The 72,089-nt window shown below is 42.1% G+C and overlaps 1 protein-coding gene across 1 annotated transcript; it reads right to left on the reverse strand.

The window, feature by feature from the left end:
* Positions 1–23,364: 23,364 nt before the first annotated feature.
* Positions 23,365–57,906, reverse strand: gemin8 (gem (nuclear organelle) associated protein 8). Its single transcript, XM_034175052.1, has 4 exons — positions 57,821–57,906; positions 57,503–57,584; positions 25,267–25,588; positions 23,365–23,633 (listed from the first exon to the last, which is right to left on the reverse strand). Exons 2-4 carry the CDS (start codon positions 57,503–57,505, stop codon positions 23,374–23,376), a joined length of 585 nt encoding a protein of 194 aa, XP_034030943.1. The 5' UTR covers positions 57,506–57,584; positions 57,821–57,906; the 3' UTR covers positions 23,365–23,373.
* Positions 57,907–72,089: the final 14,183 nt, after the last annotated feature.

A 72,089-nucleotide genomic window follows, 5' to 3' on the forward strand; every position in this document is an offset into this window, starting at 1 on the left:
CTCTTTAATGGGCTTCTGGCTTCCTGTAAAAGGGAAACCTTTGGCAGACAGTGAGGCCGGAGTGCTGGCCTTGCCATATTTTGTCTCTCACTGAGACGATTCCTCTCCTTTCTGCATGCATGTCTGATGAGTAGGTACATTTGTGTAACTGGGTTTGTGTTAGTGTGAGCTTCTTGGTGTTTGTGTATCGAAGCTCTTAATCTGTGGTAGTGATGACCTAGTTTCCTGTCCCGCCCTTAACCGACTGTCACCAAGGAGACGCACCCCTCTCATCACTGAACACAACCACTGGATGTTGGGTTAAGCCACAAAGAACAAATGATCTAAAGACCATCAAACATTGTCCATTAGCAATAGGGAAAGATCTACATTTAAAAACAGATGCACCACTTCCATCTATTTGTCTCTGCCTTATTTGATGCAAACTAACTTCAGCATGATCAGCATCATTTGTACAGCATCAAACACTTGCACTTCTGGTGCACACTTTCAGTTTGCATGTAAATTTCACATTGGTATGCGGTGGTTTTGTTGAACACTTTGCACAGTAGAGTCTCTCCTATTACACGCACAAACTATCCAAACGCTGAAACCTGCAGCAGTGTGCTCTTATTGACAATATCTGACTCCTATCTGTGCGGATGGCTTAATTACCTCACACCTCACACAGACATCTGTGCACCCCCCCACCTCCAAGCCCCAACATGCAGCACTTTATCCGACATCATGCTAATCCCGCTGTCCCAGATACGGCCCACAGTCTGCCTGCTGCTCCACATGATTCTACGCTACCATCGTCATACCAACAACTGCACCCACTCCCCACCCCAATGCCACAACGTGCATGGAGGCATCCCTCTGCCCCCCCCCCCCGGACTGCCATCATGTGACTTCCATAGGTCACATGGCACTGGAGCTGCTGCACCTGTGGCCTGTGCAGCAAAATGTGGGACAAGCTGCTTGCACACACCATTTGACTCATATAAAGCAGGGTGGAAACATTATCGACATTTGCAGCAGTGAGAGGTCAGCGAGGATGCTGCTCCCCCTCCCCTATGTGCGGGTCCTGTATATACAGTACACACACATTCATATTTTGTGCCTGATTTTGACTGCGTGATCACATGTACCGAGACTGAGATGATTCCTGCCTCCAAGATATATGCATCGCTGTGTTGCCATGGCAACAGGTCTCATCAATGACTGATTATGACACATCAGAGTCGCTGTTGGGCTGCGCATAGCGTGATCGCAGAAGAAAAAAAAAAAACAGGACTCTCAGAGCTGTGTGAAATAAGACATCAGGGCTAAAACAACTGAATGATCAAACAGTTTACTTTTTTCTTATTCTTCTTTTGACATAAGTCAAAGAATAATTCATTAGATCTGAGCATCAGTGGTGTGATGTATGTGCCTGTCACTTTTTGTCCAGAAAAATTAAGATGAGTTGACTGACAGAACGGTCAACATATCTGATAATTACATCTACAAACAAACACACATAGAACATATAGATAATGTTTTTAACCATTTTTTTCAGAAAATATGAATAATAACACAAAGACTTTTTTCCCACTCATGGTTAGTGGTTGGGTGAAGTCATTTATTGTCAAACAACTGTGTTTACTCTTTTAAGTCATAATGACAACTGTCACAGGCCGGCTCACAGCCCACGACTAGAAAGAGGGGAGGCAAGGTTTAGGCCAATCAGAAGGATTTTATTGTAAATAATAATGAACTTTAAACAAAGTTAAAGACAATGAGGTGTGACGTGTCAATATGCAAGATGTATGCAGTGAATGGGTGCATGAGCATGTATGTGTAAATATAACTGAGTGTAAAACCAAACCAACAAGAACTAAATGAAAAGGTGGTTCCTGTAGGAGCCAGCAGAGAGAGAGAGAGGATGTTGCTGGAGCTCTGCTTTTATAATGCCCCATGGCCTCTACCTCAGCAGGAGAAACCGCCCCTGCAGGGCAGAGGAGAGGCCATGTCACAACAGAAACTACCCAAATGACCCTGATCAAAGGTTTACATACCCCTGTTCTTAACACCATGTGCTGTCCCCTTTAACATCAACGACAGTTTGGAGTCTTTTGTGGTTGTTGTGGATGAGGCTCTCTGATGGTGAAGCTGCCACTGACTATGTCTTGGATTTTATTGACATCAAATATGAAGAAATACAAACAGTATGGCACGCTATGGTAAATCTGTATGGAGTAGACAGTTCTCATAAACTGAGTGACTGTGCAAGAAGTAGAAGAGTGAGGAAAGCCACCAAGACACCCAGACAACCCAGAAGAAGTTATAGGTTTATGTGGCTATGATTGAAGAAATTGTGCACAGTGCAAATTTTGCATCACCAGTTGTACGGCTTCATGATGAAGTGGTATAGAGGAGGATTTTATTAAAAATAAGACCTGAAAGTTTAGCTACAATTTTCCAGATGGTACATCAGAGATGCAAGCCTTGATTTGATATGTTCTGTTGAAAGAATATCCTTCTCTGCTCTACTCCACTATGAAGCTAAGAGTAGTGATACAATATATATATAGAGAGAGAGAGAGAGAAAGAAAGAGATAGATAAGTGCCATATTACTATAATTTGTGTTTTTCATATGCAGAGACACTAAATGATCACAAAATACTTAATGTTTGTGCTAAATGGGGGTATCAGGAGCTTTAGGTGATGATTCATGGGTGATTCTTAGACTACGGGCACTTATGTCCTTTATCATATTGTATGAAAAACAGAAAAAAAGGGGAAATTTCACACTTTTATAGTTATCTTTACAATGAAAGTGTGTTAAGAAATTTGTTCTAGTAGTCTATGATGACTTTTTCACCTTTTTCAGCGTCATTATATGCAAATATTGCCGTTTTGTGCTTGTCCCACACCCAGACTTTTGATCTTCAATGATAAAAATGAATGGTAAAGAAATGTTTTTTCTAATGTTTTAAAATATCTCTGAATAAAATATCAGTAAAATAATCAAAACATAATTGGGGTATTCAATGTCATACAACTGTTGTGATTTTTTTAACCAAAATGTAGTTGTCTCACATATTGCCGTAATTTCCACCACAACACTGTAATGTCCCTTTAAACAGTTTGTATGAAAGATTGTTTGGGTAGTTTCTATGGAGATAAACAGTGACATCAGCGCACACATATATAGCGCCAAATCACAACAAACAGTTGCCCCAAGGCGCTTTATATTCTAAGGCAATGGTGTAGTGGAAATTACATTTACAAGGCCAATAGTGCCCATAGTTAAAGAATCACCCTCATATATTCCAGTATTCCCAGAGAGAACTGATGGTTTGCTGTTATTCACCTCAGTGGATTGTTCCCCACCCCACTCTTGCTGATCACTGCGTGATTTGGTTCTGATCATTTATTCTGAAGGAATAAAAAAGTCTTTGAAGTCAGTCTGGTTGATGACTGCACATCGACACATCAACTCACAGGAGAGAATACAGGAGTTCACACACGGAGCCCAGCACACAAGAACGACAACAAACAGCACAAAGACCCAAAGATGTTATGTGTCGGACGCGGTCGGAGCACCGACCCAGCGTTTGACAGGACCCAGCATAAAATAAGCAGAGCACGGTTCAAAAGATAACAGAATTTAATCAAAGTGAGTTTAGTGATAAACAACCAAAAATGTCCGCGGTCTGGTGAGGTGAAAACACGGTGCGCTCTCAGCAGCGCAAACGGTCCGGAGCCACAGCAGTTCGGACCCAGGGACCCCGCCGACACCCCCCCAGGTGGCCGCGACAAATCGAGTCTGTGAAGAAAGAAAACATGAGGTGAGTCCAACACTCTCCACCCAGAGAGACACAGCTCAAAGGTGCAAACAATCAGCAAACACTTCCTGGCTTAAATATATATATATCAGCTTCTCACCCTGCAGGCACGGAACAACTCAGTTCAAATCTCCACTGCAGCAGAAGCTGATTAGACAATTAGCATAACGTGACAGCTCAAACACAAGGTGTGAGGGACACCAAATCCACTGTCATTACTTCATAAAAGTCACCAAAACCAAATTACCTCAGGAAGTGTGCTGAAGAGCGTAAGACCTCACCCAATCCTCCCTCACAGACTGTGGCGTCAAATCTGGACCGGTCTCTGCGTCCGTAATGGTGAGATTGTTCCTGACGTCGATCTCACACGTCTGCTCACAAGGTCAAGTCTCTGGCAATCACACACTGTGCATTCAAGGTTTAAGTGCAGCAATCTCTGATCAAGACAGAATACACCACAGCTGTGAGCCCTGATGACCTGCACGTGAAAACAAGCCTCAGGTGTTCAGGGTGAGGTCCTAATACTCAGCCACTCAGTCCTGAATGCATACACCTGGTGGGAGAAACAGAAAACAAAAACCAAGCCAGCCAAACACCCCAGCACATAACAAAAGATTGGCTTCATGAGAAATAAAGGAAATGAAGAGAATAATGTTGAAGACCATAAACTGAGAGATGTGCAGATGAAAGGATGATGAAGTAAATGATGATGTGATGGATGTAACATTTCTGGTGAGTAATGGGCAAAATGGTCAACAAAATAAGGAGTTTGGCTTCCTGTAAAAAATGGTGGCACTTCCTTCTTCACAGTAAACTGTTTCACTAGACCACATCCTCCCTGGTTCAGGTCCTCACCGGCCTGCTGTCATACAGGAAACAGAGGTAATGACTGGTAGATCAAGAAGAGGACAAGGAGTGAAGTCACAGATGTCCCACAGCTTTTAGTCTCGACACAAAGAGAAAGAAAACAGTTTGGTTGCTTTGAAAAGTAACAATTCAGCAACATCAACCTCAGTGCTGATGAGGAGGGTCAAAAAACATTAGAAGAGGCCTCACAGATCGCATACCTCCATTAAGGTCTAAGACTCCTCTGTTTACGTGATCTCTGTTGACATTTTGCTTTCTTCAATCCTGGTCAGTGTCCTTTGATCCCAGTTACTCATCTTTGATCCTGTCCACTAATCTCTGAGCATGTTCCTGATGTTTGATCCTTATGACTGACTTACATCATGAATGATTAACTTGTTCACTCATATTTCATCCTGAACTTTGGTCCTAATCACTTACGCTAGATCATGATTGATGGACATTAATTTTGATCTTTAACATTGATCACTCCTCTCTGATCCTAAGTCACATTTACTGAAAACATAATCTCCTTGATGAAGGCTATGGTTTTGTTGCCATGTTAGTGTGTCTTAACTAGGATATTCCAAATGCCTTTGGTCAAGCTCTTTGACCTTCGATCCTAATTTATTACCATTGATCCTAATAAATTAAGTTAGATACTTATTATTGAGGAAAAAAGGAAGCAGCGAACAAAGATCAAGATGGGGTACAAATTTTCCAACTGGGCCACTTTGACACCTGTTCTGTTATATATTGATCACCCAGCATCAGTAGTAAAAGTAGAAGAAGAGAGAAAAGAAGAAAAAAGATTTTTATCAAACACTCAAAATTTCAAAGTTTTGGGCACGAAATGTTAACTTAATAAAATTTTAGTAGTTTGCACTCTACTTTTTATCATCTGACTTCTTAGTCTTTGTAAAGAGATTGAGCTGAACTTGGAAGTACTTACTTTTTTTTTTTTTGCAAATAAAACCCATGTCATGAACTTGGACCCAAAAAGACTGGACACAAATGAGGCGTGTGGTGAGAAAAAAGGGTTTACTTTGTAAACTGGCAAAGGTCATTACACAAAAGGGAGGCAAGAACCAGCAGCGGTATCCAAATCATGAGACAAAACACAAAGCAATAAAAACCCAAACATGAACATAAAGCAATACAAAATCTAAACGTACATAGTCCCAAAAAGGGCTCAATTTTTAACGTAAAGAGGAAATATCCTACTTCTCCTATTGTCTGGCAATGTACAGCCTAACCCAGGCCCCGTGCCCTCTCTGAAATATATTGACACCCCTGATAATTTCAGAGCCAGATCAGGCCTCGGCATCCTTCATTTAAATATCAGGAGTCTGCTTCCTAAGTTTGATTTAGTACAAATCTGGGTACAAACAACAGAACCCAATATCCTCGTATTGTCCGAGACTTGGTTGAGGAAATCGGTCTCGAATTCCGATATTGCTATCAACAACTACGTTTTCCACTGTGATCAACCCAGGAAAGGCGAAGGTGTAGCATTTATGTAAAGAACAGGTTTAATGTGACTCTCCTGTCCTCTGTATTGATTATCAAACAATTTGAACTTCTGGCATTAAAACTTCCAACAGAGACAGTCCCTCACAGTCATGGTACTGTTACAGGCCCCCCTCAGCTCTAAGATCGCTAATAATTGTATCTCAGGGCTAAACCCTGGTGAGCTTGTGTTCGTGAGGGAATTAAACCTAGATTGTTGGGACGTTGTGTAAAATGTAACTAAAAACAGAATACAATGATTTGCAAATCCTTTTCAACCTATATTCAATTGAATACACAGGGGTGGTGGCCAAGTGGTTAATGCGCTTGGTTTCAGTTCAGAAGGTTCCGGGTTCAAATCCCACCCCTGCCACATTTCTCCATGTAACGTGGAGTTGCGTCAGGAAGGGCATCCGGCGTAAAACTTGTGCCAATTCAACATGCAGATCCACCTTGGATTTGCTGTGGCGACCCCAAGTGCAAACAAGGGAGCAGCCGAAGGGACTTACTTTTATTCAATTGAATACACCATAAAGACAAGACATTTAATGAACTGATAAACTTTGTTTCTGTGCAAATATTGCTCATTTTGAAATGGATGCCTGCAACATGTTTCAAAAAAGCTGGGACAGTGGTATGTTTACCACTGTGTTCACTTTCCTTCTAACAACACTCAATAAGTGTTTGGGACTGAGGACACTAATTGTTGAAGCTTTGTAGCTGGAATTCTTTCCCATTCTTGCTTGATGTACGACTTCAGTGTTCAACAGTCCGGGGTCTCCGTTGTTGTTTTGCGCTTCATAACACGCCACACATTTTAAATGGGTGACAGGTCTGGACTGCAGGCAGGCCAGTCTAGTACCTGCACTCTTTTACTACGAAGCCACGCTGTTGTAACATGTACAGAATGTGGCTTGGCATTGTCTTGCTGAAATACGAAGCAGGGAGGTCGTAAGCAAGGACTTCCTAGAAATAACATTTTAAACCCTTTCCAGTCTGGTTTTAGGAAGCAACATAGCACCATAACTGCTATTCTAAAAGTTTTAAATGATGTATTTGAGGCATTGGATCTAAAAAGTTTTGTGTCGCATTATTTCTTGATGTCTCAAAGGTATGTGACACCGTGGATCACAGTCTCTTGTTGGAAATTCTTTACAAACACGGTGTCTCTACACATGCAGTCTCATGGTTTGCAGACTATTTGGCTAGCAGGACTCAGTGTGTCCAGATGGCTGGTATTAACTCTGCCTTCCTTGAGGTAACAAAAAGTGCTCCTTAAAGCTCAGTTTTGGGACCTATTTTGTTCATACTTTATACTACTGACCTGTGTTCAAACCTTCTATACCATCTGTATACTGATGACATGGTAATCTATTGCTGCTGAAACTCAGTGACACAGACATTTGAATTTTTGCAGTCCACTTTTGAAGTGGTGGGGAACACACCTGGGCATTTTACGGCCCGCAGGCCGTATCCGGCCCTAACTCGGACCGGTCCGCAAACACCTGGAAATTAGAGAATAAAATAATTACTATTCTATCGAGTTCGTGTTGCGGGTGACCTTTGTTCACCTCCCAAGCCCTTTGTGGATGCGTGTGCGTGCCATTCAGAGCCTGGCATGGAGCGATATCGCCCCACGCCACATAGCCTGGCATGGTGCGTTCGCATGATCCATGGGGAACTATCTGTGGGGACAGCGATGGAGATGGTGGACGGGGCCATGGATGCAGCACCGGAGAGAGTTTGGTTTTATACTCGCTTTCGATCCCATGATCGTGAATGTTTTTATCACACTCGTGACCATGGTGCGCAGGCATTTAGGTGATGGGAAAGGCATGATCATTCGTCCACCTTTTCCTGGAGATTTGTGGCTTTTTGACTTTTTCAACTTCATTCAGTTGTCGCTGTGTGCCGTGTGACCGGACCTTTATAACTGAACTAAAACCACATTGCTTTTATTTTGAAGCATCTTTTTTTAAATTTGTTCTCGGAAATGATTAAGCCAATCAATGTGTACCATTCCTCAAAAATGTCCACTCATGCCAAAAAGAGAAAGGTGGATGCTGAATGCCGAATTCTGATGAAGCTGATAAACACAGGTACAGGTCCTCTCTCACTGGTGATCATCTGTCAGCTGTGCTTTGCATCTCCGCCTCAGACATTCAGTCTGACTTTGATACACTTGTTAAAGATCCACAGAGACTAGATTTCTGTCACTGAATAAGAAAAAAGAACTGAAAAACACTAAAATGTAAAACGTGGTGGAAAGACATGCAAAGACATGATACGAACTAGTGTACTGGGACACTTTTTTTTCTGTACAGTTCAGTGATATAATGATATTGTGACTTGTTTAATATCTCGTTTACAATGAGAGAATTGATGTAATGTCTTTAGAAAGCTAAGAACCTCCTTGTTCCAACAGCAAGATTCAGATACAGCAGTATATGAAACTCAAAATGCGTTTTGGGGTCAATATGACTGAAAATGATCACAAATGTAATGAGGCAGAAATGTTTCACATTATAATCTGTTTGAGACTTTACAGTTACAGTGTTACTATGACCAAGAGGACTGTATTTTATTTGTTACCAATGTTCTCATGTTGATGTTAACTTGTCCATTATAACGTGTGCTGCTGCCTTTCTTAGCGAGGTCACCTTTGTAAAAAAGGTTTTGATCTCAATGTTTTTTTTTCTACCTGGTTAAATAAAGGTTATTATGACAATCCATTCATTAAGAATGATAAAACTCAATAGGAATTCTAAAAACACTCAAGTCAATGTCCTGTTTACACTACCTAATACCTTTTATTGTGGGCAGTCTAAGGCACACCTGTCCACTAATCATGGTGTCTAATCAGCATCTTGATATGGCACACCTGTGAGGTGGGATGGATTATCTCAGCAAGGAGAAGTGCTCACTATCACAGATTTAGACTGGTTTGTGAACAATATTTGAGGGAAATGGTGATATTGTGTATGTGGGAAAAAGTTTAGATCTTTGAGTTCATCTCATACAAAATGGGAGCAAAACCAAAGTGTTGCATTTATATTTTTGTTGAGTGTAGTAAAAACTAATATAACACAACACTTTTTTGATTTGACTTTTTTTTTGATTGACTATCTAATCATCTCAGACGGATGGGGCCCACAGTCGATGATGTTATACTGATGTCATAAGAACTTTGGGGACCTTTCTCAGTCAATTCAATCATATTTAAATTCAAACATATTTAACAAGCTGCAGTAACTTTATCAAAGGCCAATGACTGTGAATTTACAGGTTTTTTTCAACTGCTTACACACAAAACCCTTATATGTCATACTATTGCTAACTGTCACTCATAAACCATACACTACTTCTCAGCCTTGACATAGTTTTCAATTAGCTATTCACTTTTTGCAACCAATACACACAATTCTCTACCTAACACACAAAAATGTAACAGGAAGTAACTTCATTTTCCTATTTCAAACACAACCAATCAAAATGCCGCACTTATTCATCAGTGCCTCAGACTATGTCCTCTCAGGTGCAAACAATAATTCTTTACTGAACACCAATCAAGTCAATGCCTGTCATAGGCCTATAAATAGGGTAAAGGTCACGTTATCAGTTTTGAACAATGGATGACAACAATGCAGAGAGAGCCAGGGAGTCAGAGTAAGACACAGAGGAGGAGGAGTTCGGTTCGTGGGAGGACGCTTTGGAAGGGGAGCAGGAAGAGGCCGAAGACAAGTTGAAGGAGGGGAGGGATGAAGAACCAAGAAGAATAGTCTCTGAGATTAGGGCTACTTTGATTGATCATGTGATCAATCATGGGTTTGACCACGAGAGAGACTGGATCAGAGTCCAGCCCAACTTGAGTTGATTTACAGTGGCGGCCATAATTCGAACTTTTCGAAATGAAAACAGGTATGCAACAATCAACAGTACTGTAATGTACATGTACTTGTAATAGCCATTCCTGCCTAGCTGTAAAAAAAACATTTATACTATTGCATAAGTAATATACAATTGTATTTGCCCCTTCTATTGTTCTCAACCATTTCCGCCCTGTCTGTCAGACACCTGAACAAAATAATTGGCAGCCTGAAGTCTACAACCTGTCTCTTAGACGCCCTTCCCCTCCCTTACCTTAAGGATGTCTTTGAAACTGGTGGGCCCACTGTCCTATCTATTATAAACAGCTCTCTCATGACTGGATTAGTTCCAAATGATTTCAAACATGCTGTGGTGCAGCCCCATATTTAATAAGCAAATCTTGATCCCTCAGGTCCCTCTAACTTTCGTCATATATCTAAACTAGCTTTTTTGTCTAAGATCCTGGAAAAAGCTTGTCTTCCAACAACTCCACACAGGGCAGTACAACCTTGACTTTATACAGCACTCTACTACTGTATTTCTGAATTTTCTAGAGTGGAAAGACAACAGTATCATGGAGGACGAAGTCATATATTCTCACAAGAGCAGGAGACCACAATTGTGAATATGGTGTTAACAGATAATGCCATTAGAATCTGTTGAGATTCAAATCACATTTTGGAAGGACGTCACCATATTCAAGAATATTGATGCTGTTAGTCTATCTACGATTCATCGGATCCTCCAGAGGAATCAGTTAGGGATGAAGCAGCTGTACAGGGTCCCATTTGAAAGGAAACTGTGACAGAGTCAAGAACCCTGCGGCGTGACTATGTGGGAGGTATGTACTGTACATGGCACTGCCAGGACATCAGACTTTCACCTGCTGAAACAGACTATTGTATTGTGCATATCCTAATCTATTCTTTGTATAATACAGAGATGGAGATGGATGCCCACCCAATCCTCCATGAATACATTTATGTGGATGAGGTGGGATTCAACCTCACTAAGTCCAGATCGGAGGGGGAGAAACATCACTGGACAGAGGGCAATTGTCAATGTCCCACCAGGGCCAACATGGAGAAAATGTCACCATGTGTGCCACCATAACGCAGGATGGTGTCCTGCATCACCATGCAACACTTGGCCCCTATAACACTGGTCATATCCTGAATTTCTGGACACTATTTATGGTATTCTTTCTCTAAATGAAGAGAATCCAGAACAGGCAAGATTTGTGGTTACTATGGGATAATGTCAGTTTTCATCGCTCGCAGCTGGTCCAAAATTGGTTTGTCACCATCCCCATTTTTTCTGTTGTCATTCACCATTTCTTAATCCGATCGAAGAATTCTTCTCAACATGGTGTTGGAAAGTGTATGATCGTCGTCCCTATGCCTGCCTTACACTTCTCCAGGCAATGGAGGAAGCATGTGGGGACATTGATGCTGCTTCTATCCAAGGTTGGATTCGCCGCACAAGAAGATTCTTTCCTCGATGTGTGGCAAGACAAAATTATAGCATGCGATGTGATGAAATATTGTGCCAGACCCAGCCCGGAGGAGAGATTGACCCTAAATAAACACCCAACTAGCTCTCCCCCATCAACAAACACACACTTTTTCCATACATGTTGATTTTTTGGTTGCTGTATCACCATATGTGGTGGTTGGTGTACTTTGCTTTGTTTTTTTCTTGTATGCTGTACAATACTGCATTTACAACAGCAGCCAATTTATTCAGAAAGTAAAATATTTTGGTTCCAATGTTGCTTGTGTTGACTTCTATTTGCATAATACTGTATTTTCATTCTTGTATGGGAATATATATATAAAAGCCCAAAAACAAAAGAGCTTTAGATTTAGAGCTATAGTGTGTAAATGATCAAATCAATTTATTTATATAGCGCCAAATCACAACAAACAGTTTCCCCCAAGGCGCTTTATATTGTAAGGTAAAGCCATACAATAATCACAGAAAAACCCCAACGGTCAAAAACGACCCCCTATGAGCAGCACTTGGCGACAGTGGGAAGGAAAAACTCCCTTTTAACAGGAAGAAAACCTCCAGCAGAACCAGGCTCAGGGAGGGGTAGTCTTCTGCTGGGACTGGTTGGGGCTGAGGGAGAGAACCAGGAAAAGGACATGCTATGGAAGAGAGCAGAGATCAATCACTAATGATTAATGCAGAGTAGTGCATACGAGCAAAAAAGAGAAAGAAACACTCAGTGCATCATGGGAACCCCCCAGCAGTCTAAGTCTACAGCAGCATAACTAAGGGATGGTTCAGGGTCACCTGATCCAGCCCTAACTATAAGACTTTTTCAAAAGGAACGTTTTAAGCTTAATCTTAAAAGAAGAGAGGGTGTCTGTCTCCCTTATCTGAACTGGGAGCTGGTTCCACAGGAGAGGAGCCTGAAAAGCTGAAGGCTCTGCCTCCCATTCTACTCTTACAAACCCTAGGAACTCTATGGGGTGATATGGTACTATGAGGTCCCTAAGATAAGATGGGGCCCTGATTATTCAAAACCTTGTAAGTAAGAAGAAGAATTTTAAATTCTATTCTGGAATTAACAGGGAGCCAATTAAGAGAGGCCAATATGGGTGAAATATGCTCTCTCCTTCTAGTCCCTGTCAGTACTCTAGCTGCAGCATTCTGAATTAACTGAAGCTTTTCAGGAACTTTTAGGACAACCTGATAATAATGAATTACAGTAGTCCAGCCTAGAAGAAATAAATGCATGAATTAACTTTTCAGCATCACTCTGAGACAAGACCTTTCTAATTTTAGAGATATTGCGCAAATGCAAAAAAGCAGTCCTACATATTTGCTTAATATGCGCATTGAAGGACATATCCTGATCAAAAATGACTCCAAGATTTCTCACAGTATTACTGGAGGTCAAGGTAATGCCATCCAGAGTAAGGATCTGGTTAGACACCGTTTCTAAGATTGTGGGGCCAAGTACAATAACTAGTGTTATTTGAATTTAAAGCAGGAAATTAGAGGTCATCCATGTCTTTATGTCTGAAAGACATTCCTGCAGTTTAACTAATTGGTGTGTCCCCTCTGGCTTCATGGATAGATAAAGCTGGGTATCATCTGTGTAACAATGAAAATTTAAGCAATGCTTTCTAATAACACTGCCTAAGGGAAGCATGTACAAAGTGAACAAAATTGGTCCTAGCACAGAACCTTGTGGAACTCCATAATTAACCTTAGTCTGTGAAGAAGATTCCCCATTTACATGAACAAATTGTAATCTATTAGATAAATATGATTCAAACCACTGCAGCGCAGTGTCTTTAATACCTATGGCATGCTCTAATCTCTGTAATAAAATTTTATGGTCAACAGTATCAAAAGCTGCACTGAGGTCTAACAGGACAAGCACAGAGATGAGTCCACTGTCTGAGGCCATAAGAAGATCATTTGTAACCTTCACTAATGCTGTTTCTGTACTGAATTCTGAAACGTGACTGAAACTCTTCAAATAGACCATTCCTCTGCAGATGATCAGTTAGCTGTTTTACAACTACCCTTTCAAGATTTTTTGAGAGAAAAGGAAGGTTGGAGATTGGCCTATAATTACCTAAGATAGCTGGGTCAAGTGATGGCTTTTTAAGTAATGGTTTAATTACTGCCACCTTAAAAGCCTGTGGTACATAGCCAACTAATAAAGATAGATTGATCATATTTAAGATCGAAGCATTAAATAATGGTAGGGCTTCCTTGAGCAGCCTGGAAGGAATGGGGTATAATAGAGATGTTGATGGTTTGGAGGAATTAACTAATGAAAATAACTCAGAACAATCAGAGAGAAAGAGTCTAGCCAAATACCAGCATTACCGAAGGCAGCCAAACATAAAGTATGTCTTTGGGATGGTTATGAATAATTTTTTCTCTAATAATTAAAATTTTATTTGCAAAGAAAGTCATGAAGTCATTACTAGTTAAAGTTAAAGGAATACTCGGCTCAGTAGAGCTCTGACTCTGTCAGCCTGGCAGTGCTGAAAAGAAACCTGGGGTTGTTCTTATTTTCTTCAATTAGTGATGAGTAGTAAGATGTCCTAGCTTTGGTGTTCTTTGAGCATTCATCAACTTTCTCAGTCTTTTGTTGCCCTGTCCCAACTTTTTTGAAACGTGTTGCAGGCATCCATTTCAAAATGAGCAAATATTTGCACAAAACGTCTATCAGAACATTAAATATCTTGTCTTTGTGGTGTATTCAGTTGAATATAGGTTGAAGAGGATTTGCAAATTATTGCATTCTGTTTTATTTACATTACTGAAAAGAAACCTGGGGTTGTTCTTATTTTCTTCAATTAGTGATGAATAGTAAGATGTCCTAGCTTTACGGAGGGCTTTTTATAGAGCAACAGACTCTTTTTCCAGGCTAAATGAAGATCTTCTAAATTAGTGAGACGCCATTGCCTCTCCAGCTTATGGGTTATCTGCTTTAAGCTGCAAGTTTGTGGGTTATACCACGGAGTTAAGCATTTCTGATTTAAGGCTCTCTTTTTCAGAGGCGCTACAGCATCCAAAGTTGTGCTCAATGAGGATGTAAAGCTATTGACGAGATAATCTATTTCACTCACAGAGTTTAGGTAGCTACTCTGCACTGTGTTGGTATATGGCATTGAAGAACATAACAAAGAAGGAATCATATCCTTAAACCTAGTTACAGCGCTTTCAGAAAGACTTCTACTGTAATGAGACTTATTCCCCACTGCTGGGCAGTCCATTAAAGTAAATGTAAATGTTATTAAGAAATGATCAGACAACAGTGGGTTTTCAGGGAATACTGTTCAGTCTTCCATTTCTATGCCATATGTCAGAACAAGATCTAAAGTGCGGTTAAAATGGTGGGTGGGCTCATTTACATTTTGATCGAAGCCAACTGAGTCTAATAATAGATTAAATGCAGAGCTGAGGCTGTCTTTCTCAGCATCTATGTGGATGTTAAAATCACCCACTATAATTATCTGAGTTAAGCACTAAGTCAGACAAATGGTCTGAAAATTCACAGAGAAACTCACAGTCATGACCAGGTGGACAATAGATAACAAATAAAACTGGTTTTTGAGACTTCCACTTTGGATGGACAAGACTAAGAGTCAAGCTTTCAAATGAATTACAGCTCTGTCTGGGTCTTTGATTAATTAATAAGCTGGAGTGGAAGATTGCTGCTAATCCTCCTCCTCGACCCGTGCTTCGAGCATTCTGACAGTGTGACTCGGGGGTGTTGACTCATTTAAACTAACATATTCATCCTGCTGTAACCAGGTTTCTGTAAGTCAGAATAAATCAATATGTTGATCAATTATTATATCATTTACTAACAGGGACTTAGAAGAGAGAGACCTAATGTTTAATAGACCACATTTAACTGTTTTAGTCTGTGGTGCAGTTGAAGGTGCTATATTATTTTTTCTTTTTGAATTTTTATGCTTAAATAGATTTTTCCTGGTTATTGGTGGTCTAGAAGCAGGCACCGTCTCTACGGGGATGGGGTATTGGGGGGGATGGCAGGGGGAGAGAAGCTGCAGAGAGGTGTGTAAGACTACAACTCTGCTTCCTGGTCCCAACCCTGGATAGTCACGATTTGGAGGGTTTAATAAAATTGGCCAGATTTCTAGAGATGAGAGCTGCTCCATCCAAAGTGGGATGGATGCCGTCTCTCCTAACAAGACCAGGTTTTCCCCAGAAACTTTGCCAATTATCTATGAAGCCCACCTCATTTTTTGGACACCACTCAGACAGCCAGCAATTCAAGGAGAACATGCGGCTAAACATGTCACTCCCGGTCCGATTGGGGAGCGGCCCAGAGAAAACTACAGAGTCCAACATTGTTTTTGCAAAGTTACACACCGATTCAATATTAATTTTAGTGACCTCCGATTGGCGTAACCGGGTGTTATTACTGCCGAAGTGAATTACAATCTTACCAAATTCACACTTAGCCTTAGCCAGCAGTTTCAAATTTCCTTCAATGTCGCCTGCTCTGGCCCCCGGAAGACATTTGAGTATGGTTGCTGGTGTCGCAAACTTCACAATTCTCAAAACAGAGTTGCCAATAACCAGAGTTTAATCCACGGCAGGTGTGTCGCCGAGTGGGGAAAAACGGTTAGAGATGTGAACGGGTTGGTGGTGTACAGGGGGCTTCTGTTTAGAACTACGCTTCTTCCTCACAGTCACCCAGCCGGCCTGCTTTCCCGGCTGCTCGGGATCTGCTGGCGGATAGCTAACAATGGCTAAGCTACCTTGGTCTGCACCAACTACAGGGGCCTAGCTAGCTGTAGGATTTTCCAAGGTGCGGAGCCGAGTCTCCAGTTCGCCCAGCCTGGCCTCCAAAGCTACGAACAAGCTACACTTATTACAAGTACCGTTACTGCTAAAGGAGGCCGAGGAATAACTAAACATTTCACACCCAGCGCAGAAAAGTGGGGGAGAGACAGAAGCCGCCATGCTAAACCGGCTAAGAGCTAATAGCTGCGCTAAGCTAGCGGATTCCTAAAAACACACAAAGTGAATAATGTGTGAATAATTTAGAGAGAAATGATATACACAAGTATGTGATACTATGGTAAATGTGTTTATGATGTGAGGCAAATGCTTGCTTTGAGGTGTGTTTAGAATATTTTGAATACTGTTTCATTTCGCAGGAGATAGGGCGCTTTTTGCATTTCGTGTGAGCTATAGTTGGATTTGTGTGTAAAGTTTTGAGAAAATGACAGAGCTTTGAAAATGTAAGCAGTTGAAAAAATTGTAAAAAAGGAAAAACAAAGTATGAGACATGTTGGCATTCATCCCACTCAATCACCCTGCTACACACAGTAAAAGATTGTCTTTCAGATGCGTGACTGTGAAAGGCTGTATTTATTATGGTTCTTGAGTATTAAGCATTTCACAGTGTGGGTCATTTTACTGTCATCCTGTACAACTGTATCAATGTATGTATCTTGCATCAAACAATGATGAGTGTACAGCACCCTGGCAAAGTGACAACCTTTCTTCTACACACAACAGATGTGGGGTTGTGCATGCATTAAGTTTTTCCTCATCCGCAGCACATGCCAGTGGTGAGCACCAAGCTAGAGTGCAGACATGTCCTACGCCTCCATCGGATTTTAATATGATGGAACGACTTGAGACGGGGACCTCTGACAGAGGATTTGGTCATGTGGAGAGCTCATTCAGGCTTTCCTAGCCAAACACATCAATCCTGTAATTTGTCAGACTTCCTGCTCTACCAATATATACAACCCCTGGCAAAAATTATGGAATCATCAGCCTCAGAGGATGTTCATTCAGTTGTTTAATTTTGTAGAAAAAAAGCAGATCACAGACATGACACAAAACTAAAGTTATTTCAAATGGCAACTTTCTGGCTTTAAGAAACACTATAAGAAATCAGGAAAACAAATTGTGGCAGTCAGTAACAGTTACTTTTTTAGACCAAGCAGAGGAAAAAAATATGGAATCACTCAATTCTGAGGAAAAAATTATGGAATCACCCTGTAAATTTTCATCCCCAAAACTAACACCTGCATCAAATCAGATCTGCTCGTTAATCTGCATCTAAAAAGGAGTGATCACACCTTGGAGAGCTGTTGCACCAAGTGGACTGACATGAATCATGGCTCCAACACGAGAGATGTCAATTGAAACAAAGGAGAGGATTATCAAACTCTTAAAAGAGGTTAAATCATCACGCAATGTTGCAAAAGATGTTGGTTGTTCACAGTCAGCTGTGTCTAAACTCTGGACCAAATACAAACAACATGGGAAGGTTGTTAAAGGCAAACATACTGGTAGACCAAGGAAGACATCAAAGCATCAAGACAGAAAACTTAAAGCAATATGTCTCAAAAATCGAAAATGCACAACAAAACAAATGAGGAACGAATGGGAGGAAGCTGGAGTCAACGTCTGTGACCGAACTGTAAGAAACCGCCTAAAGGAAATGGGATTTACATACAGAAAAGCTAAACAAAAGCCATCATTAACACCTAAACAGAAAAAAAAACAAGGTTACAATGGGCTAAGGAAAAGCAATCATGGACTGTGGATGACTGGATGAAAGTCATATTCAGTGATGGATCTCGAATCTGCATTGGGCAAGGTGATGATGCTGGAACTTTTGTTTGGTGCCGCTCCAATGGGATTTATAAAGATGACTGCCTGAAGAGAACATGTAAATTTCCACAGTCATTGATGATATGGGGCTACATGTCAGGTAAAGGCACTGGGGAGATGGCTGTCATTACATCATCAATAAATGCACAAGTTTACGTTGATATTTTGGACACTTTTCTTATCCCATCATTTGAAAGGATGTTTGGGGATGATAAAATCATTTTTCAAGATAACACATCTTGCCACAGAGCAAAAACATTCCTTGCAAAAAGACACATAGGGTCAATGTCATGGCCTGCAAATAGTCCGGATCTTAATCCAATTGAAAATCTTTGGTGGAAGTTGAAGAAAATGGTCCATGACAAGGCTCCAACCTGCAAAGCTGATCTGGCAACAGCAGTCAGAGAAAGTTGGAGCCAGATTGATGAAGAGTACTGTTTGTCACTCATTAAATCCATGCCTCAGAGACTGCAAGCTGTTATAAAAGCCAGAGGTGGTGCAACAAAATACTAGTGATGTGTTGGAGCGTTCTTTTGTTTTTCATGATTACATAATTTTTTCCTCAGAATTCAGTGATTCCATATTTTCCCCTCTGCTTGGTCTAAAAAAGTAACCGTTACTGACTGCCACAATTTGTTTTCCTGATTTCTTATAGTGTTTCTTAAAGCCAGAAAGTTGCCATCTGAAATGACTTTAGTTTTGTGTCATGTCTGTGATCTGCTTTTTTTCTACAAAATTAAACAACTGAATGAACATCCTCTGAGGCCAGTGATTCCATAATTTTTGCCAGGGGTTGTAGTAGTGTTCAGAATAATAGTAGTGCTATGTGACTAAAAAGATTAATCCAGGTTTTGAGTATATTTCTTATTGTTACTTGGGAAACAAGGTACCAGTAGATTCACACAAATCCAACAAGACCAAGCATTCATGATATGCACACTCTTAAGGCTATGAAATTGGGCTATTAGTAAAAAAAAAAAAAAAGTAGAAAAGGGGGTGTTAACAGTAATAGTAGTGTGGCATTCAGTCAGTGAGTTCATCAATTTTGTGGAACAGGTGTGAATCAGGTGTCCCGTATGTAAGGATGAAGCCAGCACCTGTTGAACATGCTTTTCTCTTTGAAAGCCTGAGGAAAATGGGACGTTCAAGACATTGTTCAGAAGAACAGCGTAGTTTGATTAAAAAGTTGATTGGAGGGGAAAACTTAAACGCAGGTGCAAAAAAAAATATAGGCTGGTCATTTACAATGATCTCCAATGCTTTAAAATGGACAAAAAAAAAAAAAAAAAAAAAAACCAGAGACGTGTGGAAGAAAATGGAAAACAACCATCAAAGTGGATAGAAGAATAACCAGAATGGCAAAGGCTCACCCTTTGATCAGCTCCAGGATGATCAAAGACAGTCTGGAGTTACCTGTAAGTGCCGTGACAGTCAGAAGACCCCTGTGTGAAGCTAATTTATTTGCAAGAATCCCCCGCAAAGTCCCTCTGTTAAATAAAAGACATGCAGAAGAGGTTACAATTTGCCAAAGAACACATCAACTGGCCTAAAGAGAAATGGAGGAATATTTTGTGGACTGATGAGAGTAAAATTGTTCTTTTTGGGTCCAAGGGCTGCAGACAGTTTGTGAGACGACCCCCTAACTCTGAATTCAAGCCACAGTTCACAGTGAAGACAGTGAAGCATGGTGATGTAAGCATCATGATATGGGCATGTTTCTCCTACTATGGTGTTGGGCCTATATATCGCATACCAGGTATCATGGATCAGTTTGGATATGTCAAAATACTTGAAGATGGCATGCCCTTGAAATGGGTGTTTCAACAAGACAATGACCCCAAACACACTAGTAAATGAGCAAAATCTTGCTTCCAAACCAACCAAATTAATGCCTCGCAGATGTGAAGAAATCATGAAAAACTGTGGTTATAGAAATACTAGTTTAGTGATTCACAGGATTGCTAAAAAAGCAGTTTGAATGTAATAGTTTTGAGTTTGTAGCATCAACAGCAGAGGCTACTATTATTGTGAACACCCCCTTTTCTACTTTTTTTTTTTTTTTTACTAATAGCCCAATTTCATAGCCTTAAGAGTGTAAATATCATGAATGCTTGGTCTTGTTGGATTTGTGAGAATCTACTGGTACCTTGTTTCCCATGTAACAATAAGAAATATGCTCAAAACCTGGATGAATGTTTTTAGTCACATAGCACTACTATTATTCTGAACACTACTGTAGATCTCTCTGATTTACGGGCAATCAAAGTGACACTAAAAGGGGCCATACAAGAAAAGTTAGTTTTTCAAAGTTTAAAAAAAAATAAAAAAATCAGCTTTTAAAAATCCCCCAAAAAGTTTTGAAACCTACCCTTACCAAAAGTAGGATATGCAAGTATGTTTCAAGTATACTTCTGGTTAACTTTTTATATACTTATCAGTACTATTTTTTGGTAAGGGCTGCCATGGTCACGAAATGAGTCACACCCCCCAGTGTCACCCTATATTTCAGATACCATCATGAAATGAATTTGTGATAAAGTCACAAAAATGTGATTTTGTGAAGCCATCATAAACTAATAGATTACTTCATTTTTCATGATGCCATCACAAAATGGCGTGATAATGGGTTGTAGACATCGATTTGTATTTAATCCACTAGATGGCGGATGCAGCCTGTGAGCAGTGGCCAGCAGCCGCCATCTTGCTTAGCCTTATTCCCCATCGTCAGGTATTACATTAAATAGAAACCTGATGTTTAAACTTGGGTTAAACTGATCTGAAATATATACACAAATGAGATTAATTTCTCTATGATATACTCCATATTTCAGTGAAGTGTTTTCAGATTTCTTTCAACTTGGTCCAGAAACTATTGAATAATTTTACGTTCACCCTGGCTGGCGTGGCTGTTCCATTTTATTTAATATTTTTGTGGAGAAGCGGTTCGTAAACGCGGCCTCGCAGGTGGGAAAGAGCAGTATTTTAATATTGATATCTTTAATATGATGCACGTGTGCAAAGCTCTTACTTTCACACCTGATTATTTCCCATCATTAACTTCATAATGAAATTAAGGATCAGACTAGTATCTGGTGTCGTGGCAGACAGTGTGTTTGACAAACTGATATTATTTTCTATCTGGACTTGGACTAACAAATTTATTTAAGTCTACCTACTATATAAATAGTCTGATCCTCTTGTGTATTTGTTTTGACAAATAGTGGCTGTACAAATGTTGGACTGAATGACTTGAATGTAACTTCACAGTTAATGCTGATTTGTGGTGAAACTCTTAAAAACACTGATCATACCCACACTGATTTCTTATGTCTGGTTGTCAGACGCTAACCAAGATAGCGGCGCTCTGGCAACAGCCAGCGAATGAGCGGATCGCCGCGGTCCTCCATCTCGTGAGTAAATAGAAGTCAATGGTTGTAGAGGCCACTGAATTCACTGCATCACCCTGAACAGTCGTTAAAAATAAATTAGGAAATTCCAAGCTGGTTTTTACAGCCTTTTTCATCAGCTTTATAAGTCTGTAAACGTGAAAGAAAAACAGTTTAGTAAACCGTTACATTTATTCAACCAGGTAACATTTCACAATAAAGGTACATTTAGTGACATTAGCTAACAGAGCAATAAGCACTATTGAATAGCAAATAAACAGTTAATGTGGTAAGAATTTATTAATGGTGTTCATGTAAGTTAATGTAGTAATAATTATTGACAGTGAATTGAGAGTAACTGTGGAGTAATGATTTGATTATTAAATAACAGATAAACTTAAACATGATCTCCACAGTTCTCTTTCAGTTAATACTTATTGCTGCATTAATTAATGTAAAATTATTGTAAAGTGTAACTTTCAATTCAAACATATTTAACAATCTGCAGTGACTTTATTAAAGGCCAATGACTGTGCAACATTATTTGTATAAAAGGAAAAACAAAAAGTATGAGACACATGTTGGTTTCACCTCACTCCTAGGCCTTCAGTTTGAGACCTCTGATTTATAAGAGAATCCCACAATTACCATAGCAACCTACCTGCATCAACATTTACTGGACCCTGATCCTGATGAGCGTACAAACAGTACAGCCCAATCACAAGCAGCTCCCAGAGTGCACTGTGCATGAACAAATGGCACAAACCACATGAACACAAAGCTTTCTGACTTGTTCACACGTTGACTGCAGGGGGCAGCAGTACAGGAAGCTGTGATGTCATCGTCCAACTTGACAGTGGATTTCAGTGAACCAAACACTCCCAAGTGTTTGGTTCTTCAAGCATTACGTCACTGGTTTCTGTGACTGGGAGCCCGAAACAGAAAAGAAAGGTCACAATTTTCAGGAAATTTAACGGCTTGTCACTGAGAGGCTTCTTCTGCTTACAACATGAACCAATGCCTCAACGGCAACAGATTCAAACAGCCTTCATGGTCAGCAGTGCTGCAAAATGGGGAGATGACAAACATTGGTTTCTTTACATTTACGGACGTGTGCCTTCACAGTGATTCTCTGGTACCTAGATTCACTTTATACATAAAAGGTAAATAATTATAGCAAAACAATTTTTTTGCACACATAAAAAAAAAAAAAAAAAAAAAAACTTTATTGGAAAAAAATTGCCAAATTTATTATAAAATTTCAATGTTTCAATAAAAAATAAAATAAAAAATGTGTAGGTCAAAAGTAATATATAAGATAACTTCCCATCCACCCTGAAAACATGAGTGGCTCTGAACCCAATGAAATGTCCTAAACACAGCGGTTAGAGTAATATTTCATGCATGTTGGGAAAAATCTCCTTATCATGCCTCCTGGTAAACAAAAATATTTCCATTATCTGATCTGAAATTTTACCGTTTGACCTGAAGTTAGTATAAATGTCACATGCTGGAGTCAAAGCAATACTGCTAAACTAGTCTCTCAACACAACTTGTGCACTTGTGTAAACCTACGCACTGGAAGGTTCAGCAGTGTGTGTTCCCAAAAAAAAAAAGAAAAAAAAGAAAGAAGTCATCATTTGGACCTGAGATCAGCATCTGGCCAAACAGAAGATGGACTAATTCATGCAACTTTCAGTGCCCAAAATAACTCCTAACCCGCATCTAACCCTGTCCATTAGTCCTGCATCTGCTGTCTGACAGAGAGATCAGCGTAGGGATCACCTCTAAAAACGGTTTTCCACAGCTGTTACAGCTTCAGTGGAATGACAGGCCAGTACTTGGGCTGTTTGAGGTCACAGTTCCTGTCAAACGTCATTTGCATTGCAGTCTCCATGGCCTGAATCTTCGCCGCGTCTTTACCATACAGCTTCTTCATCTCAGCCACGCGTCTCTCACCGGGCCGCTCAGAGGGCGGAGCCACGCTGCTTCGCGAGAGGACACAGTGTAGGTCCTGGTCTGCTGGCACGTATTTGTCGTGCTGCTCCGCCTCAATCTGCTGCTGCTTCTCTGCAAAGACAGAAAAATCGTGCATCTCAGACGAGGGCAGTGTGCCAACATGTACAGGAAAACAGTGCATCCTGATCATCATCAAAGGACTCTGGTGCTTCCTTTTATCTCCAGAAGGTTGTATTAGTTTATCGAAGACTTCCATCAAAACCTAAGCGAGGCATTCTTAGAGTGAATACCACTCCAGGGTTATCCAGAGACCCATCGACCCTTCTTTTTGACGGCCTAAACTGGAAGTTGACAGGCAATTTTCTACAAAGACGTGGTTCAACTACAGACACTGCCGAGCAAAAGAAAAAAGGTGGGGGGGAATCAATTATTGTAAACATCCAGTTAACGGTTTGCTTCATGCTTATTTGGTGAAGAAAGATAAAACGTCACCGTGTGTAACAGGTCACAGCTCACTTTTTATACAACTGCTGATCATTACATCAATTTAATTCATGTTGAAGTAATTGTCATATGAAGACAGAAATAAATTAAAATACTGTAAAACTACGTATTTTTTTCTTTTGAGTGAATTCCCTGTTTTGAGATGGGTCAGCTGCATGGATATCAAAAAGAAACTATACAGCAACGCTTAGTCAATTACTTCTTTATGCTCGGCGTTCCACGCATTGTCAGCAACACACACACACACACACACACACACACACAGACGAAGAAAAAAAAAAACACAAGGAAAAAGACATGCACATCACGGTGTGATGATCAGTGATGTGATCAGTTCTCTGTGTGTAAGGTGCACCTCCATTAGCAGAGCCCATCTTAATACTGACTGAAATCTTTTTTTTTTTTCTTTTTTTTTTAATCAATAAGTGCATGAACATGCTCACATGATTTGTGCTCTAGTTAGCACACAGGGCTGTGGATGCATACACGGAGCACTTTCAGCCACTGTGCAGCTCGTGGAACTCAGCAATATTCTTGTTAATTACTAAAATACTAAGTAAAAAAAAACTGCATCACACCTGTGAATAAAGTGCAACAACTACAGCTGCACCAAATGATTATTTTTTTTAACTGCATAATCTATAATTTATTTTTTCAATATTTTTGTTGCACAATTAATACAGTAACAAATTTATTAGGTGCCAAACTGATTCCAGAAAGGGCCAGCAGGGTGCAGGTGTTCTTTGTAACCACCCACTCCACCAGGTGATTTCACCCCATCTGCTCAAAGTGATGATGTTAACTGGTGAAATCACCTGGTGGAGTGGGTGGTTACAAAGAACACCTGCACCCTACTGGCCCTTTCTGGAATCAGTTTGACACCTCTTCGCTGGTCTGAATTAACTTCCCAGTAGGCCACATCATCTCAGATGTTTCTACTACCCGTTCTTTCGCTCACAGGTTGCTGCTAGGATTTATCACACATGGCAAGAAGAAACCATCATTGCAAAACAGAATCTGTGACATTGATTGTTCCATTTTGTTTATATTAATTTTTGTTATAATTGTAAGTCAAAATCCTAATTACAATCCAAATTTAACGATGCATGAACTGATTTCTATAAATCTTGGTGAAAAATTTGGGCCCAATAAGTAAATACCACGTTCCTCAGATTTTGACAAGATTTTCATGGCATTACATGGTTACATAAATTAAGATCTAGAGTTTGTTTGTTCTTACTCCGCTCCTCTTTGTGTCGCTCCGTTTGTGCAAAGTACTGCCGTAGTTCCACGCTGATCTCGATGTTGCTGATGTTACAGTCAATCTCGCTGTCATTCTGTCCTTTTTTGCTTTTGCTCGCGCCACTGTGACAGTTGGCGTAGCGATGGCAACTGCGAGGATACTGCTGAGGGTGGTAGCCAGGGCCATAAGCGGCCTGCAAGGCCTTTTTGTAGGCACGCCTGTGCCTCTGGTACCAGGCCATGGATTGCTCATAGTGCTGCCAGTAGCGGCTGTACACAGGGCTGGTAAACCAGGACCTGACGGTGTTCAACTCCTCCTGCTGATGGCCAGGAGAAAGAAAAAACAAAAAACATGACTGTTCACAATCTGCCAGTATGAATGAATATGTGCTTAAAACCCAGGAAGCCTTTTATGTTGCATCACATATTCATACAGATTGGTATCATTATGGTGCATTTACACGTAGGCAGGACGTGTTACGATTGTCATATTTGCATCATTCTTGGCACATTACTGACATTCTTAATGTGACTTAATGCATCTGAATAGGTTTCTTATTAGTGCATGTTGGTGCGTGATTTTCATAAATTTCATGGAGCATATTTTTGGCTGTCAAAAAAATCTTCCACGAATGTCATACACCACCCACATTTTGCGTCATGTCGTGGAGGTCGCAACTGAGCATGTTGATCTGTGTTGATTAGTGGTGATCCTTAAGTTCTTCTCTGATGTACGCACAATTAAACCCTGCTAGACCGCATTCAGTTTCATTGCTGCAGTATGCTGAAGAAGGACAGTGACGCCAAGTCGGCTAAAATTTTTGTTCCAATGCTCCTCAGCGCGCTCCTGCAGGTGTTCCACCTGCTGCATGTGCCTGCTGTTTGGGACAACGAGCGAGACGAGAGCCACGCGGAGCCACATATCTGGCTCTCTCCGTCTCCTCCTCCTCTGCGCCACTCCATGGCACAGAGCCCAACTAAGCATGCATTCACAAAGTTCTTCTTGCTGTGGATTTTGAGGAGCAAACTGGAGCGATCTGAATTGTTCAGCAGCTGATGGATGAATATGGGTGTGTGTGTGTGTGTGTGGAGACAATTCGCCTTATTCGCAACGTGACAGAACACGATTATTACATAACAGAACATTATTCTTGACTGTGCACAATGGTTCCTGATAATTCACCAGCAACACATGCCATTAATCGTAATGCATGGTAACAGGTTACAACAGTTCCTGAGGACACCTGATGCCTCAAATCATCACATTCGTGATCAGCGGCCAAGAATGTATACTTCGTGGCATTCGTGACTTGCCGTCGTTATGTGTAAACGCAGCATTAAGATTTTAATGGTATTGCTTATCAGTCTGGTACTTTAACAGTATTCTTAACAGTAATTTTTGGAGAAAAATAATCAAATTAAGTACATAATTAGCAACGGTTTATTGTCTATATACAGTGTAACATGAACAAACAAATGCAACCACATTTTAGAGTGTTTAATTCTCTCCACCATCATAGCTTCTGTGCGTGCGTGCACGAGAGAGTGAGTGAGCAACAGTCGGCGTGCGGACTCAGATACAGAAAGAGTAGACAGGCTCCACAGACGCAGACGTGTGAGTGTGCGCATGCACACACACAGCTCCCAGCAAGAGAGGAAGTGAGAAAGAGCAAAAGAAGAAGTGACATGTGACAAGCAGACCTGCCTTCATGCTTCACACGCACACAGGCTCAAAATGAGAGAAAGCTCTGAGTGTATTTTCTTAATTTCTCCAGCACTGAAAACAGTACCTTTAAGGGGTAGCTTATCAATACTCCGGTCTTCAATAATTGAGCCCTGGGGTCAATACCAGCTTTCTGTACCTACCCCCACCTACTATTATTACATTCCGTGAAGGTTAGCACTACTTGGCACCAATACTCTAAAACGGCTTACCAAAGGAGGGCCGATAATGAATTTATGTATGGTATGCTCTAGAAATGAGGTTTTTGCTTTATTTTTAATTTTTTTTAATATGCATCATTACAATGATGTCTCATTGTATGCAATGTGGCTATTTAATGAAGATAACCTACTTCTAAAGTTTCTTATCTGACAGAACACCCCCGCATCCCCCTCATCAGATGAAGTGTGGCTCCTTAACATCCATTTGAGATAAAGTGAAGTCTGGGAGTATGTAGCAGTGCCGTGCTTTGCCACATCCATGACACAGTCTTAGACTTAATATTTCGAACTCCAACATGCAGCTACCAAATGTAAACTAAACACTTAAAAGTCAACTCTCTTTACCTGCTTAATTTCATGCTTAGTTAAAATTTGATCTGCATAATTACTTATGGGCAGCAAGGTGGCTTAGTGGTTAGCAATGTTGCCTCACAGCAAGAAAATCATGGGATCGATTCCTGCCTGTGGTCTTTGTGTGTGGACTTTGCATGTTCTCCCCGTGTTTGCATGGGTTCCCTCCTGGTGCTCCGGCTTCCTCCCAAATCCAAAGAAATGCAGGTTAGGTGGATTGGCAACTTTAAATTGTACGTAGGTGTGAATGTGTTTGTCTGTCTATATCTGGCCCTGCGACAGACTGGTGTTCTGTCCAGAGTGTACCACGCCTCACGCTCTATGAGTGCCCCATGACCCTCAACTGGAGTAAGCAGGTACAGGAAATGGATGGATGGATAATTACTTATGGCCTCTGAAGATAAAACCAGTGATGTAACCACAGTAAACTAAGACAAATGTCTGATACTTTGCCTCTTTGCTGGATACTTGAACACTTTTGGAATAAGTCTGTGTCAAATGAATGATTATTTAGGAAGAGTGATGCGATGTGTACCACCTCCATTGTGAGGGAACATCAGCTATGACATTTTGGCAATGTTGCATATTTTCTGGGCCTATGTGTTGAAGACCCCAGGAAATGGAAAAGGCCAAGAGGACGCTCACATTGGACATGACTGTGGCAGATAGACGGCCACTTTCAAGAAGTGGGAATGGACCACTTCCCACTTCTGCCTGACCGGTAGTTATCCAGGCCCAAAGGTATTTCCGTAATGTGGTGGATGTAGCGTCACACGGTATCAGCCCCTGCTCCCAGAGCTGACATCTGAAAGGAGGTAGGATGTATAAAAATATCTATAATTCTTAAATAGCTAATGTGATACCTCCAAATGAATTAATGCTGAAAGTCGACACTACAACTACATGTTGACTAATTTCCACTTCATTGTGATGGTGTAAAGAGGTAAAATTACAAAAAATGTATCACTGTCCAAACATTTATCTGCCAAACTGCATCATCCCATGTGGAAAAATGCAGGAGAGGGAAATAGAAACATAAAAAAAAAATTCCCAATATTATGATTAAGGCATTTCTCACATGTACATCTTTTCCTGTGCTGGAAGGAAATGAAGGAAAGACAGGCAGTGGCTAACAGAGGGTATTCACGTGACGTCACATCCAGCTCCCGTCACCATAGTGAGGACATCAACCCCCAAACAAAGTGCCCGCAACAATGTTTTATGTGTGATAAAGAAGCATGTCTGTGCAATTAATCAGTGACAATAGTCAAACACTAACTTTTTACAGATGTTCCAACAGGTCTGATAAAAACAGCAATTCATCATTATTGCATCTGCTAGCGGTTGTAAAAATGTAAGGTGCAGAAAATGAAGCTCTGTGTCGTGATCAGAGAAGGCCGTGGTTAGCTAACCTCGCAATGTCCAAGTGTGTTCTGTACATTTCATAGGGGATTTATTTTTATTTATCAAAGACAGCGAGAGAGAGAGAGAGCGAGCGAGAGAGAACGCATTTGAGTGCGATTCAGTCCTCATAGCTGTGTCCCAACCCGGCGCAGTTACTCTGGTGTTTCCATCCTAAACCCTGTGAACAGGAAGAAAACAAACATTTCGATCTTGTGAAGCAGACCTTTTGACTACCCTGCATAATTAATAACTTATATTAAAGGTCAAACGATCGTCTCTCTTTGCTGATGTGACCGAACACGACCAAAACTAGAACCACTGACTGAAATATCAATGGTTCAGATAATGACACATCTCAGGCTTGATAACCTCCACAGACTGCCTCCTCTTCCTCCAATCTTGTTGTCAAATGTCCAGTCTCTTAGGCATAGGTTGGAAAAGTTGGAGGGATGGGTTAAATGGAAACTTGGCATTAAAGACACTTCTTGCCTTTACAGAAACATGGTTGGGTGAGTCAGATCGGGATAAGGACCTAAATCTAAGTGTGTTTGGAAGTCCAATCCATTTGGACTGAGACCTGAAGATTACCAGGAAAAGCCACAGAGGAGTGTCTCTTTATTCATGAAAGGTACTGTAATACTGTTGTGGTTTGAGAACAAATATGCACTTTGGACATTGAACTGCTTACAGTGTCTCTTCGTCCATTCTATTTACGCCACAATTTTCAACAGCTGTTTTACATGCTTGTGTAATGTGTGTACAGTAATGTTCAGAATAATAGTAGTGCTATGTGACTACAAAGATTAATCCAGGTTTTGAGTATATTTCTTATTGTTACATGGGAAATAAGGTACCAGTAGATTCACACAAATCCAACAAGACCAAGCATTCATGATAATGCGCACTCTTAAGGCTATGAAATTGGGCTATTAGTTAAAAAAAAGTAGAAAAGGGGGTGTTCACAAAAATAGTAGTGTGGCATTCAGTCAGTGAGTTCGTCAATTTTGTGGAACAAACAGGTGTGAATCAGGTGTCCCCTATGCAAGGATGAAGCCAGCACCTGTTGAACATGCTTTTCTCTTTGAAAGCCTGAGGAAAATGGGACGTTCAAGATATTGTTCAGAAGAACAGCATAGTTTGATTAAAAAGTCGATTGGAGAGGGGAAAACTTATACGCAGGTGCAAAAATGTATAGGCTGTTCATCTACAATGATCTCCAATGCTTTAAAATGGACCAAAAAAAAAACAGAGACGTGTAGAAGAAAACGGAAAACAACCATCAAAATGGATAGAAGAATAACCAGAATGGCAAAGGCTCACCCATTGATGAGCTCCAGGATGATCAAAGACAGTCTGGAATTACCTGTAAGTACTGTGACAGAAGACGCCTGTGTGAAGCTAATTTATTTGCAAGAATCCCCCGCCTTTAAATGACCGACGCGCAGTGAACGCATCAGCTAGCAGCTCGTTTAGCTGCGGTGCTCTGATCACTTCATCTGTCTTTTATTATTAAATAATGCTGAATTTATGTGGAAATGATTGTTGTACAAAGTTATCTGTCGCTGGAGTGCAGTTTGAAGCAGAAACAAAGTTTTAATCTGTGAACCGCGGATAATGACATACACAGATGCAAAAGGCGAACCGATTTTTAGGGGGGACCGTTCGGTTGGTGACACCAGCGAGGACGGAGTAAAATTACTTACATTTAGTTGTCTGTCTGTTAGCAGGTTTACATCAAAGCTAAATTTTGACATTTAAAAATTTTGACGAAATTTTCACCACAGATAAATATTAGGCCAAGGGAGAACCCACTAAATTTTGGAGTTGATCTGGATCCAGAATCTGGATCAAGTTTCACTTTATGTACGCTTTGAAGGATTAAGCCCCCCGTCACACATAGCAAGAATGTGCAGGAACCAGGCAGAAAATGGCAAAAACTGTCAGAATTGGACACAGTCTGGAGGGAAAGAGGCATGGTCAGCCGTGTCTGAAAGCATCCAGATTACCTCGTCTACACCTGCACGATGGCATCCAAAGCATATTGGACAACAGGTAGATGACACAGACTGCCATCAGACAGCCATAAAAGGCTCTGCAGACTGCCCGATGTTCAGTCGTCTGAATGGCAAACACAGGACCGGAGTGAGAGGCAGTGCTGTGTTCCTCCCTTTGCATAGTCCCTGCTGGTATTGAACACCGGAGTACAACCAACGTATGGACCGGACTCATGCCATATGTGTCCAAACTGCATCTGACGCATAGTGTGACTGCTTGGCCCACTGCCAGCAAACTTTCAGTAAAGGTGTCCAGTGGCACGCACGCTTAGTGGCTCATGCAGCCATTATGAACACACACATGCACACAGCTGAGTGATCATTCCAGCCCGGCGCGTGTGTACGGGGCGCACGTGCGCCACTGGACACCTTTGGTGAAAGTTTGCAGCAGTCCCACCATGCGTCAGACGCAACATTTCCAGCAATTTCTTTTTTGCTCAATTCAGGAGCACAACACAACTCTGTACACCGTAATGTTGGTTGGATTATCACATGGGATTAAATTTTTGCTGTGGTTATTTGCAGCACACAGCAGCCGGGTGAGAGGCTTTTCACCACATGCTGTGATTTGGTTCCTGTGCGCTCTGCGCTGTCCTGGTTCTGTGCTGGAGGTGAGTTCCATGTTTAATAATGTTGTCATGACCTGAGAAACAATTCAATGGCACATCTCCTACAGAGTTCAGATGGTGATCAGGTAATAATATGCATATAACAGCTGAGTGGATTCTTGTCATTTGATTGGTGCTTTGTATGTCACATGACATGGATTAATTCATCCCATTTGTGTTGCATTGCATTCAGGGTGCGACTTGGTTCCATTTAGAGTGCAAATTTGGTTCCATGCGTTTGGTACCATTGCACTCTCACATGCACACGCAAGTGCGCACGTGATCGCACATGCACGCACACGCACCCACATGTGCATGCACGCGCACACAAAACGAATCCACTGTGCTGCCTGGAGGTTGTTCAATCAATCAATCAATCAATCAATCAATTTTTTTTTATATAGCGCCAAATCACAACAAACAGTTGCCCCAAGGCGCTTTATATTGAAAGGCAAGGCCATACAATAATTATGTAAAACCCCAACGGTCAAAACGACCCCCTGTGAGCAAGCACTTGGCTACAGTGGGAAGGAAAAACTCCCTTTTAACAGGAAGAAACCTCCAGCAGAACCACGCTCAGGGAGGGGCAGTCTTCTGCTGTGACTGGTTGGGGCTGAGGGAGAGAACCAGGAAAAAGACATGCTGTGGAGGGGAGCAGAGATCGATCACTAATGATTAAATGCAGAGTGGTGCATACAGAGCAAAAAGAGAAAGAAACAGTGCATCATGGGAACCCCCCAGCAGTCTACGTCTATAGCAGCATAACTAAGGGATGGTTCAGGGTCACCTGATCCAGCCCTAATTATAAGCTTTAGCAAAAAGGAAAGTTTTAAGCCTAATCTTAAAAGTAGAGAGGGTGTCTGTCTCCCTGATCTGAATTGGGAGCTGGTTCCACAGGAGAGGAGCCTGAAAGCTGAAGGCTCTGCCTCCCATTCTACTCTTACAAACCCTAGGAACTACAAGTAAGCCTGCAGTCTGAGAGCGAAGCGCTCTATTGGGGTGATATGGTACTACGAGGTCCCTAAGATAAGATGGGACCTGATTATTCAAAACCTTATAAGTAAGAAGAAGAATTTTAAATTCTATTCTAGAATTAACCGGAAGCCAATGAAGAGAGGCCAATATGGGTGAGATATGCTCTCTCCTTCTAGTCCCTGTTAGTACTCTAGCTGCAGCATTTTGAATTAACTGAAGGCTTTTCAGGGAACTTTTAGGACAACCTGATAATAATGAATTACAATAGTCCAGCCTAGAGGAAATAAATGCATGAATTAGTTTTTCAGCATCACTCTGAGACAAGACCTTTCTAATTTTAGAGATATTGCGTAAATGCAAAAAAGAAGTCCTACATATTTGTTTAATATGCGCTTTGAATGACATATCCTGATCAAAAATGACTCCAAGATTTCTCACAGTATTACTAGAGGTCAGGGTAATGCCATCCAGAGTAAGGATCTGGTTAGACACCACGTTTCTAAGATTTGTGGGGCCAAGTACAATAACTTCAGTTTTATCTGAGTTTAAAAGCAGGAAATTAGAGGTCATCCATGTCTTTATGTCTGTAAGACAATCCTGTAGTTTAGCTAATTGGTGTGTGTCCTCTGGCTTCATGGATAGATAAAGCTGGGTATCATCTGCGTAACAATGAAAATTTAAGCAATACCGTCTAATAATACTGCCTAAGAGAAGCATGTATAAAGTGAATAAAATTGGTCCTAGCACAGAACCTTGTGGAACTCCATAATTAACTTTAGTCTGTGAAGAAGATTCCCCATTTACATGAACAAATTGTAATCTATTAGACAAATATGATTCAAACCACCGCAGCGCAGTGCCTTTAATACCTATGGCATGCTCTAATCTCTGTAATAAAATTTTATGGTCAACAGTATCAAAAGCAGCACTGAGGTCTAACAGAACAAGCACAGAGATGATGTTGTGTGGGCCGCCAGAAGAGGATGTACTGCTGGCCCACCACCAAAGGGCGCCCTGCTTGAAGTGCGGGCTTCAGGCACGAGAGGGCGCTGCCGCCACGGACACAGCCGGGAGTGATAGCTGTCACTCATTAATTCCTGACAGCTGTCACACATTCTTCATCATCGCACTCCATAAAGACCAGACGTCATCTCCACCTCATCGCCGAGATATCATACTTCATTGGAGGTAATATCCTCAGCCGTTTGTGTCTTTTGCAATATATCTGTATATTGTGAGTGTTTGCAGGAGTACCGGTTCCTTTTTCTGTGGAGGCTGAGTGAGTGCAGGACGGCACTCTTTTCCCCTGAGGAATCACTGCGGTACTCTGCAACATATTGAGTGAGAGGTGGAGGTGGCATTCCCACCGCTGTTGTTACTGGGTGTACACACACCCACACTTGACTGTCTTTGTTCTTCGCCAGCAGTACCAGATCCGACAGTCAGGGACGGTGATCACCTGGGAATTCGGAACTTGGCGGCTACAGTATTCACCAGGTTCTGTGGGGGCGGAAATCGTGTGGTTCCGGCTCTTCTCAGGACAGACGTCTTCTATCCTCGAGCCTGCCCACACGTCACCTTTGTAATTTGACTGTAATTATATTCTGAGATTGTCTGTATGTTCGTTGTGCACGTTTCACAACATTAAATTGTTACCTTTTGGCTCATCTATTGACCGTTCATTTTTGCGCCCCCTGTTGTGGGTCCGTGTCACTACACTTTCACAACAGATGAGTCCACTGTCCGAGGCCATAAGAAGATCATTTGTAACCTTCACTAATGCTGTTTCTGTACTATGATGAATTCTAAAACCTGACTGAAACTCTTCAAATACATCATTCCTCTGCAGATGATCAGTTAGCTGTTTTACAACTACCCTTTCAAGAATTTTTGAGAGAAAAGGAAGGTTGGAGATTGGCCTATAATTAGCTAAGATAGCTGGGTCAAGTGATGGCTTTTTAAGTAATGGTTTAATTACTGCCACCTTAAAAGCCAGTGGTACATAGCCAACTAACAAAGATAGATTGATCATATTTAAGATTGAAGCATTAAATAATGGTAGGGCTTCCTTGAGCAGCCTGGTAGGAATGGGGTCTAATAAACATGTTGATGGTTTGGATGAAGTAACTAATGAAAATAACTCAGACAGGACAATCGGAGAGAAAGAGTCTAACCAAATACCGGCATCACTGAAAGCAGCCAAAGATAACGATACGTCTTTGGGATGGTTATGAGTAATTTTTTCTCTAATAGTTAAAATTTTGTTAGCAAAGAAAGTCATGAAGTCAATACTAGTTAAAGTTAATGGAATACTCAGCTCAATAGAGCTCTGACTCTGTCAGCCTGGCTACAGTGCTGAAAAGAAACCTGGGGTTGTTCTTATTTTCTTCAATTAGTGATGAGTAGAAAGATGTCCTAGCTTTACGGAGGGCTTTTTTATAGAGCAACAGACTCTTTTTCCAGGCTAAGTGAAGATCTTCTAAATTAGTGAGACGCCATTTCCTCTCCAACTTACGGGTTATCTGCTTTAAGCTACGAGTTTGTGAGTTATACCACGGAGTCAGGCACTTCTGATTTAAAGTTCTCTTTTTCAGAGGAGCTACAGCATCCAAAGTTGTCTTCAATGAGGATGTAAAACTATTGACGAGATACTCTATCTCACTTACAGAGTTTAGGTAGCTACTCTGCACTGTGTTGGTATATGGCATTAGAGAACATAAAGAAGGAATCATATCCTTAAACCTAGTTACAGCGCTTTCTGAAAGACTTCTAGTGTAATGAAACTTATTCCCCACTGCTGGGTAGTCCATCAGAGTAAATGTAAATGTTATTAAGAAATGATCAGACAGAAGGGAGTTTTCAGGGAATACTGTTAAGTCTTCTATTTCCATACCATAAGTCAGAACAAGATCTAAGATATGATTAAAGTGGTGGGTGGACTCATTTACATTTTGAGCAAAGCCAATAGAGTCTAATAATAGATTAAATGCAGTGTTGAGGCTGTCATTCTCAGCATCTGTGTGGATGTTAAAAACGCCCACTATAATTATCTTATCTGAGCTAAGCACTAAGTCAGACAAAAGGTCTGAAAATTCACAGAGAAACTCACAGTAACGACCAGGTGGACGATAGATAATAATATTGGATGGACAAGACTAAGAGTCAAGCTTTCAAATGAATTAAAGCTCTGTTTGGGTTTTTGATTAATTAATAAGCTGGAATGGAAGATTGCTGCTAATCCTCCGCCTCGGCCCGTGCTACGAGCATTCTGACAGTTAGTGTGACTCGGGGGTGTTGACGCATTTAAACTAACATATTCATCCTGCTGTAACCAGGTTTCTGTAAGGCAGAATAAATCAATATGTTGATCAATTATTATATCATTTACCAACAGGGACTTAGAAGAGAGAGACCTAATGTTTAATAGACCACATTTAACTGTTTTAGTCTGTGGTGCAGTTGAAGGTGCTATATTTTTTCTTTTTGAATTTTTATGCTTAAATAGATTTTTGCTGGTTATTGGTGGCCTGGGAGCAGACACCGTCTCTACAGGGATGGGGTAATGAGGGGATGGCAGGGGGAGAGAAGCTGCAGAGAGGTGTGTAAGACTACAACTCTGCTTCCTGGTCCCAACCCTGGATAGTCACGGTTTGGAGGATTTAAGAAAATTGGCCAGATTTCTAGAAATGAGAGCTGCTCCATCCAAAGTGGGATGGATGCCGTCTCTCCTAACAAGACCAGGTTTTCCCAATTATCTATGAAGCCCACCTCATTTTTTGGACACCACTCAGACAGCCAGCAATTCAAGGAGAACATGCGGCTAAACATGTCACTCCCGGTCCGATTGGGGAGGGGCCCCGAGAAAACTACAGAGTCCGACATTGTTTTTGCAAAGTTACACACCGATTCAATGTTAATTTTAGTGACCTCCGATTGGCGTAACCGGGTGTCATTACTGCCGACGTGAATTACAATCTTACCAAATTTACGCTTAGCCTTAGCCAGCAGTTTCAAATTTCCTTCAATGTCGCCTGCTCTGGCCCCCGGAAGACAATTAACTATGGTTGCTGGTGTCGCTAACTTCACATTTCTCAAAACAGAGTCGCCAATAACCAGAGTTTGATCCTCGGCGGGTGTGTCGTCGAGTGGGGAAAAACGGTTAGAAATGTTAACGGGTTGGCGGTGTACACGGGGCTTCTGTTTAGAACTACGCTTCCTCCTCACAGTCACCCAGTCGGCCTGCTTTCCCGGCTGCTCGGGATCTGCCAGAGGGGAACTAACGGCGGCTAAGCTACCTTGGTCCGCACCGACTACAGGGGCCTGGCTAGCTGTAGAATTTTCCACGGTGCGGAGCCGAGTCTCCAATTCGCCCAGCCTGGCCTCCAAACCTATGAATAAGCTACATTTATTACAAGTACCGTTACTGCTAAAGGAGGCTGAGGAATAACTAAACATTTCACACCCAGAGCAGAAAAGTGCGGAAGAGACAGGAGAAGCCGCCATGCTAAATCGGCTAAGAGCTAGTAGCTGCGCTAAGCTAGCGGATTCCTAAAAACACGCAAAGTGAATAATGTGTAAATAATTTAGAGGTGATTCAGCAGAAGGAGTGCTTTAGTTAAGGCACGTGAAGATTACACTGGGAAACAAATCGTTATCTAGATAACTAGATCAATCTAACTGCGCAGATTAAACAGCTAACAGATACAGCAAAACACCGCTGTGCTCCGGAACAGGAAGTGATACAATACCGCAGTGAGAGTCAACCACCAGTAGGTGGTATTGATTTTTTTTTCGCTGCACTGAGGACGTATACAGTCTTATTTTTGTTGTTCATGCACGCATAAGTGCCGGCCAGGTTGCGTCCATGTGCGGCGCACGGGGGGGACACAACTCTCCTGAGACATAATTTGAGCTAACTGACACTGCTAATTCTTGTAAGACACACACACACACACACACACACACACACACACACACACACACACACACACACACACAAAACAAATCCACTGTGCTGTCTGTTAGCAGGAAGCGCAAAAGAAAACCTGGACTCATTTCTGATTTGACTGAGCCGGTTGCTTGGACAGCGATATGATGATGTGATTGAGTTAACTGACGCTGCTACACACACACACACACACACACACACACACACACACACACACACACACACACACACACACACACACACACACACACACACACACACACACACAAAAATCAACTCCGCTGTAAGCCATCTAGATGCATGAACAGCTGCTAACAGCTGCGGACAGAGGAAAACATGAACACACTAAAGAAGGATTTACAGGAGCAAAACTGGGAAAAGGTATACAGTGAAAGTGATGTTGATAGTGCATATGAAACTTTTTTACAAATATTTACATCATTATATGATAAAAATTGTCCAATTAAACAAGACTACAGAAAACAAAAAATCCAAGCTCGACCATGGATGACGAAAGGGTTACGAAATGCATGTAATAAGAAAAATACACTGTATAGAGAATTCATAAAACTAAAGACTAAAGAGGCAGAAAATAGATATAAGAAATACAAAAATAGATTAATATTATACGGGTATGTAGGAAGGAATATTATAGTAACATATTATATAATAACAAAAACAATATTAAAGGAATATGGGATATATTAAATAGCATTATCAAAAATGGTAATAAAAAACAGAGTTACCCTCAGTATTTCATTGATAATAATGTCAAGAAGGAAAATAAGGATGAGGTAGTCAACGGTTTTAATAATTTTTTTGTAAATATTGGACCAAGCTTGGCAGAAAAAATTCCCAATTCCCAACCTGAGGACTGGGATAATAATCTCATAGAAAGAAATCCCTGTTCAATGTTCCTCACAGCAGTGGATGGAAAAGAAATTGTAGACATTGTGAATAATTGTAAATATAAAACATCTACCGATTTAAATGAAATTGATATGGTGGTGGTAAAACAGGTCATTGAATGGATTGTAGAACCATTAACATACATCTGTAACTTATCATTTCAAACCGGTAAATTTCCCAATCAAATGAAAATAGCTAAGGTTGTGCCGCTGTATAAGACTGGGGATAGACACCACTTCACAAATTATAGACCTGTTTCTTTGCTTCCACAATTTTCCAAATTATTAGAAAAGTTATTCAATAATAGATTAGACAAATTCATAAATAAACATAAATTACTTACTGATAGTCAATATGGATTCAGAGCACATAGTTCAACCTCACTTGCATTAATAGAATCAGTTGAGATTACAAATGCCATAGACCACAAATTACATTCAGTTGGAATATTTATAGACCTTAAAAAGGCTTTTGATACAATCAATCATGACATATTAATCAATAAACTTGAACAGTATGGGATTAGGGGGTTGGTGTTGCACTGGGTGAGAAGCTACTTAAGTAACAGAAAACAGTTTGTGAAGTTGGGGGAATATACATCATCATGCTTGGACAATGCTTGTGGCGTCCCACAGGGGTCAGTATTGGGTCCAAAACTGTTTCTAATTTATATAAATGATATTGTCAATGTTTCCAAAATATTAAAATTAGTATTATTTGCAGATGACACAAGCATTTTTTGTTCAGGGGGGGATTTGCAGGAGTTACTGAGGAGGATCAGTATAGAAATGGGAAAATTGAAAATATGGTTTGACAGAAACAAATTATCATTAAACTTAAGTAAAACAAAATACATGTTATTTGGCTATTGTAATACAGACATACAGGTTCAGTTACAAGTCGAGGGGGTAGATATTGAAAGGGTACATGAAAATAAGTTTCTGGGGGTGATAATAGATGATAAGATAAACTGGAAGACTCATATAAAACATATACAAAGTAAACTGTCAAGAAGCATTTCAGTTCTAAACAAAGCGAAACATATTCTGGACCACAACTCACTCCGCATTCTTTACTGCTCACTGGTTTTACCATATTTACAGTACTGTGCAGAGGTATGGGGTAATACTTATAAAGGTACAACACAATCACTATCAGCAATGCAGAAAAGAGCTATAAGACTTATTCATAATACTGGCTATAGAGATCATACAAATCCACTATTTTTACAATCCAAATTCTTAAAATTCACAGACTTGGTTCATTTTCAAACAGTACAAATTGTGTATAAAGCAATAAACAATTTACTTCCAGCAAATATTAAAAATATGTTTTTTAACAGATCAGGGGATTACAGTCTGAGGGGGAAATTTAATTTAAAGCATCAGTGGGCATGAACAACATTAAAAGGTTTCTGTATTTCTGTCTGTGGGGTGAGGATGTGGAACAGATTGGGAGTGGGGCTCAAGCAATGTCCAAGCATGAACCAGTTCAAACAGCGGTACAAAAATATGTTTTTTTCTAGGTATAGGGAGGAGGAATGGTAATGAGGGTTAGGGTGTTTTTGTTTTTTGCTTCGGCTTGTAAATATATAGTATTTTGTATGTAAGTAGGTATGTGTAGGTGTATATTTATGTTTGTGTATATATATGTATATGTGTATATATGTTGATATGTGTATATATATATATTGATATCGGTTTAGGTGTGTAGGAATCTATGTGTATATGTGGCAAAGGGTATTACTGGTTGTGGGGAAGAAGGGGTAGGGATAAATAAGCTGATGCTTCACCCTACCCCTTTTCGGACATGTTGGGTACACAGTAGGAACTTTTTTGTTGTTGTCTTTACTGATCTATCTTGTAATTGTTGTTGTATCAAATGTTCGAAATAAACAGTTTTCATTAATTCATTCATTCATTCATTCAACATGAAACTCTGATGTGATTTTTGGCTGGACTGAGGAACTACACAAAGTCTTTTTTTTGGAAGTCTGAAGTCAGTGCACAGCATCACTGGACTACACCATGTAAGTCCCGTTTCTGTTGTTTATAAATTAATAAAATATAAAATGACAAGGATCTATTTTAGCAGTTATATAAAACAAATAATGAATGTTTTTAAATTCTTTCAATGGTACAAATATTTAATTCATGAAATATTCGTACCATTGAACTCAAACATTCAATATTTGTATAGCATATTACAACAGTGAGATCCATTCAACTCTGTGCCTGACATGCACTATGATGTATTACTGCGCATGAGACCATGGAGAGGCGCAGCGGCACATAGTACTTTCGGTTTGACTGCGCGCTGTTCACACCCACTGCACATGATGAATGTGTGCCACATACATGTTATTACATATCAACATTTCCTTTGTCCTCCCTGGCTGGAGTCCAGTGGACGTGGAAATCCGTGGCACATCATGTCAACAGGCTTTGCTGTGACTGATCCATCTCAGAGCTCAATCAACCGCAATCAGGTCATTTCAGATGCTGTTTTGATGCCGTCAGAATATGTAGACTGCAATCAGATGACGCAAAAACTGCACATAGACCGCCGCCAGATGTGCGTCGCATCTCGATGGCACCAAGAGTGTTTTAAACATGTAACGCTGGCAGCTGCAGGTTTGGTGATTAAAACGGCCGTCGTTTTTCTCTTTTCTGCAAATATATGTACTTATGTCTCCATATACATTTCTACACACTTTACTTTTTCTTGTTCCCCCCTTTTTGATATTATTATATTTAAAGTAGACCTTCATTGAAATAAATGTGGTCAGATTTCTAAAAGAAATAGCTGATATGTATTTATAAGACCCTTGTGAATGCAGTAAAGTAAATCTGTAAGCCCAAATTTGTAATTCAGCGGAGAAATCTTCGTTTAAAAATTACAAATTTGCAGCTAAAATTTAGCCCTCCGTGAAAACAGTTTGTACATCCGTATCATTTCCATGACGTCAGTGACAAGACGACGCGCTCCCGCCTTCAGTCCGATCCCGCATTGAAATTGATTTTATCTGTTAGTAATGTTACTGTTATACACATCCTGGTTTCAACATCCAAAAGTAAGCTGCACTGAATGTGAGATACAGCTCTGCATGCCCGGTCTGCATGCTCAGATCAACAGCGAGCGACATTGACAGCGGGCGCCGTTCTTCCCCGACGCCTCGCTCTCACTGCCCCTGATGCGCTTACCGAGTGCATGTGCTCGTTAAATTCTGCCACGGGCCACTCACACCCCCGTGTCTGCTATGCAGCTGCAGACACGTCCCTGTCTACTGAATGGAGGTGCAGCCAACTTGGCACAAGTCCAGAGACTACACTCACCGTTTTAAAGCGGAGCGGCCGGTGACACCTGTTCCCCGCAAGGACAGACTTCTTGCGGCAAAATCCGCAGCGCCGCACGTCTCGGTAATCGGAGCCGCAGAGCTTCGTGGCCGCTGAGAGAGGTTTATATCTTTTTAAAGACTTGGATTCTTTGCGGGTCTCGCCTCCGTAGCCCGCGACGGTACACCGGAGGCGAAAGACAGTAGATTTTCAATGCGACACCACTCAATCAAACGGGCATATGAAAAACTCCCCAAAAATAATTTTCAAGCACAAATAAAAGAAATGTGTACTCACCAAGCATACCGCAAGACAATATGAAGTTTTAAAAAAGTAGATCCTTCCGTATAACACAAGAAAAAGGTGCAGATGCAAACTGACGTAAATCCACAAATTACAATTGGCGCAATGCATGCTGGGAGAGGGTCCTGTCCGTGACGTCTCAGCAGCGTCCATGATGAGAGGGACAATTTGCGGAGGGCTAAATGTTAGCTGTAAATTTGTCATTTTCAAATGAAGATTTCTCCGTTGAATGTCAGATCTGGGCTTGCAGATTTACTTTACTACATTCAGAAGGATCTCGTGTAAATGTAAGGCATTTTTTGTTCAAAAAATCTGACTGCATTTTTTTCAATGCAGGTCTCCTTTAAGTAAATATTTGAGGAGTGGGGTACAATTAGTTATACCTAACAGCTAACGTTAGCTTATCTAGCCAGCCTTAGCAATGTTCATTGTAGCTAACAAAATAGTTGGTTCTTTTGTGTTTGATAACCCACATTAATTCATACTTTTGCCCACATTTATTTTATATGTATTTGTTAATACAGCTACTGTAGGTTTAACTACGCTATTATACTTTATACACTAATTACCATTTTTGTTTATCGTGTTAGCTTGCTGGGTACGGTTGGCTTATTGACGGCTAATTTAGCTCTTCTACTATAACTAGCTTATTTTCGCCATTTACAATTTTATTTTACATGGTGTAGATTTTTAATGATTCATCAGTTTATGTGTTCCTTTAAAGACATCAACATATAGTACCTAAGTTCTTAGGTTTCCATTTGATAGCATAATGATTATACTTTTTATTTTCCTATAGTATGCTAACAGAGTTACTTTAGATAGTTACCAGTACACTCACACACTCATAGCTTCTGCTTCTATAATAAAATACCAGATTTATAGCTTAGCCTACTAACTATATTTGATTTTACTACTAGTCTACATACTAAATTACCTATACTACAATCTTCTCCTGTTATGTCTTCTTATTTATTATATTATATATACCTTTTTCTTGAGCCGCTTGGGTGGGTAGGGAGAGTTCCCATGGGATAAAAAAGCTTTTTAACCTCCATCCCTGGTTCTCAAGACCAGGCACCTAAGAGGCTCTACTCTACTCTTTTTGACTCTCCTATTTTACTCTTCTTTTTTAAATATACCTTTATATACTGGCATAGTTCCACCTTAGAACTGGAATATAATATATAAGATATACCTTACTGAATTTTTATGTGCAACACACTCGGAACAGCTGAGCGAATGGGACCAAATATGTAGATGCTGCACAGAGTGCCGTCCGTTGGTCTTCAAACCTGAATATTTCCCGATTGTGGCCAGATGTGTCATTCTGATGCAATTCGGCCTCAATCGGTGAATGTGCGATAGGGGTATTACTGTTAGCAGGATTACGTCAAAACTACCGCACAGATTTTTACAGAATTTTTAACACAGATACATATTAGGCCATGGAAGACCATTAAATTTTGGAGGTGGTCTGGATACAAATCCGGATTCTGGATCAAGATATCTCTTTATATACACTTTAAAGGATTACGTCAAAACTACTTCACAGATTCTCACCACATTTACACCACAGATAGTTATTAGGCCACGGAAGACTATACTGAATTTTGGAGGTGAACCAGATCCGGATTCTGGATCAAGATTCACTTTATTGAAGGATTACGTCAAAACTATGTCACGGATTCTCACCACGGATACATATTAGGCCAAGGTGATTCGGATCCAAATTCAGATTCTGGATCAAGATTTCACTTTATATACGTTTTGAAGGCTTAAGTCAAAACTACTTCACAGATATTGCCGAAAGTTTCAACACAGATACATATTAGGCCATGGAAGACTCCATTAAATTGTGGAGGCGATCCAGATCTGAATCCAGATTCCGGATCAAGATTTCCCTTTATATACGCTTTGAAGGATTTCGTCAAAACTACCATATGGATTTTGACAAAATTTGTAACACAGATACATATTAGGTGACGGAAGACTCCCTTAAATTATGGAGGTGACCTGGATCCGGATTCTGGATTATATAGGCTTTGAAGGATTTCTTCAAAACTATTTCACAGATTCTCACTAAATTTGCACCACAGATAGACATTAGGACATGGAAGACTCCACTGAATTTTGGAGGTGAACCAGATCCAGATTCTGGATCAAGATTCACTTTATATACGCTTTGAAGGCTCAAGTAAAAACTACTTCACGGATTCTCACCACAAATACATATTAGGCCATAGAAGACTCCATAAAATTTTGGAGGTGATTCAGATCCAAATTCAGATTCTGGATCAAGATTTCACTTTATATATGCTTTGAAGGATTAAGTCAAAACTACTATACGGATTCTGCCGAAAGTTTCAACACAGGCACATATTAGGCCATGGAAGACTCCATTAAATTTTGGAGGCGATCCAGAGCCGATCCATATTCCCAATCAAGATTTCCCTTTATTTACGCTTTGACTGACTTTGTCAAACTATACAGATTGACGAAATTTGTAACACAGATACATATTAGGAGATGGAAGACTCCATTAAATTTTGGAGGTTATCTGGAGCCGGATTCTGGACTATATAGGCTTTGAAGGATTTCTTCAAAACTAATTCACAGATTCTCACCACAAATATAAATTGGGGCATGGAAGACTCCATTAAATTTTGGAGGTGATCCAGATCTGGATTGGTGGACATCAGAACTCTCTGATTGCTCTTGTTATGATGATGTCTGACTGTGGATGTTAAATGGTTGTTATTTATTCCTTATCTTTTTTATAGTATTTATTCTGTAATCATGGATGGGCTGACTGTACAATGAATTGCCCTTTTGGGATTAATAAAGTAATCTGCATCTGAATTTATTGTGAAATATTTGTCTGAACCCGCAGCCCGACCAGTCAGGTCCCACTGGGCCTGGGTTGGGTTTCCACACCTTAGTACACATGTACACTGCAGTGACAATTTTTGTATCATTAATGAAGGAGGAAAGACAAAAAAGCCAACACAAAAAGCTCAACTCAGCCCAGGAAGGGATACGTGTGGCAAAAAAATTAAACTCAGGCACACCGCAAGCACGTAGTGACAAGTTCTGGCTCCATCTGAACACCATGTGTTAGTCTAAAAAGCAAACAGAACATGAACTTGGCGGAGCATAATGTTTGTGCTGCAAACACAAATCTCCACTTTTACCTTCAGCCTCCGTCAGCTGAGGGCTCCCAAAATGACACGATGTGAACTGTAATTTCTGCAGTCAGGTAGGCTTTATAGGTTTTATTGAGTCTTAAAGGAAATAAATATGAAATTGGTCACTGGATCTCTGGACATAGAGAGAGAGATAAAAAATCTGTAGTTTTTGTCAAAAGCATTTCCTGCTACTGGAGTCTGCAGGTCTGCAGCCATACAGTCTCGGGCTGCTGTACATCAGCCAGGATGTCTAATTTTGGGAGAAAAAAAACAAAAAAACATTTTGATCGATTGCAGTTTACTCTTTGTATTACAACATTTGGAAAGAGGTGTGATTTGATTTAAACAGCGATTCGCTTTGAAGTTATTAATTCCGAGCGGACTCGCTCTTTCTAACTTGACTCGGTGCCGCAGTGTTTGGAGCAACAGAACGGAGGATGATTCTTGTTTCTTTCTCCCAACAAGACAGGAGTCCCAGTTAGTCACTTTAATCCACACAAAAGTGACTCACAATTGACATATTTAGTGGCTTTGAGAGGGGATAAGAAGCAGAGTTGCTACTTCTGAAGAGGAGCAAAGCAAAGATCCAACGAAGCACTGGATCGAAGCACTGCTTCATTGGTTCAAGGTTCAAAGCAAATTACTTTTCGGCTACTAAATTAGTCGTTGACAGTTTCAGTAGTCGATGTAGTCATGACTAGTCATGGCAGCAGTTTTAATTATGACTTAGGGTGAAATAGTTGCATTTCCGACTGGGATGTGGTCGGAAACAAAACAAAAATGACTAAATCGCTCTTTAAATGTACCCCATTTTACACAACTTCAACAATATTACTTATAGCTAGAAATGTCATAAAATACATTAATCTGCACAATAAGTAATGTTTTCGAGATGTCTCTGAGTTTGAGGATCCACCAACAAAAGGCCAAATTCCTCTCTGTGACAGACAAACTTGTCATGGACCCTACACCCACAAACTGTTTATATTCCTCCAGGCTCTTGTAGATCGAAGTTAATTCAAATACGGACTTGGAGAGAATATCAAATAATTATTCATGTCCAGGTAAGTGAATGAAGGCAGCAAACGTTCGTTCTCTGACCAAGACGTCCACTTCAGTTCTGAAAAACTGCAGCTGTCTTTTTCCGATTAACAACTATTTTCTCTTGTAGCACTCTCCCTCCGGACCTTTAAGCGTGCCCATGTAACACAGGGGTATCTAGGGTGGCTTACCACAAACCCTAGTTAAAGAAAATAATAATAATTAGGGCTGGGTATCGGGAACCGGTTCTTTTCAAGAATTGTTAAAAAATGATTCGAACCACCGACATCATTAGCCTTTTTGCTTAATGATTCCCTTATCGGTCCTTCAGAGCGGTCATTGTTTTTGAGGGTGTTTGTCAGAAAAATTATTTCTTTACGTTGATTACAGACCCTACAGTGGGTCTGTAATCAACCGCTTCTGCAGCGCGGCTCTGCTTCGAAGCAAGGAAGCAGTGCTCCGACCCGCTGCTTCATTGGTTCTTTGCCTCGCTGCTTTTCAGAAGCGGCAAATCCGCTTCTTAACCCCTCTCAAAGCCATTAAAATATGTCAATCGTGAGTCACCTTTGTGCGGATTAAAGTCACTAACTGGGACTCCTGTCTTGTTGCGAGAAAGAAGTGAGAATCGTCCTCCATTCCGTTCGCACAGCTCCAAATGCTGCGCGGCTCTCTGCAGAGTCAAGTTAGAAAGATAGAGTCCGGTCAGAATGAATAACTTCAAAAGCGAATCGCCATTTAAATCAAATGACACCTCTTTCCAAACGATGTAATACAAACAAACTGCAATCGATCAAAACATTTTTTTTTCCTCCCAAAATGAGACATCCTGCGCTGATGTGCAGCAGCCAGCTGAGCTCAGCTCAGAGATTTGGAGTGACATTCATGCCAAAATGTCTGAAAGGAAATGCTTTTGACAAAAACTACAGATGTGGTTTATTTCTATTTATGTCCATCAAGGATCCACCATGTACAGATTTTATTTGTGTCCAGAGATCAAGGTTCCACCATGTACAGATTTTATTTGTGTCCAGAGATCAAGGTTCCACCATGTACAGATTTTATTTGTGTCCAGAGATCAAGGATTCGCCATGTACAGATTTTATTTATGTCCAGAGATCAAGGATCCGCCATGTACAGATTTTGCTTATGTCCAGAGATCAAGGATCCACCATGTAGAGTTTATTTATGTCCAGAGATCAAGGATCCAGTGACCAATTTCATATTTATTTACTTTAAGACTCAATAAAGCCTACTTTTAGCACACAGAAAATTCACAAGAGGTATCGATAAGGGAATCGAATCGATAAGCAGAATCGAAAGAAAATCTTATCAATACCCATCCCTAATAATAATAATAATAATAGACATCACAATAGCTGAAAATATGACCAAATTATCATGTAAATGAAGGAGTCCTGGTGGGTGTCTCCCCAAGATGGAAGAACTTTCGGGTCAAATTGTCATCAATGCCATCAAGTGCCTCTATATGGGTAAGATTGCAAAACAGTGAAATTTTAAGCAATTTTCAAAATTACTCAACTTCAGCTCTCCATCTTAATTCTCAAGGTCAGGCATTACCCCAGCGCTCTCTGGTGGCCGTTTTTGGTCGGTGAAAACATCAACTAACTCAGCACAAATACATGTAATTTGGTCACTTTTCAAAAGGGGTCAGACTCATTAATAAAGTCAATTTAATGTATAATGGTTCATTTCAGGTCAGCTTGGTGTACAAATCTCATTGTTTGAGGCAATGATAGCTGTCAGCTGGCTGACAGAAGCAAGCTCGTGACAAAACCAAACTGGCTGATTTCAAGAGAACAGCATACAGACCGATCGCGTTTTCACCAAGCGGCCAGTTGAAGAAGTACGAATTCTCGCCTTTGGATATGCCACTTTGCCTAAAGTGACATGTACCAATAGACACTAAGCCGTCCCAACATATTGTAACTTTGCAAGACCTATAAAAAGGGTGGGCAAGATTTTTGAATACTTGGTAGAGAATATTACAGGAAACATTCAGTTATTTTCATATGCAATATGTGGGTACATTAATGAGTAATTTTGATTTTTAATTGAGTCTTTACATGTAAAAATAGCAGCTAAGCCTCGAACAGAACTAACCAATGGTTCCATTGATGACAAGCAACTGGCAAATGACAATCACTGTAACACAGTGAGTCGGCGATGTGTGGTAACAACATAGCTGCCTACAGTAAACAAGATGTGTTGTCTTTAGATCATGAAAAAAAAAAATTATTTTGTGTCTATCTTTCTGCCCAAAAGTGCAAGGAGTACCATTTTCAGAGAAGACATGCATGTTTTTTTAGAATACGCTCCAAAATGGAAAATTTTGGAAGGTGCATAAGCAGAAATTGTAAGGAGTTGCATTGCTCAACACCTGGCATGTTGGCCGATTTCAGTAATAATAATGGTAAACATCCAATACTCGACGATGGCGGATTACACAAGACATGCTACTCACACTTTACTGACTCGGCACAGGTTGAAAGAACGACAGAGTGTCAAAAGCGAAGCAGAAACTGCAGCTTCTATACACAGGTAAGCTTAATATTTCATTTCATTAAACCTAAATTTTATATATGATGAATCAAACACTGTGACTCAACAACTGTGTATCACTGCCTTTGTTTACTTGGGTGGCTGTTTTTGAAGCTTTTGAAGTACAACCCCAATTCCAATGAAGTTGGGATGTTGTGTAAAATGTAAATAAAAACAGAATACAATGATTTGCAAATCCTCTTCAACCTACATTCAACTGAATACACCACAAAGACAAGATATTTAATGTTCAAACTGATCAACTTTATTGTTTTTGTGCAAATATTTGCTCATTTTGCAGTCTGTCTGAAGAGGTGTGAGGTGGAAAGTTCCACTCAATAGTTGGGGCCAGTTTGCCTGAAGCAGAGCAGCTCAACACAGCTTTCACACCACCTTCATTTCCAGAACCGAGGACTTTCTGCACATCTGTTTTTACGCTGGATATACCTTTGTGGAAAAGTGAAAGATGGCATTTGACTGACTTTATTCCTGAAGTGTGACTTTTTAAATCACAATTCTGTGATTGATTAACTTTGACATCATAGAACTGTAATGACACCAGACATTTGGTCCTATAGCGCCCCAGCATTGCACACATGCAATGATGTCAATGCATTGTATTGAAATCAACTGAGCAAGTTCACGCTGCTCAGAAAATACAAAATACTTTAACTTTCGCATCATTCATAATTCAGGAGTGAATAAAAATGGTCTGTTTCCTTCACAACCAACATCAACGAATCAGAACAATATGGAAACAAGAATTAAAATGTCTGTGTGTGTAACGGAGGCCAGCAGGTGTCGCTGTGCAGATGTATTTAGTAACTCCCAACAGCTCAAAAGGATTCTCTGGCCACAAGGCCAGAGCCCTGGGTTTTAGCCTTCTGGTTAGAGAGTCCGACTCCCATGCCAAGGATTGTGAGTTCGCGTCCCGAGGGGAGCGAATGGGCGGAGTCATAACAACAACGCAGAGTGCAGCCGCTACATGTGCTCGATGGTCAGCATACTGTATGTATGGTTTGAAATCAGGAAAATAAATGTGGGACTCTCAACAAGAAATAAACAATCACTAAATTTAAAACACTGCAATTTTTCTTTTGATGATAAAATAAGTTGAAAAAGGTTGTATTATTTGATTTTATTTTGTGCATACAAAAACTGAAATAAAAATGTAGTGTAGAAGTAGATTCTTACATTTTCATTTCCCCTCTTTTTATGTTGTTTTGTCGGTGAAAAACTACCATTAAATAAACAGAACCAAAAAAAAAAAAAAGAAAAAAGAAAGAGGAAATAGCTTGGCTCGTTACAGTCAAGCAAGAATGGGAAAGAATTCCACCTACAAAGCTTCAACAATAGTGTCCTCAGTTCCCAAACGCTTATTAAGTGTTGTTAGGAGGAGAGGTGATGTAACACAAATCAAATCAATTTTATTTATATAGCGCCAAATCACAACAAACAGTTGTCCCAAGGTGCTTTATATTGTAAGGCAAAAGCCATACAATAATTACAGAAAAACCCCAACGGTCAACGGTAACACAGTGGTAAACATATCACTGTCACAGCTTTTTTGAAACGTGTTGCAGGCACATTTCAAAATGAGCAAATATTTGCACAAAAACAAAGTTTATCAGTTTGAACATTAAATATCTTGTCTTTGTGGTGTATTCAATTGAATATAGGTTGAAAAGGATTTGCAAATCATTGTATTCTGTTTTTATTGACATTTTACACAACTTCCCAACTTCATTGGAATTGGGGTTGTATTAATTTAACGTGTTGTCATGGTGATACAAAACAATGAAATTATGCTGTTTTTGTCTGCATAATATACGTTGTTGGTTATGACCGACTAAATTCAAAGAAATTAGAATAGAGCAATACTTGATGCATCGATGAACATCAAGAAAGACGTGATCACGATCACACACAGCCTTATCACTTCTAATGATCTAATGCTCTGACAATTCTAATTTATCATAATGCTATAGTGATGTTTTCCATGCTTTACTGCTGGATATGTAGGAGAACCTCCAATATGGCGTCAGATCTGCGCCAAAACCATACTCGCGAAAAAAAAAAAAAAAAAAAAATGCGTTGATATTAACTTCAGAGAGGTGGTGGCGTCATGGTTTGCATGTGATTTAAGAGGTTTTACTTTGTTATCTGATGGTTAATAATCACGTTACTACCTTCGATCGGTCTGGATGTAGAGAGTCAGACGCGGACGCGCTGAGTTTCATTAACATCAGGTGACTTTTAGGACTTTCTGTAATTTATTATGAACTAATTCTGAATTTATATGGAAATGATTGTTGTACAGAAGCTTCAGAGCCCTGTTGCTAACATTGATGATGACTGGAGTGCAATTTTAAGCAGAAACGCGCTGTTGTGTCAGACTGACTTCTGTGTCAGAGGACGGCTGTCAATCAAACCTCGCTCTCCAGAGACAATCCAATCACAGCAGAGCCAGTAACAGCCTGGTTCCCTCTCCCATAGTGCCAAAATCCAACCCCCATAGTGCCATAATTCTCATGCGAGAGAGCAGTTAATTCCCTGCGTGCGAGCAGAAATCAACTTCAAGTGGGCGGGGGGTGTGCTGGTCCTCGCGTGCAGCACCTTTGCGCGCACGCAGAGATAATTTGCATGTGCATAGTGATAATTTGCACACACATAGTTAATATCTACACTTGAACGCATTTTTTACGCGAGTGTGGTTTTGGCGCTGATCTGACGCAGGCCTTTATTTATTTACTCATTCATTCATTCAGTTATTTATATATACTTGCTCTCAGGCAATTAAATGACTGAAATACCATATCTTATGGTCATTCAAATTTACAATTGTGACTTTAGATGCTTCGCCACATGGAGAACTCCTGGACAATTTTTTTTTTGTTTTTACTACTCAGCAATTACATGATTGGAATACTGTATCTTATGGCTATTTGATTGTGTAATGGAACCTGAGTTGGCAATTGTAAAAAAATAAATAAATAAATGTGGAGACGCAGACATTTGTACATGTCTGCATGCACATATCTCTGCAAATGTGCCAGACATCATTGCCATCACATCACTGGATGCAATACAAGTGAGCCCCGTTAACTTTGTTGGGGTCCACAAAATTGGGCCGGGAGTTTTTGAAACCAAAAAAAAAAAATTAAACTCAGCTTACCTTGCCATATTATAATAGTTTCAACCAAGTAAAGTGTGACTCCTTGCTGGATGTGATGATTCGTTCATCTGGAGTGGATTTGGGATCTTTTTCTTCCTCCTCCGGCAGCTGCAGGTCAGCGATGAGGGCTTTGTCAATGCGGAAGATTCCTGACGATTTAAAGCTTTTGGATGTAACTCTTTAGATCCTTACTGCTGGTTCAGATTGTGCCGAAATTTATACATACGCCTGCCACACACGCGCCTGCTGCACGTGTGGTGGCCGTGTATGTGGCAGGCATCAGCAATCTTCTGCCCTCATTACTGACCTGCAACAGCTGGAGGAGGAAGAAGAAATCATCGTCAAGAATTGTCCACACTGATGACCCCTCCCAAAATTGACTTTTATAGGTAATCTAAATTTTTTGGGTCCACAACTTGACCGCATGTAAAGCTGAATCGCGACTTACACATGTACTTTAGATAAGGACACCAGTGAAGAAGATTCTGACAGTGATGGCAGCGATGGTGAAATGGAGTATCTGATAACCTTTTTTTTTTCTCCTTTGCTTATTTAATAATAAAAATCAATGAATGCTGATGAAAGTATTTTTTAAAAGTCAGTTGTATGCTTTCTGTGTTGTTATTTTGACTTTTTTTTTTTTATTATACATGTTGAAATTTTGGGCCAGCAGTTCTCACTAAGCCCCTTTCACAGCGGACCTGCACAAAGATGGGTACAGATGCTGTCCCACGCAGGCGTACGTGGCAATACATGAGGGGACACAAAGGGGTCTGTGAAATGGACACAAAGGGCATAGAGCAATGGATGCAGAAAGTACTTAGTTTTTAAACAAGTCTACACAACGCTACACCATTGTACGCCACCCCTATGCAACAGCACGCACGCTACCCGACGTGATTTTATTCATCCTGCTGGGCTCCATTGTTGCTGCCATGCTTAAATTCCAGTGCAGCGGTGGATGGGGAAGCAAGGCCGTGGAGGCTTGGAGTGGCGGTTGATGCTGGAGTGCTGCTTGTCGCGGAGACGTGGCTGTCCTGTAGAACGTCAAGGATCAGCTGTGCATCCCTGCGGCAGAGACAAAGAGACCAGGCACTGCTGCGACTGCTGTGTTTGGCGTGTCGGCCATCTGGCTGCGGTGGGTCGGTGCGATTCTCAGCCGGCCGTGTGTTTCCTGGCGGCAGTGGCTGATGCGATGGCCCACCGGCTGTGTGTTTTGTGGTGGCGATGGCTGGTGGACTTTAAGAGTTCAGACTGTGGCACATGATTAATTATTGTTTCCAGGACTTAAACCATCTCATGATCATCTTCTGCTTGTTATTACAACAGTCCAATGTAATTCCAAGAACAGCAATATGTTTTGGACAGCAGGCAGGAGTGGACTGAGAGGCAGAAAACTAGGTTCATGGCAGCAAGGGCTACATGCGTGTCAGTAAGCAAACAGTAAGCTACTAAGTGCAACTGTAAGCAATCCTTGGAATGCAACCATACACACCACCAAATCTGTGCGCACCAAAGGTATTTTCTGGCATACTCGATATACGGCACAACACAACTGTATGTAGACCCGGTGTGAAAGGGACTAATCCACGTTTGTGAAAAAATTATACAGTTTAGGCTACCATAGGCTTTCATTTCCCAACATTTTTACACCCCAGATGTAGGTCTCAAAAATCCAAAGGGATACTGATTACACTGCTCTTGATCGCTAATGACATGCGGTCCAAAAAGATGAGTGTGCACCTGATGGTCTTCTGTTTCAGTCCCATCTTGATATCCATTTTTATAAAACAGATTAATACAAGTGAAGCTGCACAAAGCTCGCGCTTATGGTAGACAAAGGCAGAAACTGGAAATGGCACAAAACAATCCGGAAATAGCACAAAAAAATCTGCCCATAGGGGAAAACGCCATAAAGTAGACAACATTGTCATAAAAAGCCACAAACCGATGGCAGACGAAGCCACAAATCGGCAATGGCACAAAAAACTCTGCCCATTCGGGGTTTTCACATATCCCATAATCCCTTGCGCTCCAGAGAGTCACTGCAGTCAAAATAACAGAGAATCCACACGATGACAATTGTAAATGAATATTATACTGCAAAAATGTCATTTTTATGCTTTTCATCACCTTAATAAGAGACTGCTGCATGATACCCTGAAAACGTGCTAAAACAATTATAACAAAAAATCCGTGTCTGCTATGTTTAATCTGCATGGAATTTAATAAGCGCAAACCGAATTTCAGACATATTATATATATATTAGTCTGGAACAAAGAGGTCAAACAGTGTTGTAAATAACAGTAATCGAGACGTTAAAGAGCAAACTTCACTTTCCCCCAGAACGACATGACCAGGAAGCGAGCGTCGCTCACAGCAGCTCCCACTGAAAATAACAGAGAGATAGCCTGTGATTCTCACATTTACATAAAACAAACGCAATAACAACGTCTAAAAACTCAAAGAATATATTCACAAGAGTTTTAGGCACAATATAAAAATAGTTTTATGTTGCGATGTTAATTGTGTTGTCCGTGTGCAGCGGTTAAAGTGCAGAGTGATCAGAGCGTATCAATGCAGTTCTCAATGTTACTGAGATCTCGCAGCGCAGCGAACTCTCCAAGGTTTTGCGGGATTTGAAACGTGAAAAGCCTCAGTGGTAGACGAAGCCACAAACCGGACAACACTGTCGTAAAAAGCCACAAACCGATAGTAGGTTCTGCAAGTTATTCAATTTTAAATTATTGTTTGATGACATACACACAGACAGTGAAGAGTTTCGCTCATTCATGTCAGCGACATCAAACATACGAGGTCTGTTAGAAAAGTATCCGACCTTATTATTTTTTTCAAAAACCATATGGATTTGAATCACGTGTGATTACATCAGACATGCTTGAACCCTCGTGGGCATGTGAGAGTTTTTTCACGCCTGTCGGTTACGTCATTCGCCTGTGGGCAGTCTTTGAGTGAGGAGTGGCCCACCCTCTCGCCGATTTTTTCATTGTTTAGGAATGGCTCAGAGACTGCTGCTTTGTTTGATAAAAATGTTTTCAAAACTGTAAGGCACAACTGAGTGGACACCATTCGATAAATTCAGATGGTTTTCGGGAAAAATTTTAACGGCTGATGACCAGTGTTGCCACAGTTACTTTGAAAAAGTAATCCAATTACTGATTACTCCTTGAAAAAGTAACTTAGTTACTTTACTGATTACTCAATTGTAAAAGTAACTAAGTTAGATTACTAGTTACTTTTTTAGTTACTTTTCCCAGCTGCCGACAACAACCCTCTGCCACCTCAACATGACAATGATACCTGTTTTGCCAAAACTTACTTTATAGTCACCCTTTCTTGACTTCAATGAAAACAAATACTTGTTTTATAAAAAGTAAAATAAAGACCTCTTTCTTGACCTCATATTTAACTGTTGACAGCACTGTAACAGTAAAACTTGCAATTTCAAACCTACATTGTTTATAAATGTAACTATTAAATTCTAACATTTTTCTAACATTTAAATTCTCTAAACATTTTACTTGTCGAAATTATTATTATTTTAAGCAGTATTAGTAGTTGTAGTACAAAACGGCTTCAAAACTGGACCTTTAATCTAGGGGTGTTGTGGGGGAGGGGGCACATCCTTGCCCCACGCCCCCATTCCATCTGGATTCGCCCGCTTTGGCGTTTGAGCACAAAGAATGGATAACATTTATTTATGCAGAAAACAGGACCAGATTTACAGGTAAGAAAGTTTTATTGCGTTTTCACATCATGTGGTCCTCAGAAAGAGAGTTTAGGTGCATTTGAGTGGAAAATAGTGTTAGTTGTTGACGCGTCGTGGAGGATCAGCTGTTTTTAACGAGACGATACGGAGCAGCTCAGCTCAGAATTCTAAATAAAGGAGGGAAAAAAGTATAAAAATGTCTTTGTAAAGCTCAGTGCAGGTGTGCTGATCACCGCGCTTTAAGAGGTGAGGACGAGTCGAGCAGCTGCAAAAAAACGCGGATGAAAAGCTCACAGCTCGCTTAAAGTGGGACGTTCAGTCGAACCCCGACCTCCTGCCCACAGACCAAGTTTAATGCTGTTATCGACCCACAATGAAAAATAATAGTAACGCACAGTGACTTGGAGAAGTAACTTTAATCTGATTACTGATTTGGAAAGATTAACGCGTTAGATTACTCGTTACTAAGAAAAGTGGTCAGATTAGAGTAACGCGTTACCGGCATCACTGCTGATGAGAGATTTTGGTCTGTAAGTGTTGCCGTAAGGATGGCCCACAGCGCCTGACGGCGATCTGAGCTTCGAGGCAGCAGCGTCTCGCCATTTCAAGTTGAAAACTTCCACATTTCAGGCTCTGTTGACCCAGGAAATCATCAGAGAACAGAGAACTTTCAGAAGAAGTCGGCATGAGGAGTTTATTCGGACATTCCATTGTTAACGGACATTTTATAAAGAAAGAACGTGCGGGCAGAGTCGCATGTCGGGCCGGACCCGACCGCGGGGGCTCGCGACAGGAAAAACACCTCCGTTGGAAACCTTAACGGGCAAGTTGAAACATGCCCAAGCTGTTAATTTCTCAGTTACTCACTTGTTGAAAGCCATCAAAAGCCGCCTGAATTTTACAAATGGTTTTCAACACGGAGGTGTTTTTCCTGTCGCGGCGCACACAGATTCGCCGAGTCGTACAAAATGTCCTTAAACAGTGGAATGTCCGTATAAAGTCCTCATGCCGGCCTCTTCTGAATCTTCTTTGTTCTCTCACGACATCCTGGGTGAATTAAGCCTTACATTAGGATGTTTTCAGCTTGAAACAGGCCGACGACGGCGCCTGGAAGCGCTGCGCGACGTCCCGCTCCGTGGGAAGTCCTTACACCGATAGAAACACCCAATAATCTGTCATCAGCTGTTAAACTTTTCACCGAAAACCATCTTAATTTCTCGAATAGTGTCCACTCGGATATTCGTCACAGGTCCAGAAAAATTTTTGATAAAGCAACGCGCGCCGTCTCGAGCAGCGTGTGACACAAAGGAATTCAGCCGAGAGGGCGGGACCACATCTCACTCAAGGCCTGCCCAAAGGGAAATGACGTCACTGACGCGTGAAAAAACTCACGCATGCGCACGAGGGTTCAAGCATGATTGGTGTAATCGCACGTCAATCAAATCCATATAGTTAACAAAAAAAATAAAAGTGTCGGTTTTTTATCCTCCTTTTTTATCCTATGTGTGAAATACTAAGTGCTCCAATACTTTTGGAGAGCACTGTATCCTAACCTTATGAGTGCAAAATGAGTGTGGTATTATTACTGTTTTGCTTAAGAATGTTTCATTTTCACTGTTGCTGCACTTTGTGTGAAATGCTGAAGAGCTTCGCTCGTCATGTCCGCGACATATACATATTATATAATTTAACATATAAACGAGGCTTACCATGACAATGCAGACTAACGACGGCTCAGTCGGCTTCACAACTACACTGGCTAAGTCGAAGACACCAGCAACATGTGGACAACTGAAAAATACAGATAATAACAGACGGACTGTATGTGAAGAACCAAAAAAGCATTAATAAAGCTGTCTTTCTGCAGCTAACTAGCTAACATTGTGGTTTCAGGAGAACATAAACCAACATAAGTTTTAAAGTAAACAAAGAAACATACTACATAAATATTTAACCACACAAAGCGACTGAAACACGGTAAATATATGTATAGGTATGAACATATCTGTACAAAATGACAAGTTTACCTCACATACTACAGTTTAACCCAAAATTTAACACCAATTCGTTTTCCTTCTTCTTCTATTAACTTTTGAGGTGGTTGGCAAACCAACGGAAGGAATATTACTGCCACCTACTGGACTGAAAGGCGGATCAGAACATTGAAAAGAAAAAGAAAGAAAGAAAAAGAGACTAAAATCAGTGTCCGTCTTGTTCCCAGCAGGCGCTTTGTGTCACACATGGCGATCTCTCGCCACCTCGAGGACATCATCAAAAATACGTCACCGAAAAACCGTTTTCTCCCTTTTTTTTCCTGTAGACCTACTGATAACGAAAAACAAGATATTTTAATAAAAATCTTGTATTATTCGCAATTTTTTATACACGTCGACTGTATAATTAAGACAATTTTTTTTACAGTTTATTTCTTTAATTTGGAAAATGGGACTAGTGGCTTAGTTTAACACTAGTAAAACAACAACAACAACAACAACAATAATAATAATAATAATAATAATAAAATGTGAGATTTTTTTTCTATTTTATTGAAGAAAATAATCAATTGTTAAGTCAATAACCTTTTTTAATTTTGTAGGTGTTCTGCTGGTACATGACAACACAAAAACAGACACAGATGATCACTCAATAATAAATTATTAAAAGTAATCTAATTAAATACATCCTTCAACCTTGACCGCCCTGACTTTGACTTTTGAAAAAAAAAAATCATTTGACCTCTTTTGACCCTTGGTAAATTTGACTTCTGGGCAATCCCATAACCCACATGCATTGGCTGGATGCGGTGAAGCATGGAATCACTGTTGGGAAAATGTAGTGACACGGACCCACAACAGGGGGTGTAAATGAACGGACAATGAAAGAGTCGAATATGAACACTTTACTGTCGTGAATGAGCACAACCACAATACAGGACTGTGGGAGGCCTGTGACGAAATCCAGGCCGATGTGGGACCAGGGGTGATGAGGCACAGGAAGCAGCTGGAGCAGTCCTTGGGACCTCCTGTGGTCTGCCTTACCCCTGGCATAGGTGGTGCAGGCCTGGATGTACTCCCGGACGTCGGCCTCCATAGACGCCCACCAGAAGCGCTGCCGGACAACCTCCATGGTCCTTCGCACCCCTGGATGACAGGAGAGCTTGGAACCGTGACAGAAGTCTAGGACCGCAGCCCTGGCCTCTGGTGGGATGTACAACTTGTCCTTCGGACCTGTCCCCGGGCTCTGTGTCAGGGCCTCCCGGACGGTCTTCTCCACGTCCAAGGTGAGGGTGGCCACGATAGCGGACTCCGGGATGATAGGTTCCGGTGGATCCGACAGCACAGTTTTGACTTCGTCTTCGTGTACCCGGGACAAGGCATCCGATCTCTGGTTCTTGGTCCCGGGACGGTAGGTGATCCGGAAGTCAAAACGTCCGAAGAACAGTGACCAGCGGGCTTGCCTGGGGTTCAGCCGCTTGGCGGTCCTGATATACTCCAGGTTCCGATGGTCGGTGAAAACCGTGAACGGCACAGACGCTCCCTCCAACAGGTGTCTCCACTCCTCAAGAGCCTCTTTCACCGCAAGGAGTTCTCGATTGCCGACGTCATAGTTCCGTTCGGCCGGGGTCAACCTGCGAGAAAAGTAGGCACACGGGTGAAGAACCTTATCGGTCTCTCCGCTCTGGGATAGCACGGCTCCTATCCCTGAGTCAGAGGCGTCCACTTCAACCACAAACTGGCGGCTAGGGTCGGGCTGCACCAGAACTGGTGCAGTCGAGAACCGTCGTTTCAACTCCTTGAACGCGGCTTCGCACCGATCTGACCAGGTGAAGGGGACTTTTGGAGAGGTCAGGGCTGTCAGCAGGCTAACTACCTGACTGTAGCCCTTAATGAACCTCCTGTAGAAATTTGCAAAGCCGAGGAACTGTTGCAACTTCCTACAGCTTGTTGGTTGGGGCCAATCTCTCACCGCCGCAACCTTGGCTGGATCAGGGGCGATGGAGTTGGAGGAGATGATAAACCTGAGGAAGGACAAAGAAGCGCGGTGGAACTCGCACTTCTCGCCCTTCACAAACAGCCGGTTCTCCAACAACCGCTGCAGGACCTGAGGTACATGCTGGACATGAGTCTCAGGGTCCGGGGAAAAGATGAGTATATCGTCCAGATATACGAAGACAAATCGGTGCAGGAAGTCCTGCAAGACGTCATTTACCAAAGCTTGGAACGTCGCGGGGGCGTTAGTGAGGCCGAACGGCATGACCAGGTACTCGAAGTGACCTAATGGGGTGTTAAATGCCGTCTTCCATTCGTCTCCCTTCCGGACCCGAACCAGGTGATGCACATTCCTAAGATCCAACTTTGTAAAGATTTTGGCTCCATGCAGGGGGGTGAACAGGTAATCTAACAAAGGCAACGGGTATCGGTTGCGAACGGTAATCTCATTCAGCCCCCTGTAATCAATGCATGGACGGAGTCCGCCATCTTTCTTGCCCACAAAAAAGAAACCTGCACCCATTGGGGAGGTGGAATTCCGGATCAGCCCAGCAGCTAATGAGTCCCGGATGTAGGTCTCCATTGATTCGCGCTCAGGTCGTGAGAGGTTGTACAGCCTGCTGGACGGAAACTCCACGCCTGGAATCAAATCAATGGCACAATCGTACGGACGGTGCGGGGGAAGGGTGAGTGCCAGATCCTTGCTGAAGACGACAGCAAGATCGTGGTACTCAACCGACACCGCTGTCAGATTGGGAGGGACTTTGACCTCCTCCTTAGCATGTAAACCGGGAGGAACCGAGGATCCTAAACACACCCGATGGCAGGTTTCGCTCCACTGAACCACCACCCCAGACGGCCAATCAATCCGGGGATTGTGCTTCAGCATCCACGGGAAGCCCAAAATCACACGGGAGGTAGAAGGAGTCACAAAAAACTTGACCTCCTCCCGATGATTTCCAGACACCACCAGAGTTACTGGTTGTGTCTTGTGCGTGATTAAAGGGAGAAGGGTGCCATCTAGTGCCCGCACCTGCAATGGCGAAGGGAGTGCCACCAGAGGGAGCCCTACCTCCCTAGCCCATCTGCTGTCTAGCAGATTCCCTTCTGACCCCGTGTCCACCAGTGCTGGGGCTTGAAGGGTTAAATCCCCGCTCAGGATTGTAACTGGGAGTCGTGTGGCAATATGTGTGTGTCCCACGTGAATGTTATGACCCCCCCTTAGCCCAGTCTCTAAGGGCGAGTGTTGTAGTTTTGGCCGTTTGGGGCAGTTTTTCTGTATGTGCTCTTTTGAGCTGCAGAGAAAACACTCCCTGCGGACCAGCCTCCTCATTCTGTCATCTGTTCTCATTTTGGCCCTGTGCGTTTCCCTAGCAACGTCAGCAGGGGGAGCTGTTGCCCCACGGAGCGCTGCGGTTGTGGAGCGTGGGGAGGGCGGAACCCTTTCGGAACCGGAAGGGAGAGGGACGGCGCGTACCCGGCCACGTCCTTCGTCTCGCTCCCGACGGCGTTCCTCCAACCAATTGTCCAACCATATAACGAGATCAATAAGCCCATCTAAATCCTGTGGTTCTTCCTTCGCTACCAGGTACTCCTTCAGGACCGATGACAGTCCGTTTATGAAGGCGGTGCGGAGCGCAACGTCATTCCAGCCGGACCTCGCAGCCGCGATGCGGAAGTCGACTGCATATTCGGCTGCGCTCCGGCGCCCCTGTCTCATTGACAGCAGCATTGTTGAAGCAGTCTCTCCTCTGTTAGGGTGATCAAAAACTGTTCTGAACTCCCTCACAAACCCAGTATAAGTGGTAAGGAGCCATGAATTTTACTCCCAAAGTGCCGTAGCCCAAGCGCGTGCCTCACCACAAAGCAAGTTAATTACATAAGCCACCTTACTGGCATCAGACGCGTACATTACGGGACGTTGTGCAAAGACGAGCGAACACTGCATAAGAAAGTCCGCGCACATCTCCGCACAACCTCTGTACGGCTCTGGGGGACTTATGTATGCTTCAGGGGATGGTGGGGGGGTTCGTTGAACGACCAGTGGAACGTTTATATCCTGCACCGGGTCAGCAGGAGGAGGAGCCGCAGCAGCGCCCTAAGCGCGCGCTTCCACCTGTGCGGTGAGAGCCTCCATCCTGCGATTAAGGATGACGTTTTGCTCGGTCATCAGATCCAACCAAGCGGTAAAGGCGGTGAGGATTTGCTGCAACTCACCAATCACGCCTCCTGCAGACACCTGTGCACCCTGCTCTTCCATTGGCTGTTCAACAGATGGGTGACGCCCCTCGGGATCCATGACGTTGGCCGAGATATCCTGTTGGGAAAGTGTAGTGACACGGACCCACAACAGGGGGCGTAAATGAACGGACAATGAAAGAGTCGAATATGAACACTTTACTTCCGTGAATGAGCACAACCACAATACAGAGGAATGTAAAATTTTGCAAACAGTCAATCACAAAGGTGACGTGTGGGCAGGCTCGAGGATAGAAGACGTCTGTCCTGAGAAGAACCGGAACCACACGATTTCCTCCGCCACCGAACCTGGAGAATACTGGAGCCACCAAGTCCTGAGTCCCCAGGTGGCCACCGTCTCCGAATGTGGGATCTGGTACTGCTGGCGAGGAGCAGAGACAATCAGATGTGGGTGTGTGAACACCCAGTAACAACAAATGTGGAGATTCCACCTCCACCTCAAATCCAGAAAACTGGTACGTGTTTGGCGTGGGGAGTGAAGACGTCAGCTCTCCAGGTATCACAAACTCAGCTTCCAGCTGCGAGTACTCACAGAACTAACTGCAAACGACACCGAAGCAAACACTGTCTGAAAAGACAAAAAACAACGGCTGAGAAAGTTACCTTCACAGGTCGAAGATATCTCGGCAATGAGGTGGAGATGATGTCCGGGTTTTATGGAGTAGCATGATGAAGTGTTGATGGGTGACAGCTGTCATGAGATGATGAGTGACAGCTGTCACCCCCAGCTGTGTCTGTGGCAGCAGCGCCCTCTCGTGCCTGAAGCCCGCACTCCAGGCAGGGCGCCATCTGGTGGTGGTGGGCCAGCAGTACCTTCTCTTCAGGAGGCCCACACAACAATCACTGCATACTTGTTTTTTCTGAGTTGCCTAAATAATATTGAAACATATCACCATTTACATTGGATAGTAATGAATGTTTAGCAAACGTGCTGACTCACGTGACCATGTTTCATCACTAGCTTAATTTAGCTGGAAATGGCACACAGATAACTTGTTCAGGAATTAACATGTTTCAGAGAGCTTAGCACACGTTTACAGAGTTTTTTGTCGAGCTACATGATTACAAAGGCTAGTATGACCTGATTCAAGGTGGTTGACAGGTTAGCTGGTGCTTTTTAAAGCTATGACTCATGAAATAAGCACAAATAATATAGCTGTTTCTTGACTATGTCTGTCGACCACCAGATGGCACTATTTCACCTTGAATTAAACCATTTCAAATAGCGTTTTTCATTTATCTGGGGAGATATCCAAGTGTTCATTTCATCAACATAAGATGAAAATTTCAGACCCCTCCATGATTTCTAAGTGGGAGAACTTGCAAAATCGCAGGGTGTTCAAATACTTATTTTCCTCACTGTATAAATTCCTTCAAAAACATCATGGGTGTCTTGATGGCTTCCCTCACTGGTCATCCAGCTTTATAGAAATGCCTACTCCACACAGATTTACCATACAGTACTTGTTGTAGTTCTTCATGCATAATGTATTGTTTTGTATGTACAAAACATATTGAGTGACTTGGAAATATTTATGTATCCATCCCTCAGTTGTCTAACGAAAACTGATTATAAAAGTTGTGTTACACTTAAAGGTGTCCTTACTTATATGCACATCATTGTTTTGGCTTTCATATTTTTATTTAAGTCATGCTGGAAGGATTCATTTTCACTGTGAGAAATTCTAAAGGTGTGCTGTTAATTCATTAAAAGAATTTTCTTTGATACCACAAAAATATTATTTATTAGCCTTTCAATTTTTCAATTTCAATTTATTTTCATTTATATAACACCAAATTACAACAAAGTTGCCTCAAGGCACTTCACACAATTAAGATCTAACCTTACCAACCCCAACAGCAAACACAGGTGACAGTGGTAAGGAAAAACTCCCTTTGAGGAAGAAACCTCAAGCAGACCAGATTCAAAGGGGTGACCCTCTGCTTGGGCCATGCTACTGACACAAATTACAAAACAATTCACAAAATGAATATACAGGAAATGTAGCCAGTGCGCAGGACAGGAGGGTTTCAGAAACAGACACCATACCCATCTCTGGATGGAGCTGCACGATTAAAAAATAGAGAAAAAAAAGAATTAGGCATCAGAAAGACAACAAATACAGTATAATCTGTCAGCATTAAGCAACAAGAAGACAAAATAAATACTAAGGTGATCACTGCCGGTCACTAGCCCTAAGCTTCACTTCTTTTTTTTTTTCCCCCTGTCTGCATATATAATAATGGTGCCACACTGGCAGAACCATTTATGAACATTAATACGCATATATGCAGTTTATTCTTGCAAGACAGAAGGTATGTAGTGCATGAGTGAATGTGGTGTGTGTGTGACCCCATCCACCCTTCCCGATCAGCCTACAACATCCTACTCAAAGCCAACTGACAGCTTCTATCAGAAAGGGCCGACCACCAAAACAACACAAGACAGACAAGAACGAGAGACAAGTGGTGAAGACAATAACTGTGACGTGAGACACCGAGGAGACGGGGCCCCAACCATACGACATACCATGACAAACAATCACACATGAACAAACAGTTACAGCAACAGTCTGTTGTCTAATTAGTGAGCATCCATACCCTAATCCAGAACACCGTAGTGTTAATCCTCTTAAGAGCACCCAAAAACCGAATTGTGGTGACGGCCACAAACACGTGACCATCCACACACAGAGACCCAGATCACAGCTAAATATCCGATCACTACTGTGGCTGGTGTGTTGGGCCAAGACAAGAGTACAGAACCTTACCATATGACATGGACCACTCCGGCACGTCAGAAGCCACGCGACCGGCCTCGATGACGACGGAAGTGGGTCCAGGACGCAGGGCCCCGGGGGAACCAAGAGAAAAGGGGCAGCGGAAGGGCACAGGAGCCAGGAAAGGCAGACCCCAGAGCCCGGAGGAGTCCCGGAGGCCAGGGAGGAGCAAACCAACAGGGGGGACAGGGGGACAGGGAGCCCCAGATGGACGGGCCACCCCGCCCAGAGGTCCAGAGCACAGCAAACCAACAGGGGAGTGGCCTGACGGCGCCGGAACGCACCCCCGACAACCCCCCCCCCCCCACGGGGTCACAGGGAGCCGCCCCAAACCCGAGGAAAGCACACAGGGCGCGGGCATGGGCCCACCAATAGGGGGAGCCCCAGAACCACGCCACCCGGGCCACGGCCCCCAAGGGCAGGAGCGAGCGGCGGCAAGGACGGTGAGCAAAGGAGCCACCGCAACCAAATCCAAAGCACAAGGTAGGGACCACCGAGCCACACGACGGCGGGGCCCAGCCCCCAGACAAGAGGCGAGGCCCGACCCCGGGGCCAGGAAGATCACAAGGCCCCCCAACAACCAGGCCCCCCAGCGCAGCCAGCAGTGCTCCCCAAGCCCACCCACCCCCTAACCTACCCCCCACCCCGGATCCCACCCCAGCCACCAAAGCCCATGACCAGGAGACCGCCCGATCGAGACCCATCCCGCGGAGACCATGACCCCCATCCCCCAGCAGCTGCCAGCCCCCCAGTGCCAACACCCACGCCCCACCACACCCACAGCGCACAGCTGCGCCACAGACTGCCCTGCAAACCCATCCCCAACACCCTACAGCAAATCATGTGAACCCTACAATGTGCTATTTAAATCAAATCAAAATCAAATCAATTTTAGATCAGTCACTAATGATTAAATGCAGAGTGGTGCATACAGAGCAAAAAGAGAAAGAAATACTCAGTGCATCATGGGAACCCCCCAGCAGTCTAAGTCTATAGCAGCATAATTAAGGGATGGTTCAGGGTCACCTGATCCAGGCCTAACTATAAGCTTTAGCAAAACGGAAAGTTTTAAGCCTAATCTTAAAAGTAGAGAGGGTGTCTGTCTCCCTGATCCGAATTGGGAGCTGGTTCCAGAGGAGAGGAGCCTGAAAGCTGAAGGCTCTGCCTGAAAGCTGAAGTAAGCCTGCAGTCTGAGAGCGAAGCGCTCTATTGGGGTGATATGGTACTATGAGGTCCCTAAGATAAGATGGGACCTGATTATTCAAAACCTTATAAGTAAGAAGAAGAATTTTAAATTCTATTCTAGAATTAACAAGAAGCCAATGAAGAGAGGCCAATATGGGTGAGATATGCTCTCTCCTTCTAGTCCCTGTCAGTACTCTAGCTGCAGCATTTTGAATTAACTGAAGGCTTTTCAGGAAACTTTTAGGACAACCTTGTTGTGTGGGCCGCTGAAGAGGAGGTACTGCTGGCCCACCACCACCAGAGGGCGCCCTGCCTGGAGTGCGGGCTCCAGGCACCAGAGGGCGCTGCCGCCTAACAGGAGCAGCCAGGGTGACAGCTGACGCTCATCATCCTTGACAGCTGTCACCACTCAACAGGATCAGCATTGGTATATCAGCCAGACGACATCTCCACCTCTTTGCCGAGATATCGTTCTACCTTGAAGGTAACGTACCTCAGCTGGTTGTGAGATAATAACCCTTTGTTGCTTGAGCGTTTTTTGTGAACTCTTTATTCGACGAGAGGAGGAGGTGGTTTTCCACCGTACATATTGCTGGGTGCACACGCACCCACTTCTAACTGTGTTTGCTCCTCGCCAGCAGTACCAGATCCGACACGCGGAGGCAGTGGCCACCTGGGAGTTCGGGACTTGGCGGCTCCAGTATTCCCGGGGTTCGGTGGCGGAGGAAATCGTGTGGTTCCGGTTCGACTTCGGACTGATGTCTCCTATCTTCGAGCCTGCCCACATGACATCTTGTATTTGACTCACTATTGTAATCTGTTGTTGTTGTTGTGCATTTTCACAACAGTAAAGTGTTGTATTTGGCTTTATCCATTGTCCGTTCATTTGCGCCCCCTGTTGTGGGTCCGTGCTCCTACACTTTCCCCAACAGACCTGATAATAATGAATTACAATAGTCCAGCCTGGAGGAAATAAATGCATGAATTAGTTTTTCAGCATCACTCTGAGACAAGACCTTTCTAATTTTAGAGATATTGCGCAAATGCAAAAAAGCAGTCCTACATATTTGTTTAATATGCGCATTGAATGACATATCCTGATCAAAAATGACTCCAAGATTTCTCACAGTATTACTAGAGGTCAGGGTAATGCCATCCAGAGTAAGGATCTGGTTAGACACCATGTTACTAAGATTTGTGGGGCCAAGTACAATAACTTCAGTTTTATCTAAGTTTAAAAGCAGGAAATTAGAGGTCATCCTTGTCTTTATGTCTGTAAGACAATCCTGCAGTTTAGCTAATTGGTGTGTGTCCTCTGGCTTCATGGATAGATAAAGCTGGGTATCATCTGCGTAACAATGAAAATTTAAGCAATGCCGTCTAATAATACTGCCTAAGGGAAACATGTATAAAGTGAATAAAATTGGTCCTAGCACAGAACCTTGTGGAACTCCATAATTAACCTTAGTCTGTGAAGAAGATTCCCCATTTACATGAACAAATTGTAATCTATTAGATAAATGTGATTCAAACCACCGCAGCGCAGTGCCTTTAATACCTATGGCATGCTCTAATCTCTGTAATAAAATTTTATGGTCAACAGTATCAAAAGCAGCACTGAGGTCTAACAGAACAAGCACAGAGATGAGTCCACTGTCTGAGGCCATAAGAGGATCATTTGTAACCTTCACTAATGCTGTTTCTGTACTATGATGAATTCTAAAACCTGACTGAAACTCTTCAAATAGACCATTCCTCTGCAGATGATCAGTTAGCTGTTTTACAACTACCCTTTCAAGAATTTTTGAGAGAAAAGGAAAGTTGGAGATTGGCCTATAATTATCTAAGATAGCTGGGTCAAGTGATGGCTTTTTAAGTAATGGTTTAATTACTGCCAGCTTAAAAGCCTGTGGTACATAGCCAACTAATAAAGATAGATTGATCATATTTAAGATCGAAGCATTAATTAATGGTAGGGCTTCCTTGAGCAGCCTGGTAGGAATGGGGTCTAATAGACATGTTGATGGTTTGGAGGAAGTGACTAATGAAAATAACTCAGACAGAACAATCGGAGAGAAAGAGTCTAACCAAATACCGGCATCACTGAAAGCAGCCAAAGATAACGATACGTCTTTGGGATGGTTATGAGTCATTTTTTCTCTAATAGTTAAAATTTTATTAGCAAAGAAAGTCATGAAGTCATTACTAGTTAAAGTTAAAGGAATACTCAGCTCAATAGAGCTCTGACTCTTTGTCAGCCTGGCTACAGTGCTGAAAAGAAACCTGAGGTTGTTCTTATTTTCTTCAATTAGTGATGAGTAGTAAGATGTCCTAGCTTTACGGAGGGCTTTTTTTTTTTATAGAGCAACAGACTCTTTTTCCAGGCTAAGTGAAGATCTTCTAAATTAGTGAGACGCCATTTCCTCTCCAACTTACGGGTTATCTGCTTTAAGCTGCAAGTTTGTGAGTTATACCACGGAGTCAGGCACTTCTGATTTAAAGCTCTCTTTTTCAGAGGAGCTACAGCATCCAAAGTTGTCTTCAATGAGGATGTAAAACTATTGACGAGATACTCTATCTCACTTACAGAGTTTAGGTAGCTACTCTGCACTGTGTTGGTATATGGCATTAGAGAACATAAAGAAGGAATCATATCCTTAAACCTAGTTACAGCGCTTTCTGAAAGACTTCTAGTGTAATGAAACTTATTCCCCACTGCTGGGTAGTCCATCAGAGTAAATGTAAATGTTATTAAGAAATGATCAGACAGAAGGGAGTTTTCAGGGAATACTGTTAAGTCTTCTATTTCCATACCATAAGTCAGAAAAAGTGGTGGGTGGACTCATTTACATTTTGAGCAAAGCCAATTGAGTCTAATAATAGATTAAATGCAGTGTTGAGGCTGTCATTCTCAGCATCTGTGTGGATGTTAAAATCGCCCACTATAATTATCTTATCTGAGCTAAGCACTAAGTCAGACAAAAGGTCTGAAAATTCACAGAGAAACTCACAGTAACGACCAGGTGGACGATAGATAATAACAAATAAAACTGGTTTTTGGGACTTCCAATTTGGATGGACAAGACTAAGAGTCAAGCTTTCAAATTAATTAAAGCTCTGTCTGGGTTTTGGATTAATTAATAAGCTGGAATGGAAGATTGCTGCTAATCCTCCTCCTCGACCCGTGCTTCGAGCTTTCTGACAGTTATTGTGACTCGGGGGTGTTGACTCATTTAAACTAACATATTCATCCTGCTGTAACCAGGTTTCTGTAAGGCAGAATAAATCAATATATTGATCAATTATTATATCATTTACTAACAGGGACTTAGAAGAGAGAGACCTAATGTTTAATAGACCACATTTAACTGTTTTAGTCTGTGGTGCAGTTGAAGGTGCTATATTATTGTTTCTTTTTGAATTTTTATGCTTAAATAGATTTTTACTGGTTATTGGTGGTCTGCGAGCAGGCACCGTCTCTACTGGGATGAGGTAATGAGGGGATGGCAGGGGGAGAGAAGCTGCAGAGAGGTGTGTAAGACTACAACTCTGCTTCCTGGTCCCAACCCTGGATAGTCACGGTTTACACAGTTTATATTTACAACCCAATATGATGTGCGTGCAGGTGCTAACCTGGTGAAGTGCATTAAAAGGCTGTGACACGTGAGGCCCAACCCCAAGCAGCAGGCGGAGGGAGACGCACGGCAAGGGGAGGAGGCCACTTACACCGGCCCCACTGGGCCCCCAGTGCAACCCCAGATCCGGCGGAGGTGCCAGGGGAACCATGGGACGGGGGGAGGCGGGAGGAGGAGGAGGCCGGAGGAGTACCGGAGGCCAGGGAGGAGCAAACCAACAGGGGGGACAGGGGGCCAGGGAGCCCCAGATGGACAGGCCACCCCACCCAGAGGTCCCTGAACCAGGGAAGGTGCAGGAAGAGACCCCGGAGCGACAGGGGCAGCCGAGGAGCAAAGGTGAGACAGGCGGGCCCCACAAACCCAGAGAGAGAGGCCGGGGCACGGGGGGCCACACACACCCGAGCCCCGGGGAGAGGCACCACCCCCCACTCAGGCACGTGACCCCAACCCATCAACGGTAGAGCAGACAGACCCAACTGAAAAGGAACAATGGCCGCCAAACAATCTCCCCACCGACACCTCCACCGACAATAGGACCAGAAGCCCCACGGCACGGCACCACCGGCGGGCTGGCCAGCCGGCCAAACCCCCCCAGGCACAGAGGCGCACCCACACCCCGCAAGGGAGGAGCCGAAAGGAGCACGGGACAGCACCCAACCCAACCCCCCCGGAAGCCCGCGGCGCCAACCGGCTGAACCAGGAAGCAAACTCCCCCAGCCCCACCCCCAACCCCAAATCCCCATCAAGTCCAGGACCCAACATCCGGACACCAAACCATCCACACACGGCTTCACTAAAAGACCCAGACTTGAGATTAAATTTAGGCCGTGGCCTGCTCTGCTTCCTAATAAAATTAATTTAAAACAGTAAAAAGCACAGCAAAATACTATGCCAGTATGCTAGCCATACGAAAGGGAAAATAACTGTGTCTTAAGTTTGGACTTGAAAGTCTCTACAGAATCTGACTGTTTTATTGATGCAGTGAAATGTCAGGCGTGGCACAAACCGGGTGGACACAAATGCAAACTCTCACAGCGAATGCAGTTACAATTAGTGTTAATAGTATAAACAAGCACAGATTTGGTACACGTGTGGTCCAGCAGCGACATGAACGTACAGACAGGCGAGAGACTGAGGCTAGGTCCAATAAACAGGCTGAGGTCAAAATACATGGCGTGATGGCATTCAGAGGGATAGGCAAAAATGTGGTCGTGGACAGAACAAGGTCAAATACTGGCAGGCTGATCACAAGGTAAAACAAGACAAGGTGTGAGGACTGGAAAGTGAAATACATTCAACAATCTGGTGGGGGACTGTGAGACTGTGGGGGTTTAAATAGTGGCAGGCTAATCAGGGCGTGGAATGAGGAACAGGTGTGCAGAAGGTTCTAGAAGAGGTGTGGCTGGGGCAAGATAAACAAATGACCAGAAAAAACCAACAGTGACAAACATGACGTGCTCAAGACAAACAATGATAGATGTGAACAACACAAAGGGAGCAACCAAGGAAATTAAAGTGACCAGCCTGAAAAGAAAGATAAGCAAATAAAGACTATGATCCAAAACCAAAGCAGAACAGGATTGCTGTGTGGGCCGCTGAAGAGGAGGTACTGCTGGCCCACCACCACCAGAGGGCGCCCTGCCTGGCGTGCCGGGCTCCAGGCACCAGAGGGCGCCGCCGCCCCACAGGAGCAGCCTCGGTAAACAGCTGTCACCCATCACCTGAGACAGCTGACGGCAATCATCAGTGGGGGTATATCAGCAGGACGGCATCTCCACCTCATCGCCGAGATATCGTTTCTACCGGAGAGGTAACATATCGAAGCAAACAGAGTACATATTGTTTGACTGAGCTAGTGTATTGGATTACTGTTCCAACGAGAGGTGGAGGTACCTTTCCTGCCGTTCGGAGTTCTGGGTGCAAACGCGCCCCATCTAACTGTTCTTTGTTCCTCGCCAGCAGTACCAGGTCCGACACGCGGAGGCAGTGGCCACCTGGGGAGTTCGGGACTTGGCGGCTCCAGTATTCCCGGGGTCCTGTGGCGGAGGAAGCCGTGTGGTTCCGGTCTTACCTTGGAGAGGCGTCTCCTATCTTCGAGCCTGCCCACACGACACTTTTGTGAATTGACTGTTGTCCATTTCTGTAATTGGTTGTGTTCGTTGTGCACATTCACAACAGTAAAGCGTTGTTATTTTGGCTTACTCCATTGTCCGTTCATTTGCGCCCCCTGTTGTGGGTCCGTGTTCCTACACTTTCCCAACACAGATACTGACTCAAGTATAAAAGTAAATGCAATAACAGATAATGAGATGGAAAAGTAAACTACAAGTCAAACAGAAAATAAATGGCAGAACACAAAACCAGTGACTAAAGAATACGGATGATGTAAATGAAGGACTACACAAAATAAATGATAAACAGAGAATGCAAAAAAAATAACTAAAGAAA

Source organism: Thalassophryne amazonica, chromosome 1 (genome assembly GCF_902500255.1).
Source record: "Thalassophryne amazonica chromosome 1, fThaAma1.1, whole genome shotgun sequence".
Lineage (NCBI taxonomy): Eukaryota > Metazoa > Chordata > Actinopteri > Batrachoidiformes > Batrachoididae > Thalassophryne > Thalassophryne amazonica.

Excerpts from the sequence above, each read along its gene's own strand:
- gemin8 (XM_034175052.1), bottom strand. Across the intron at positions 23,634-25,266 it reads GCGACACAAAGAGGAGCGGA|AGAAGCAGCAGCAGATTGAG; the intron begins GTAAGAACAAAC and ends CTGTCTTTGCAG.